Source organism: Sturnira hondurensis, unplaced genomic scaffold, assembly GCF_014824575.4.
Source record: "Sturnira hondurensis isolate 20B ecotype Veracruz unplaced genomic scaffold, ASM1482457v3 Scaffold0001932, whole genome shotgun sequence".
NCBI lineage: Eukaryota > Metazoa > Chordata > Mammalia > Chiroptera > Phyllostomidae > Sturnira > Sturnira hondurensis.
This window is the reverse complement of record NW_028074563.1, coordinates 115,072-187,160: the sequence shown is the minus strand read 5'-3', so window position 1 is coordinate 187,160 and position 72,089 is coordinate 115,072. Positions and strand designations below refer to the sequence as shown.

At 45.3% G+C, this 72,089-nt stretch overlaps 1 long non-coding RNA gene, 1 pseudogene and 2 gene segments (V, D, J or C); all 4 read right to left on the bottom strand.

The window, feature by feature from the left end:
- Positions 1 to 4,952: 4,952 nt before the first annotated feature.
- LOC118981406 (immunoglobulin lambda variable 2-18-like) lies at positions 4,953 to 5,962 on the bottom strand (annotated as a pseudogene).
- A 7,567-nt stretch (positions 5,963 to 13,529) lies between these two features.
- On the bottom strand, positions 13,530 to 31,265 carry LOC118981452 (uncharacterized). Its single transcript, XR_005065345.1, has 4 exons — positions 31,182 to 31,265; positions 31,008 to 31,065; positions 27,036 to 27,039; positions 13,530 to 13,541 (listed from the first exon to the last, which is right to left on the bottom strand). It is a non-coding gene; the product is annotated as an uncharacterized LOC118981452 (long non-coding RNA).
- A 4,535-nt stretch (positions 31,266 to 35,800) lies between these two features.
- Positions 35,801 to 36,314, bottom strand: LOC118981401 (immunoglobulin lambda variable 2-8-like). The segment is given in 2 exon segments: positions 35,801 to 36,141; positions 36,254 to 36,314. Coding segments are annotated over 2 exon segments (387 nt in total).
- Positions 36,315 to 49,765: 13,451 nt separating this feature from the next.
- LOC118981391 (immunoglobulin lambda variable 2-8-like) lies at positions 49,766 to 50,258 on the bottom strand. The segment is given in 2 exon segments: positions 49,766 to 50,103; positions 50,213 to 50,258. Coding segments are annotated over 2 exon segments (384 nt in total).
- Between the last annotated feature and the right edge of the window lie 21,831 nt (positions 50,259 to 72,089).

Below are 72,089 nucleotides of genomic sequence, written 5' to 3'. Positions count from 1 at the left end.
GAGTGTTTTTGTCTGAAGTTCATGGCAGCAGAGAAGATAAGAACAAAGGGAACGCCAGGCCATGCTGCATGACCCCGCTGGCTCAGGGTGAGGGAGCATCTTCAGAATGAGGTGTAATTCTGAAAGGGGAGGCCAGATTTTGGTCTCACTTCCCCATGAACTTGCACCACCGTGGTAAGTTCCACTGCCCACATATGAAAAACAGTGATAATCAGCCTCGTCCTCAGACTGGAGCCCAGAGATGATCAAGAAGGCTGTGTTTCCTGTCTTGAAGCCAGAGAAGCGATCCGGGATCCCGGAGGACAGAGTATTTAAATAACTAATCAGAAGTCTGGGGGCTGTGCCTGGGTTCTGTTGATACCAGGAGACATAATTATAACGCCCAATGTCTTTACTGCTTCCAGCACAGGAAATGGTGACAGACTGTCCCAGAGCCCCTGACACTGAGAGAGGTTGAGTCAGGGCAGCCTGGGCCCAGGGACCTGAAAAGAGCAAAGGCACAGTTGGGTAAGTTCAGTGCTGGGGCCCAGGTGAGACTAAAATAGGAGATGAAGGATCACCCAAGATGCCCCTGGGACCCCTTCCCTGGAGGCCACACCTGAGCCCTGAGTGAGGAGGGTGAGGAGGAGCAGAGTCCAGGCCATAGCAGAGATGCTCCAAGAACACTGCCTCTGAGCCCCCAAACTTGGTCCTGGCTCCCCCAGACCTCTCTTATCCCTTCCCCCTGCCTCAGAGAAGGGAGGGGCCTTCATGCAAATCTGCTGCCTGCACCTGCCTGTCCCTAGGCTCCTCAGACCCAGCCCTTGATTCTAGATATTCTGCACAGTGGTCAGAGAGCTCAGCTGAGGGATTAAAGGCCTTTGATCTTCACTTTCTTCATCTGGATAAGCTGAGCCTGTGACAGAGCCCAGGAACGAAGACAATCTTGGGTCTCCCTTTCTTTTCTATTGCAAGGATCACTGTGGTTCCCCACTGAGGAATCTTAGGACTTGAGCTTCTTGCTCTGAGGGATGAAGGTGAGGAGAGGGAGGAAGACAGGAATGGAGAGGTTCATGCTCAGTTTCCACGGACAACAGGAAAAGCTGAGCACTTGTCATTTTCCTTCATATCTCCCTGGCCCTTCTCCTGGGATGGCTTCTCATGCACTGCTCTGTGCCGTGCCTGTGCATTGGCTGTGTCCTGAGTCTGAGCCCTGGAGTGCACTTATTGAACCTTGTATAAAGAACTTACTGGGGTGTGACAGATTTGGGACCCTACCCCCACCTCCCTTTAGAGATGCTCAGGGGGACACAGCTCCTAGGACTTCATACAGCTCAGGCTAAACCACAGCCAGGCCCTTCCCCATGTCCAGACCCTCACCACCCTCTGGTAGCCATAGACAGTGTGACATGTTCCAGGGAAGGCACCTGAGTGGGAGCTGGAAATCCCTGCTCTGCTCCTACACCTACTATCAATACATTGGACAGACAACAAAATCAACCCCAGCAGGAGGGTCGCATAAGAAAAATGAACTGACAGGAGGCCAATTGGCTCCTCAAAATGTTAAAAGGAGAAATATTGCTTGCAGGAGAGCGAGCTCAATAGGATTCAGAGTGATGCAATAGTTAGCAGGACATGGACTCCAAGATGAAAGGATCAAGAGGAAGCGACCTTGGCTCAGGATTGTTCTAAGGGCACAAGCTCTGGGACCTCTGGATAAGTCAGTCTGTCCAATGGGACAGGTGATGTTCCATGTCTCGTCCACGTAGTGCACACTGACCACTGACGTGGGAGCTGTGTGCCTTCCTGAGGCAAAGTCTGTTCATCGACAGAGAGGTGCTTCACCTAAGGGGTGTCTGGAGTTACACTGGTTTGGTGCTAGGGCTCCAATTACAGTAACTGATCCTCCCAGAATAGAAATGTCCCCTCAGGGAACGGACAGGTATTCTATGGTGTGTGGATGTTCAGAGAAAACTATTTTGCCATCACTGTTAATATCTTATGACAGACATTTCCAGCTGAACAAGGGAAGAGACTTCATGGCTAAGGGTGGGAGAGGCTGAAATTTGGCTTCTGGGGTGGAGGGAGAAGGACAAGGATGTTTGGGGGAAGTGATATTTTCAACTTCGTGACTATTGCTTGTGTGTTGTCCACATTTAGATGCTGCATTACTTTTTACACTAGTTTAGACAGTAATGTGTATCATTTGAGAGAGCTAATAAATCAATGACCTGCTCAGAAATCCACCAGGAACGGCCTGCATGCCTGGACCAGAGACCAGAAGTCTGAATCTTTTTGTCTCTTAGAATCACTGTGGCAGGGCCCCTTTGGGACACAGCAGGTGTCCAGGCATTTTCTGCAAGAGGCAAATGTCTGACGTTTGTGAGGATCCACCTTGACCTCTGTTCCATGTCCTATTACTGCAAATGGAGGATCCTCATTCCAAGCTACAGGTGTCCAATTTCATTTGAAATATCCTGGACACATATGCCCACACATTAAGCTGTGAAACAGTTAAAAGAAACAAAGTGCCATCCATTGGGAGGAAAAGGACAAATAGAAAAAAGTCCCTGTTAATCAATTGCTTTGATGTATATAAATTAAACATATACACAATTAACCTCAATTCACTTATCTCTCTGTACAAATTAAAACTGATGTTTCTCTGTATAAACACAATTTCAGAAGAAAAGTAAAATATGTGGATAAAATGCTGTGGAAAACACGTGACACCCAACCCTGAAATCTGGAGGCAGTTGAGTGGAAATCTGAGTATTGATCATCTGGTTACACTGATGATACCACCTGGGGGGCGATTTTACAGTGAGGGCACCGAAACATTGAAATCTCTTCTATTGAAAATCATCTGGCACACTTTTACAAAGTTAGAAAAAGCTCACCAAAAATATTAATTAAGAGAGAGAGAGAGAAATTGTATTAACTTGAGAAAATGTGGGTCGCCATATCTGCAAATTGTTTCTTGTATCAAGAAAACAGATACACAGAAAGATGGTTTTTCCAGAAATATCCTATGGGGAGTAATCTTGTTTACTCAACATCAACCTACTGGTTTTCTCCATACTGCACAAAATACAATACAAAACACCTAACTACCCCCTGAAAAGGAAATGGTTGCACCACCTCAGAATCAGACATACAGGAGGAGCACTGGTGGCGACCTGACCTCCTACTCACATGTAGAATATTCATTTAAAAAACAGGTCGTGTTTTACGTTTGGCGGGCAAGTGCTGGATTGCTCCAAAGATAAAGACCAGAACTCAGCTCCCCCACTTCCTATTTGTTGCCTCCACAAGACACACCCTACAGGCACTGCACCCTCTGTCCTGAATTGGACCAACGCTGGGCTGTGACTCAGGGCTGTATTCTCTGTCTTCAAGAGAAGACGCCCCTTCCTGTTGGTGCTCTGACCAGTGACCCTGGCTCCAGGGTTGATCTAAATCATTCTTTGTGTCATATGGGATTAAAGCATGGAGGTAGTTACCATTTTCTGGGAACTAAAGAATATAATGAAAAAGAATTTTGAAAAATTGAAGTGTTGTGAGAAAGACCGATTTAGTGGATAAAGTGACCAACATTCTGGCTTACACAGGAGTGAGGGCCCACTGGGCACAGTGCGACTTCCGGGACTAAAACCCAGAGAGTGAGGATGGCCATCTACCAGGTCTTCTTGAACTGAAACCCAGTACCCATCAGAAGTCCAAATAAATCTTGCACAGATAGTTAATTCTTGTGTGCTTAGTGATCATCATAATGTGAAGTCTAGCTAAAAATGTATTTAGATAGCCAAGGAAATTAGACCTAAGTGAGAACTCCAGAAGAACAGGAGAGAGGCTCACCAAATATCTCTTCCCTGTAGAACCAGAAACCATTTTGGGAGGATCCCATTCTAATGAGAAGAAAGTCACGTGCTGGGCAGTTTCAAATCTACGTCATTTGTGGACATAGAGCGAGGAAGGAACAGGGAAGGAATGAAAAGAAAAGCAATACTGGAATTAACACCAAAGCCAGTACAGTGGCTCTTTGGGGAATGGGAGAGATGGATATGCTTTGGGTGGGTTGAGGTGGTTCCTATTTCTTATTCCTTCTTAAATTGTGAATATTCATCTTACACACTCTTCTTTGATAATGATGCATATAATAGCAAAAGGAATTTAGAAAAGTAAACTGAAACATACCTGAAATTTTTTCCTTTCCTTAGCTCCATAGAGAAGAGCTCAGAACAAATGTAGACAGGGACAGAGTTTTTTATGACAAACTGTGAGTGGAAGGTGAAACACTCGTCCTTTTAGCCTTTTGGACGTGGTGGAAAGTCACCTAGAACACTGGGCACTGGGAAAGAGAAAGAAACAGCCAGTACAAAGACGAGGTCCCCTTGCTCAGTTGAAGCTAAGGCCCAGGCCCCTGCCAGCCCTCTCTGCTTCATCCAGGACATGCTCAAGAAACAGGTAGGAAGAAAGAAAAATGCTCCTCAGCAGGAATTCCTTACAAGAAGGCTGGAAAAATGAAAGAAAAATGAAGCTTTGGCTGCTGCCTATGGATCTCCCTGATAGTATTATATTTTAATTTCCTCACATGAAGTGATGTATACCTCGGGGTTTACATGCCCTAGGTCCCAAAAGGATCCCTCTGCCCTTGGGTTGTGGCAGAAGAGACAGATAAACTGATGGGAGCCCATCAATTGATTAATGAATAAATGAAATGAGACCTATCCATACAATGCAGTATTATTCAGCCAGGACAAATGATGAAGTTCTGATACACACTTCAACCTGAAGGAACCTTGAAAACACTTTGGTAAACAGAGAAAATCAAACACAAAAGACTGGGTAGTGTGTGATCCCACTTGTGTGCCATGTCCGGAATAGACAAACCCTGAGAGACAGAAAGTAAGTGACCCGTTGGCAGGGGTTGAAAGAAGAGGGAGACGGGAGCGACCTTAAGGGATGAGGTCTTACACTGAGGGGGATGAAAACATCCTGGAGTTACAGAGTGCAATGTGTGCACATACTCGTGAATATGACAGAAAGGACAGGGTTATACACCTTGAAATGGTGTATGTTATGGGATTTGAATTCTAGAAAAATAGATATTAAAATGAGGTGCTGGTGCATATAGCTTAATAACTCAGAAAATAAATGTTACGTGTGGGTGCATGTATTATGTATGTATATTACATATGTGTAATACCTATACTTACACACATATGTATATATATACTGAGATGAAAAATAGGGAAATATAATGAAAATCAAATATGGTAAAGTGTTAACATGCGGTAAATCAGTAAAAAGATTATATAAGATTTCTTTATATTATCTTTAAAATTTTAAGTTTGCAATTATTTAAAAATAAAATAGTAAGAAAGAATAAACAAATGAAAGCCTGAGTTTATGATTAAAGGGACTTGAGTGAGTTCAAAGGAGGTTTTGGTCTCACTTCCCCATGAAGTTGCACCACTGTGGAACACTGTCAGGGTTCCTGTATGAAGCACAGTAATAATCAGCCTCGTCCTCAGCCTGGAGCCCAGAGATGGTCAGGGAGGCCGTGTTGCCAGATTTGCTGCCAGAGAAGCGATCAGGGATCCCTGAGGGCCGACTGCTGGTAGCATATATCAGGAGTTTGGGGGCTGTGCCCGGTTGTTGTTGGTACCAGGAGACATAATTACCATACCCAACATCACTGCTGCTTCCAGCACAGGAGATGGTGACTGACTGTCCAGGAGACCCAGACACGGAGGAAGGCTGAATCAGAGAAGCCTGGGCCCAGGAACCTGAAAAGATGAAAAACACACTCAGAGCTCAGTTCAGTGCTGGCCCAGGAGAGCAGAGCAGTACAAAGAAGGAGCCCAGATGTCCCCATGGTCCCTGTCCTGGAGGTCTCACCTGAGCCCTGAGTGAGGAGGGTGAGAAGGAGCAGAGTCCAGGCCATGGTGGAGATCCCCCAAGAACCTTGCCTTCTGGCCCGGAATCCTGGGCCTGGCTCCTCCACACCTTTCTTATTCTGTCATCCTGCCTCAGAGGAGGGAGGGGCCTCCATGCAAATCAGCTTCTTTTTTCTGTCTCCTCATTCCACTCTGACCTGATCCTTGGCTCTAGATATTTTGCATCCTGGGGAGCAGAGCCACTCTGAGGCATTCAGTCCCTTTTGATATGGATTTTCTAAGACTGAGCCCATGACAGTGCCCAGGAAATGCACTTGAACTTAACAGGTCCCCATCCACCCAACTGCAGGTTTCAGGATGTGCTCCATTGGCTAAATACACTCGAAATCCCAGTACTTTCGTTTTGTTCTGCATAGTTGAAGGGTGAAAGGACAGGGTCCAGAAGGGCTGGGGTTAGGAGAAATCTAACCGGTTTTCTTCTCAGGCACCAAAGGCAGAGCTGGTGGTTGTTCACATCCCTCACCCTCTTCCTATTCTCCTCAGTAGCCTGGTTCTTCATCCTATGTCTTCCGTCTCTGCACTGCTCTGAGGCTGAGACTTGGGGACATTTATGCTCCTATCTCGCAGTACAGATTGGGGACACTCTACTTCTGAACTCTCCCTCTGGAGGACTTCAGTTAGAAACAGGCTCTGGGACCTAATACCTGCCAGGGTAAAGAACAGCAAAGATCTCCACAAATCTGGGCTTTGCTGCCACCTGGTGGCTAACATTGGAGTGACAAACCTTAAGGAGGTAGAGTATACCAGGAAAGCTGCTGAAAACCACTCCCTGCTCTGCTCACAGCCCAGGCTCCTTAGTTTTCATCTCAACTCAGCACCAAGCTCCTTGATTCTGGGTGTTAAAAACAAAATAACTGGTCAAAATGGAGTCCTTTTTGGTAATGTGCATCACGTAACCAAATCTTAATGCCCAACTTAATTGCAGTTTCAACTGCCCCAGGGATGGAATTTTAAACCTAGCAGGCTGGGATTTCAAGGTCAGCGCTGGTCAGGTCATCCGCCTGATGAGAACCCTGCCTTCTGCAAGGGGAAAGTGCCCTTGTCTGAAGTAATCTATTCTTTTAAGTTCTTAGTCCCACCCTCTTTCTGAACGTAGAAAACACCCACTTTGTATGCTCCTTGTTAAGCCCTTCCAGCTACTCAGCAAGATACAGGTCAGTATATGAATCATGCAATAAAGCTAATCAGACGTTCAAATTCACTCAGTTGAAGGTTGTTCTTTAACACTCCTTGTCCTGTTTATTGTCCTCTTTCGTTGTCAGCAGCTTCTTCAGGAACAAAATGTGTTAGCTGCTGTCCCTAGTGGTCCAGAACTGCCCCACAGGACCATTGTGCTGGTCTCGGCTACCTGGTCATAGACCCCTCAGGGCTGAGAAAACCTTAGACACGAGATAGCTCCAACCCCACCTGGAAGGCTAGATGAAGAGAAGACTGATCGATTGCCTTCTCTATATGTGGAAAAATATTCGCCAAAGGAGAAGACTACGTTCACTAGGACTGAAAATAATGCAATAAGCCAAAAGAGTGGAACTCCAGTGTTTGAGAAGTTTTGAAAAAGAGAATGGGGTCAGGATTAATCCAAGGGCTCCATTTTGAGGACTTTTCCTCAGGGAGTGTCCATCTGTCACAGGGGGTAAGTAACCTTCATCCCTGCACATTGAAACCACTTCACCGAGAGCTCTGCCCCTCCTTGAGGTAAGATATCTTCCATCCACACAGAGATGGCAGGCTTTTCTGGGAAAAGATGGGTTTGGGGTACTGACCCCAGTCAGGCCTGACATATTGTACCCAGAATGGAAACAGAAATGTCCACTAAGGAAGTGGGATAAGAGTTCTACAGAGTGTAACTATACTGAGGAAACTATTTGGGTGCCACTGTACATGATAAGTGACAGACATGTCCAAGAGTACACCAAGGGTGAGGTCTTGGTTAAGGGCAGGATGAGCTAAGAGCAGGATTGGGGGATTGGGGAGAAAGTAGTAAGAAAAAGCGTGAGAAAACAACCTTCTCAATGGCTCCTGAACTTCTGGGCCCACCTCTGAAGTGTGCTTGTGTGGACTGGACCCCAAAATGCAAGGACAGATTTTGGAGGAGAATTAAGAGGCAGCTGGCTGCCTAGTTTCAATGAAGGCCCCTGGGTGGGGCGAACTGTTTGTGGATCCATGTAGTGCTGGTGAAATTTAAAATAGAATGGACATTTGAACACCCATTCAGAGATGAATGAGAGAAACTTGTCAGCCAAACCCAAATGCAGATTATCTTCTAAAATAAAAAAGTCAACAGAACATTTAACAGGATCCATAGTTTCACTGCATAACATAAGATAGATCCAGAAGAGAATCCTAAATTCTAGACATATGAGGAACAGGACATCCGCAAGTGAAGAAAAGACGATCAACCGATGATAAGTCAGAAATGATTCATATGTTGGGCTTACCTGACACAAGACTGAAAAACTAAGCTCTTATTACACCGATGGCCTAAGTAAAGAAATCCCTCTTCAAATGAATGAGAATGGAAAGTCTTAGTAAAGAAATAGAAAATAATGAAGATAACAAATGAACCCATTAAAAGGGAAAACTACACTAGATGGCAGGAATGGCATTTCTCCATCACAGATAATCTTCTATAACTATGAGAGCATAGCTTTTCAACGGAAATTATTCAAAATAAACACATATTTTTTAAACTAAAAGCTTATCAGTGAGATGTGAGATAACAAGAGAATTAGTAAACATGCAAATGGAGTCTCCAAAGTTGAAGAAATAGCAGGAGAACATCTCATGACCAAAAACATTCAAAGTGAAAAATATATATATAAACCCATAGATTCAAAAAGCACAACTAAGCCCAAGCACATGAACCATGAAAAAGACCAAAGCAGAGACCACCGAGTCCACACCTTGTTTTTGTAGAAACCCTTGTAGAACCCTCCTTATGCTTCAGTAACTATTCCGTTGTTAGTGAAATGTCAGCCACAGAAATTTATTTCCTGCAAAGTCTGTGAAAGCACTTCTCTCCCTCTCCCTCCCTTTCTCTCCTACCCCATCTCTCATAACACAACCTCAAATCTTAAGGCCACTTCTGCCTATGCCCGACGTGGTGCTGTGACATGGTATCACCTTATTGGCACCTCAGGTGACCTGCTTCCACAGGAGTAAGAGCTGATCACCAGTGCATCCCAGGAGCCTGCGAGTAAGGAGGGTGAGGATGAGCAGAGAACAGGCCATGGTGGAAACCCCCAAGTGTGTTGCCTTCAAAGAATCCCCCACTGATCCTTCCTTCCTCAGTGGAAGGAGTGATCTCCATGCAAATCTGCTTCCTGCACTGCCTCCCCTCACCGCACTCTGACCTCACCCTTGATATCTACATTTCTGCTCAGCAGACCACACAGATAATCTGAGAGAATTTTGATGCTTTGTCAGAAGATTTACATGTTTTTTTTTTTTGTCACTCAGGACACACTCAGACTATTATTTGATTGCCTAGGAAATCCACCCCACCTAGAAGTCTCTGTCCTTCTTATGGTAGGAATCAAGGTGGTCCCTGAATGAGGAACTCAGGGACTTTCCCTCTGAGACATCTGCAAGGAGGGTGAGGATGAGGTCTCATGTTGGCTAAAAAATACCCAGCCACTCCCTTATCCAAGGACCTAAGACAAACCCAGCATCTCTCATTCTTTCTCAACCTTTCTTTTTAAGCTCCTCAGTTGAAATGAATTCTCATGCATAGCTTGACGCAAACTCTACTGTGTCTAGGCTCATGAGCATTTTTGCCACTTAGAAATGGACACAGCACACACAGGGCATCCCCTTTCTTCAATCCCCCACTCAGGGGAATCTCCAGGTAAGAAGACTTCATACAGGTCTGGTAAACCACAGTGCTTCCTCCGAATTTAGACAACGCTGCCCCCTGGTGGCTACAGATGATTCCACCCAAGCACCTAAGAAGGCAGTTGAGTGGGAGCTCTGTTCCCTCTCCTCTTTTTATTCCATTCCAGCTCAGTAACAGTGTCTCTAGAGAACCCTTACATCCATCTAGGCTCATTGATCCTCTGTCAGAATGGAGTGTCAACCGCCCAACGAGGTAATCCCAGACTCTCCCCTCAGAACAATTGAGCTTGTCTCTTAACCGTCTTATCACAGATTTTGTGCTCCTGGTCTAGACCTTGGCCTGGGTGTGGAACATTACACATGAAATAAAATGAACTTCAGAAGGAAAAATGGATTAAAAAAACAGGTCAAGGAAGACAGATTGACTCCTACAATGTTGAAATACAACATACTCATGAGGGAGAGAGAGCTCAGTCAGGGTGACTACCGTCACATGGATAAGGAGACGTGGACTTCTGTGTGTGATCCTCTGGGAGGTGACAAGTCAGGACTGGAAAAGAGCCCAGTTCCGAGACACGTCCTCACAGTGTGTTCATCTGTCACATGGGATACGATCTTCTTCGTGCCCCCTACATAGTACATTGAAATACCTCACCTCAGAACTATGTGACTTTCTGAAGCAAAATCTCCCTCATCCACAGAGAGATGCTCAGCCTGGTGTATTTTTCTGGGAAATGTCAGATTTGGAGAACAAACAAATCAGGAACGACTGGTTCTGGCCAGATTGGAATAGAAACATCCTCAGATAATAGTGGGAAGTTCTATGAATTTAAATGCTCAGAGAACACTATTTAAATGTCATTGTTCATTCTGCATCACAGACATTCTGAAGAGCAAAAAGCACTGACATTCTGACCAAGGGAGCGCACAGACTTGTGGCAGCATCGGGCATTGGGAGGAGGAAATGGGATGTGAGAGGACGTGCAAGTTTTCTATTTGATGCAATGGTTTCACTGCTGGTGCACTGATCATTTATGGGCTTCAGGACTTGGTTTAGAGAATAATGTCTCTAGTGTGAAACCATAGTGAAGCGGTAGTAATCAATGAGTTGTTCAGAGATCCATCACTGCACCTGTGCATCAGGTAAACTGGATCTTTTTCTCCTGGGAAAACTGTGGAGAGGCCTTCTGGGTCCATTCCAGTTACTCTCATAGTAGAGCAAGAAGCAAACCTCTGGTCTTCCATAGGTTCCACCATGTCCTCATTCCTGGTTCTATCAGAACCAGAAACGACTCCGAGCCCCCATGCTGCAGGAGCCCCCATTCTCATTTAACATAGCTCTGTGTATGGGTGACCACATGACAAGTCGTGAGTCAGGAACACTAAGAATGAGTGCTGCTCAAGTAGGCGAAATGAACGCTTTTAACTGTGATTAATCTTCTATGAAAACCAAGCAAATAAATTAAAACACACAAATACTTATTCCCAAACCCATACTGAAGTCCAAATGAATATGATGAGTCCTTAAAAATTATAGTTACACCCCAGTCGGCACAGCTCAGTTGATTGAATAATCACCGCAGTACAGAAAGATTTAGTGTTTCTATTCCTGGTCAGGGTAAAGACCAAGGTTGCAGGATCAATCCCCAGTCTTTGCAGGTTCGATCCCAAGTCTGGGTTTGTACAGGAAGCAATCATTGATGTTTCCCCTCATATATCAATTTTTCTGCTCTCCGTTTCTCTCTCAAATCAACAAAAAAATGTCCTTGGGTGAGGATAAAAAGATTGCAATTAACAAAAAAATATCCAGAAGAAGTAGAGCATAAAATGAGTGGCAGCTGCCACACACTGTGTTGGCACAGCCCTGAAAGGTCACTGACCTGTGGTGCTGAATTTCTGAACAGAGAAAGCTGGGTGGATATATTGCCTGTTTGGATGTAGAACATGTCTCACCTCTTCCATCAAAAATGACCCTTCTCTTCCCCTCTGAAAAGAGACTTAAACAGGCATTTTGTTGTATTATATGAGAAAAAGCAGGGGGCTGTTCCCACAGTTGGAGAGTCCGAATACACAGGAAACACAGGGTGATTTTTGCTACAAATGGGTCATGTTAGACAGATGCTGTTCACTCAACATCTAGCTACTGGCTCTTCTTGTAAGAGTCCCTCTTGTAAAATAGTGACTACCTTCTCAGCAGGAAATTGTGGTCCCACTTTACAGGAGAATCACTAGAAGTGGTTACAGGAGCACCTGCCTTCCTATCACATGGAAACAACATATAAAATACTGGTCTTGCTATTACAGTCAAGGTGTAGAACATACCTCTGATGAAAAGAAGGATCATCAGAGCAGTTGTCACGCCACTTTCTGCTGCTGTTCAACACAAACATTATCACACACGCACCCTACAGGCAGCCTCACCCTGTGACCAGCATTACACAGACTCAGGGCTGTGACTCAAGACATTATCATGTGCCTCTAATAGCAGAGACCCCTTCCCACTGTGCTGTGACCCAGCTGGGAGGGTCCACAAGTGTCTCTCTTGCAGCCTGGATGATTCAACATGAAGGTACTGAGTCCTTTATAGGGAAAGAAAGGTGTAACTGGAAAAATGTGACCTAGTAGCTTAAACAGAGACGTTATAACACAGATGTAACTGCAGGTAGGATTGTTAGAGGAAACTGGCAGGTATTTTACAACATAGCAAAGCACCCAGGGAATGACTTGTTTGTTTGTTTTTTCCTTTGTTTCTTGCTTGTCCCTGCATGTCAGAGATAAGGATTGCTAGAGACAACATTGTGACTCTGTGAGTTAGAGATGACATTTTGCTTCTGTGAGCTGCTTCTTCCTTTCCCACCAGAAGTAATGGTCAAGTGACAGACCACCCCTCACCCTATATAAGCAATTGCCCCTGCTGATCTGGGCCCAGAATCCGGAGACTGCCTCCTGTGTGTCCCCACGCGTAAATAAAGGAAACATTTTGCTTTCTCCAGTTTCGGCCCTGACTTCTTACCGTAACAGGATGATCATCCACCCTGATTTGACAGGGAGTGATCTCATTTTCAAGACCTGGGGTTCTCAGGGCTGAAGGTGAGAGGTCAGAGGCTGGAATGCTGAGGTCATTGCACCATGTCTTCTGGCTCCTAAGCTCAGCCTCATTCAATGGCCAAAGAATGCTTGGCCTGCATATTATGTGTATCTGTAGTTTATGACTCATTGTAATTGGGATCACAGCTAGAAATGAGCTTGGTCATCATGAAAATCATATACTTTGGAGATCCCTCAGGAATGGGGGCCACATCCAACAGACATTTTAAAGAACCAAGGAGGCATTTGGAAAAGTTCTGTCATAAAGGGAAGACATTTCACGTGCAGAGCTGCTTCCAGTGGAATCACTCAGGAGTTCGAGGAGAGGTACAAAGGTGAGAGAGACAAAATCTCTCACTCAAATTCCCACCTCAAACATCCCTTCGTTATGTGAAATATTAGAGGCTCAGAAGGGAAGAACAAAAGGGAAAAAGGAAAAAAAAAGGAAGACAGAAAGGAAGGAAGAAAGTAAGGAAGGAGGGAGGGAGGGAGAAAGAAAACACTTCATTTTCATTCCCAGTTCATTGGTTGAAAACAGAAACCAGGCCAGTCTGCACAGGTGTGGGAGACCAAGGGATTTAAACTGAGGATTTCCCAGAGGACTCTGGGTAATCTCCAGAACAAGCAGAGCAGAGGGCGCCCAGTGGCTGTCACAATGAAGGGTTTGGAATGAGTGACCTCTGGATCCACAAAACACATGCAAACACAAGAAACGAGAGAAAGAGTTTCCTCTAGGATTTCTAGTGGGAGAGATCACCTGAAAAAAAAAAAGCCCTGTATTTTCAAAGATTTGAGAAAGGAGATGGGAATAGGTAGAAATACAGTTAACATACATCTAGCTACTGGCTCTCCTTATAACTCCCTTGTTATACAATAGTGACTTAATTCTAAGAGAGAAATTGTGGTCCCACCTTAGATGAGAAACACGAGAAGGGGTAAGGCAGGCTCTTACACCCTATGTACATTGACATAAATTATAAAATACTGGTGTTGCTGTTAAATTCAGAGAGAAAGACATGCCCAAGTTGCCAGGGAGGATCATCAGGGCAGTTGTCACTCTGCTTTCTACTGGTGTTCAGCACAGGGACGTTGTCACACACACACCCTATCAACCCACTCACCCTGATACCATCATTACACAGACACAGGATTGTGACTCAGAACCTGATCCTGCATCTCCAATAGCAGAGACCCCTTCCCACTGTTCTGTGACCCAGCTGAGGATGGGTCCACCTCTGTCACTGTGGCAGCCTGCATGATTAAAGGATGAAGGTACTGACTCTTACTGAGGAAAGAAAGGAGTAACTAGAAAAATTCTGAACAAGTAACTTCAACAGAAGTATACTGACCTCCCACTTTGATTTGGTGAAGAGAGAGGTCAATTTCAAGATCTGGAGCTGTCAGGGCTGAAGTGAGAGAATTCTTACAGCCTGGGGTGATGAGGTCATTGCAGGGCATCTTCTGGCTCCTAAGCTCAGCTCATTGAATGGTCAGTGATTTCTGGGCCTGAGTTATGTGTGTTTGTGCTTTGTGACTCATTGCAACCAGGATCACAGATACAAATAAGCTGGAACATCATGAAAATCACACAGTCTGGAAAGCCACATCCATATTATATCTTTTTCTGTTTTTTTTAAACGACTTTTAATTTATTCATATTTAGAGAGAGGGAAAGGGACAGAGAAAGAGAAGGAGAGAAACATCAATGTGTGTTTGCCTCTTACACACCACCAACATGGAACCTGGCCAGCACATACTCTGGGAATCGAACCGACAAATCTTCAGTTCGCAGGCCAGCGCTAAATCCACTGAGCAACACCAGCCTGGGCCCAAGATATGTCTTGAAGAACCAAACAGCCATTAGGAAAGATCCCGTCATAATGGGAAGACATTTCTCTTGCAGAGCTGCTTGTAGCAGAATCACTCAGGAGTCTGAGAGGAGGTGTGATTCTCAGAGAGGTAGAATCTTTCACTCAAATTCCCACATGAAAACTTTCTCATTATTGGGAATACTCGGAGCAAGAAAAGACAGACTTAGGGAGGAAGGAAAAAAGGAATTGAGAAAGGTAAGGAGGGAGGAAAGAATGTAGGAAGAAAAGAAAAACTTCTTTGTTCTCATTCCAACACCATTTGTGGAGAACTCAGTCCATGCCAGTCTGCAATGGTGTAGGAAATTAAGAGACTTAAATGACAGTTTTCCAGAGTTTTGTGGGAAAACTACACAAGAAGCAAAGTGTGGGGCTCCCAGGGGCTGTTACAATGAAGGGTTTGGAATGAGTCCCCTACTGGGTCCAAGAAACACATACAAAGACACAACCCAGAGAGAGATTTTCCTTTCAGATTTCATGTGTGAGAGGACAACACGTGAAAAAGAGAGCTGACCCTGTCAGCCCTGAAGTGGGAGAATTCTGACCATGTGAAAGAAACCCTGCATTTTTGAAGCTTTGGGAGAGGAGATGTCAGTGGGTATCAAAGGAGTTCTCCAGGCCCTGCTGCATGAGCTCCCTGCACAGGGATGAGGCAGCATCTGCAGAGTAAGGAGAGAGCCTACGAGTGTAGGGTGGGTTTTGGTCTCACTTCCCCATGAATTCAAACCACTGTGGAGAGTGCTACTGCTTGTATATGAAGCACAGTAATAATCAGCCTCGTCCTCAGCCTGGAGCCCAGAGATGGTCAGGGAGGCCGTGTTGCCAGATTTGCTGCCAGAGAATCGATCAGGGATCCCTGAGGGCCTACTGCTGGTAGCATATATCAGGAATTTCGGGGCCATGCCCGGCTGTTGTTGGTACCAGGAGACATAATTACTATACCCGACATCACTGCTGCTTCCAGCACAGGAGATGGTGACCGACTGTCCAGGAGACCCGGACACCAAAGAAGGCTGAGTCAGGGGAGCCTGGGCCCAGGATCCTGAAAAGAGGAAAAACACACTGAGAGGTCACTTCAGTGCTGGCCCAGGAGAACAGAGCAGTACAAAGAAGGAGCCCAGATGTCCCCATGGTTCCTGTCATGGAGGTCTAACCTGAGCCCTGAGTGAGGAGGGTGAGAAGGAGCAGAGTCCAGGCCATGGTGGAGATCCCCCAAGAAGGTTGCCTTCTGGGCTCCCAATCCTGGGCCTGGCTCCCCCACACCTTTCTTATTCTGTCATCCTGCCTCAGAGGAGGGAGGGGCCTCCATGCAAATCAGCTTCTTTTTTCTGTCTCCTCATCCCACTCTGACCTAATCCTGGGTTCTAGATAGTTTGCATCCTGGGGAGCAGAGCGAATCTGAGGCATTCAGTCCCTTTGACATGAATTTTCGAAGACTGAGCCCATGACAGTGCCCAGGAAATGCAGTCCAGCTTAAAAGGTCCGTATCCACCCAACTGCAGGTTTCACGATGTGCTCAATTGGCTAAACACATCCAAAATCCCAGTACTTTCTTTTGTTCTGCATAGTTGAAGGGTGAGAGGACAGGGTCCAGAAGGCCTGGGGTTAGGAGAAATCTAATAGGTTTTCTTCTCCGGCACTGAAGGCAGAGCTGGTGGTTGTTCACATCCCTCACCCCCTTCCTATCCTCCTCAGTAGCTTGGTTCTTCATCCTATGTCTTCCGTCTCTGCACTGCTCTAGACCTACTCCAGAGGTTGAAACCAGGCTCCAGGACGTAATACCTGCCAGGGTAAAGCACAGCAAAGCCCTTGCAAATCTGGGCTTTGTTGCCACCTTGTGGCTCATGTTGGAGTGACATACCTCATGGAGGTAGAGTATACCAGGAAGGCTGCTTAACACCCGCCCCCCCCNCCCGCTCTGCTCACAGCCCAGGCTCCTTAGTTTTCATCTCAACTCAGCACCAAGCCCCTTGATTCTGAATTTTTAAAAAACGAAATAACTGGCCAAAGTAGAGTCCCTTTTGCTAAGCTGTGTCACCAAGGGAAATTTTAATGCCTACCTTAATCGCAGTTTCAGCTGCCTCAGGGATGGAATTTTAAACCTGGCAGTCTGGCATTTCAAGGTCAGGGATGGTTAGGTCATCGGCCTGATGAGAACCCTGCCTTCCGCAAAGGGAAAGAGCCCTCGTCTGCAGTTATCTATTCTTTTAACTTCTTAGTCCCACCCTCTTTCTGCCTGTAGAAAACATCCACTTTGTATGCTCCTTGTTAAGCCCTTCCTGCTACTGGGCAGGATACAGGTCAGTATATGAATCATGTAATAAAGCTAATCAGATGTTCAAATGCACCCAGTTGAGGGATGTTCTTTAACACTCCTGGTCCTGTTTACTGTCCTATTGCGTTGTCAGTAGCTTCTTCCAGAATGAAATGTGTTACCTGCCGTCCCTGGTGGTCCAGATCTGCCCCACAGAACCATTGTGCTGGTCCTGGCTTTCTGGTCACAGACCCCTCAGGACTGAGAAAACATTAAACAGGAGATATCTTCAACCCCACCTGGAAGGGTAGATGAAGAGAAGAGTGATCGATTGCCTTCTTTATATGTGGAAAAATATTCCCAAAAGGAGAAGACTGTGTCCACTAGGACTGAAAATAATGCAATAAACAGAAAGAGTGGAACTCCAGTGTTTGAGCAGCTTTGAAATAGAGAATGGGGTCAGGATTGCTCCAAGGGCCCCATTTAGGGCACTTGCCCTCAGGGAGTGTCCATCTGTCACAGGGGGTAAGTAGCCTTCATCCCTGCCCAATGAAACCACTTCACCGAGAGCTCTGCCCCTTCTTCAGGTAACATGTCTTCCATCCACACAGAGATCACAGGCTTTTCTGGGAAAAGATGGGTTTGGGGTACAGACCCCAATTAAGCCTGACATATTCTACCAAGAATGGAAACAGAAATGTCCACTCAAGAATTGGGATAATAGTTCTATAGAGTGTGACTATTCTGAGGAAACTATTTGCGTGCCACTGTACATGACAAGTGACAGACATGTCCAAGAGTACACCAAGGGTGAGGTCTTGGTTAAGGGCAGGATAAGCTAAGAGCAGGATCTGGGGATTGGGGAGAAAGTGGTAAGAAAAAGCGTGAGAAAACAACCTTCTCAATGGCTCCTGAACTTCTGGGCCCACCTCTGAAGTGTGCTTGTGTGGACTGAACCCCAAACTTCAAAGACAGATTTTGGAGGAGAATTAAGAGGCAGCTGGCCGCCTAGTTTCAATGAAGGCCCCTGGGTTGGGGCAAAATGTTCGTGGATCCATGTAGTGCTGGTGAAATTTAAAATAGAATGGACATTTGAACACCCATTCACAGATGAATGAGAGAAACTTGTCAGCCAAACCCAAATGCAGATTATCTTCTAAAATAAAAAAGGCAACAAAACATTTAACAAGATCCATAGTTTCACTCCATAATATAAGATAGATCCAGAAGAGAATCCTAAATTACTAGACATATGAGGAACCGGACATCAGCAAGTGTTGAAAAGACGATCAACCGATGATAGCTCAGAAATGATTCAGATGTTGGGCTTACCTGACACAAGACTGAAAAACTAAGCTCTTATTACACCGATGGCCTAAGTAAAGAAATCCCTCCTGCAATGAATGCGAATGGAAAGTCTTAGTAAAGAAATAGAAAATAATGAAGATAACAAATGAACCCATTAAAAGGGAAAACTACACTAGATGGCAGGAATGGCATTTCTCCATCACAGATAATCTTCTGTAACTATGAGAGCATAGCTTTTCAACAGAAATTATTCAAAATATACACACATTTTTAAACTAAAATCTAATCACTGAGATGTAAGGTAACAAGAGAATTAGTAAACATGCAAAAGGAGTCTCAAAAGTTGAAGAAATAGCAGGAGAACATCCCATGATCAAAAATATTCAAATTTTAAAAAAAAATATAAACCCATAGATTCAAAAAGCTCACCCAAGCCCAAGCACATGAACCATGAAAAAGACCAAAGCAGGAACCACCCAGTCCACATCTTGTTTTTGTAGAAACCCTTCTAGAACCCTCCTTATGCTTCAGTAACTATTCAGTTGTTAGTGAAATGTCAGCCACAGAAATTTATTTCCTGCAAAGTCTGTGAAAGCACTTCTCTCCTTCTCCCTCCCCCTCCCTCTCCCTCCCTTTCTCTCCTCCCCCATCTCTCATAACAGAACCTCAAATCTTAAGGTCACTTCTGCCTCTTCCCAACCTGGTGCTGTGATATGGTGTCACTGTTTTTGGCACCTCAGGTGACCTGCTTCCACAGGAGCAAGAGCTGCTCCCCAGTGCATCCCAGGATCCTGTGGGGACATAGAGAATGAAGACCACACACCTCGGCAGGAGCAGTTTAAGATGCTGAATTAAGCTTTGGCTGGTGTAGCTCAGTGGATTGAGCGCTGGTCTGTGAACCAGACAATCGCAGTTCAATTCCCAGTCAGGGCACATGCCTGGGTTGCAGGCCAGTTTCCGGCAGGAGCCAGTTCCCTGCAGGGGATGCACGAGAAGCAACCAAACATTGATATTTCCTTTCTCTCTCTTTCCCTTCCCCTCTAAAGATAAATAAATAAAATATTTTTTAAAAAAAGATGCTGAATTAAAAGTGAGTGAACACACGTGTCCATGCCTTCCTCCCTGAAACACAACCAACACTGTGTTGAAAGAATTCAAAGGTGAGTAAACAAGAATATTGGTAACAGGAATACAGAGAGAAAACTATTCAGGAATTTGATGCACATGTGTTACCTGACATAGGCTGGTCAACGCCCAATCCCAAGGCTGTGGGAACATGGACCTGAGATATCAGTTGAATTCTCAGTTGGCTGGGGCCTCCAAGTGATGAAGGAGAGTAAAAGCACAGTTAGAATGAGTGAGGAAGCTTTTAGAAAAGTGGCTACATGCTATTGGGAACAGGCAACCTGAACCCAACAACACAATAAGCCAGCTAAAAAAATCAACATTTCAAACAAGACACATTAATTCATATCGTAATGTAACAGTGGATATATGTGAGATAGAATTAAAAATTACACACAAACCATGAAGATAATCTCGATTGACTAAAAAAGACATTGACCACATGCTAACCCCACTATGACAGGTATCCTGGAATTTTCCCCCAAACACTTTATTTTTCTAAAATATATTTTATTGATTATACCATTACAGTTGTTCTATTCCCCCGCCTTCATTCCCCTCCACCCGCACACTCCCTCCCCCACCATTCTCCCCCCCTTAGTTTATAACCACGTGTCTCAATTGCTTTAGATTCTATATTTCCCCCACTATTCTCACCCTCCCCCCATCTATTTTCTACCTACCATCTATGCTATTTTCTGTGCCTTCTCCCCCCTTCTCCCTTCCACCCCACCCCTGTTTCTAACCCTCCATGTGTTCTTCATTTCTATGGTTCCACTCCTGATCTAGCTCTCCTCTTGGTTTGCTTTTGTTTTAGGTGTGGTTTTTAATAACTGTGTGTTTGCTGTCCTTTCACTGTTCATATTTTTCATCTTCTTTTTCTTATATAAGTCCCTTTAGCATTTCATAGAATAAGGGCTTGGTGAAGATGAACTCCTTGAACTTGACCTTATCTGAGAAGCACTTTATCTGTCCTTCCATTCTAAATGTAAGTTTTGCTGGATAAAGCAATCTTGGCTGTAAGGCTTTGGATTTCATAACTTGGAATACTTCTTTCCAGCCCCTTCTTGCCTATAAGGTCTCTTTTGAGAAAACAGATGGCAGTCTGATGGGTACTCCTTTGTAGGTGACTGTCCCCTTATCTCTTGCTGCTTCNCCCCTTCTGGTACCCCCATAATTCGGATGTTGGAACGTTTAAAGATGCCCTGGAGGTTCCTAAGCCTCTCCTCATTTTTTTGAATTCTCATTTCTTCATTCCTTTCTGGTGGGATGTTTTGTTCTTCCTTTTGGTCCATTCCATTGATTTGAGTCCCAGTTTCCTTTCCATCACTATTGGTTTCCTGTGCATCTCCCTTCATTTCAATTAATTTAGCCTTCATATGTTCCTCTAATTTGTGACTATAATCTACCAGTTCTGTGAGCATCCTGATAAATAGTGTCTTGAATTGTGCTTCTGAGAGGCTGGCAATTTCTCAGTCGCTTAGAGTTATTGGCTCTGAAACTTTGAGTTCTTCTTCCACCATCTTTTGGGCTGTTTGTGCTTGTTCCGTAGCAGGATCAGAGCCCTATAGTGTTCACTAGAACAGGGCAACTAAGTCGCTGGGTTGTGATGCTCTATGTGGGGGCAGGGTCAAAGAGGGACTATGGCGTCCTGTCTGCCTCTAGCCGATGCGATGTCATAGTTGCTGACATCACTGGGCCCAGGCGTTTTGTCCCACTGCACGCCAGTGTGCCACCGCCGTCAGCCCTCGCCCCCTAGGGCCTGCGTGGTCTGTCTCACTGTGCGCGAATGTGCGCCCTCCGACAGTCTGCCCTGCACCCCAACTGGTTCCAGGCTGCCTGCGCGCCTGGGTCTGGGGACCTGTCCTGCTCCACCCTGCTTTCTGCTGGCTCCGCCCCTCTTACCGTACCAGTTGACCGGTAAGACGTAGCCGGACTTCTGTATAATTCAATTTTCTGTCTTTTGGTTGTGTCTTTGTTTCTCCAAACCTTTGTTGTATTCAAACTTGTTTGTGGGAGAAGGCACAGTGTTTCCACCTATGCCTCCATCTTGGAGGAAGTCCCCCCCCTAAACACTTTAAAACAGCCTTTTAAAAGCTGATGAAAGAATTAAGGGGAAACCCTCTAAAAATGAGCAGAGATATAGAACATCTCAGCTGAGAAGTACAAGATATAAGGAAACAAAAATAGGAAACAAAAACAAAGGAACTACACTCTATGGAATTTACTACAGACTGGAAAACAAAAGACTAGTGACTTCAAAGTCACTGCAAAGGAAATTGTACAATGTAAAATGTAGAAAAAATAAAGAAATGAAATCAAAATATATCTGTGAACTTAAATTTGAAGTGGTACTTCAAGTGCCTAATACATACAAAATTGAAGATGCTAAAGAGAGACACAGAGGAATAGAAAGAGAACTATAATCCAGAAACTCAACAAACCCCAAGCACAAGAAACATGAAAAACAAAGAAAGAAAAAAAGAGAGAGAGAAAAAAAGGAAATGGAAAGAAAAGAAACAAACTACCATAGGGCAAATTTACCCAATTTTTTCTTCCAGGGACCTTTTTCAAGACCCTTCTTTGGCTTCTGTAACTATTCCTTCATTCATTAGTAAAATACCAACCATGGGATTTTATCTCCTGAGAATCCTCCTTGGGTTGTGAATGTAGAAGTGATGGGAATGAGGAAAACAAAAAATTGGAGTGAGTAGATGTTATACAAGCAAAAAACTTCCAGACGCACTCCCTGCTGGCACTAAGGCGAACACACCACACTTCTCCAGCCCCTCCCCTGACCAGCGCTGTCTGGACAAACAACAAAGGGCATAACTCAGGCTGAGAGGCGTCCAAGTATGGTTGCAACTGGGGTATCATAATGAGAAGGCTTGTGCTTTAGAGACATTGCACCCTATAACAGCCTCCCTCTGTAGATCCTTTTGTTCCATACTCTTCCTCAAGACACTACAGAGCTCATCCCTGAGGAACCTGATATGTCTACAGTGTTGACACCAATGGGAGTGTCCTGAAATGTTTGTGTGTTTGGCCTGGACTCTTCTTTGCACTTTCTGATGTGAACTACGGTCATCTCAACATGAGTCGTGCACTAATTTCCTCATCAGCAACAGCTAAATCGCTCTCTCCCCAGTCAGAGGAGCGATGGCAGACTGGGCTGGGAAAATGTGCTGAGTCAGGCAGCAGAAAACGTCTGACAATATTCCTGCTGGAGACCCAGTGCCTGCTCGTTACTTAGGAAGGCCATGTGCCCAACTCTGGGACCCCTTCTCTTCCCCCTTGGCCTTGCCTATCATCTTCAGAAAGGAATCCAGTGAACTCCCTAGGGGGCTTCCCCAACACTGACTCTGAGCCTCTGTCAAGGTCAATGTCTCCCAGGGCCCCATCTGATAGGCACATTGTCCTTTTACTCCAACAGCTGATATGTTGCTTTCTACTCACTGCTTGGAACTTACAAATTGTTTGAGGATGATAATTCGGTGGAAAGAAAATGGAGAAGAGCAAAGAATGGACTACCACCAAACGCAGGACACTAGTCACTGTCGGTAGATAGACCCATGTATTCTGAGTGAGTAGAGGTACAGGAGGGTAGAAGTAGCTTCCATTTGTTGTTCTTTCTAAATTGTTCATGCACCCTACTTCAGGTATGATATGCTCTCAATAAAAGAAATTTAGAAACATACAAGGAAATGTACCTGAATGCTTTTCTTTTCTCTTACCTAGAACAGAGAGGCAGAATCAATGCAGAAGTTGAGAAAGTGCCCATGAGCAAACACAAGAAAAGGTGAAAGAACTGCCCTTGTGGGCTTTTTGGAGTCCATGGCAACAAATTCACCAGGAATCCTTGAACAAAGTACCTGGAAAAGAAAGAGAAAGAGCCAAACTCAAGGGCAAAGCCCCACCTCATGCTGTTCTGATAAAACAGAGGGCCCTCCTTTCTCACTGTCCTCTGCAGCATGTCCAGGGCATGTCCACACAGCAAGCGACAATCAGGGAACATGCTTGTCAGCGTGGAATCCTTCAGACACTCAAAGATGAGACTACAGTGATGCCTGGCTCCCTACTACGTGAGTCCCCCCAATGAATTCTTTTCTAAATGTGATCTGATGGTGTAATAGTAAATAAAAATCTTATCAGGGAGGGTGTTCCCTAGTCAAAGAAAAAGGGAAGCCATCCTCTCCTGTTTTTTGGCATTCAGGTTAGAAAATTTGTGTTGTAAATTCTTTCCCCTCCTCTTGAAATTTTATGTAAATCTAGAAAATAACTAAAGAAGCCCCTATGTGGGTTAACAACCAGGGGTGTCTTTCTCTAGGACCTGAGTCACAGATCTTTGGAATGCAAGCATGAAGGAAGAAAGTGTCCCCACAATTTACAGTTTGCATGGAAGCATGGGGCCCTTCCTTTCTTGAGAGACTGGCTCCAAGTCCAAGCCTACCTCTGGCCATAAACACATTAGAAATGTATTTTTCTGACGGATTTTGGATATTAGCCCCTGGTGGAATACATGGTTTTCAAACATCCTCCCGTTCCACAGGTTGTCTTCACTTTGTAAAGATGTCCAGGAACCCTACCACAGCTGTGGAGCTCTGATGGCTCCCAGGCACAGGTGAAAAACTCAATGGCCCCACCACTGCCTACAGGGTTTCTCCTCAGAGACACACGCCCAGTGAGCAGGTGCTGCCTCTGACCAGCTTGAAACAGCCCAGGGGCCATGAGTTGAGATGTTCAGATTCTGTGAACAGAGGCCCTTGCTCACTGTTTGGTGACTCAGCTGCTTAGATGATTGAGGTGCTGGTCATTTACTGGGTGCGGGGGCATCAGAGAAGGTAGCTGGGCCAAGATTAGAACAGAAATGAAGAAGAACATTATGAGAAAGTTATCAGGGAAGGTGATCATCTATTCTGGTTTGCCCAATAATGAGGCCAGTGCTTAGACTGACTCTGTAGAGTTTGGGAAAGTTCTAGAACTGGGAAGACATAGTCATTCTATCAGGAATTCTGGAGTTTCAGGCTTGTTTCAGAAAATTCAACAAAATCCTGTGTAGACATTTAGGAGTTGGTGTAGTTAGGGGTTCATCAGAAGTCGTAGTCAGGTAGCAACCTGGCAGGTTTCCTATGGAAGCCAGCCACACATGAAGCTCCTCGAAGAATCAAGGACAACCTGCTGTTTCTTCCCTTGTGGAACAAAGAGTCCATTTTTTTAAAAGTCCATTGTAATGAGGAGACAGTTTATGAATGGTGCTGTGTCCCGGACATTGCTTCAGGGATCTGGGCCGGGGCAGGGCAGGAGCAAGGAGCAGATATACTCTTACAGACCACAGAGTCTGCCAGTCCCATTCTCCAAGCTCAGCCCCAAGCTCAGTCAAAGATGAGGGACAATGAGAAGAAAAACGTGTTCTGCTTGTTTTCTCTCAACAATGCGCAGACATTCTCTCAGGTGCTGTTGCTTTGGGAATAGACGTTCAGAAAAATGACCCCCACAGGGAATTATTGTGACTAGAAGGTGGCGAATGCAGAGTTGAATATGACAGTCAATTTGTAACCAAATGCAAGTCCAGTTGCTCCCTGCTTCGAAAGCCAGTACTTGAGAGGGCAGCTGGTGTAAGAGAAAGTGGTTTTATTCAGGTGCCGGGAACCTGGAAGATGAGGGACTGTTGTTTCCAAGCTCATCTTAGCCTTTCAGACATCCTGGCTAGTTTCCATACAGCAACTGTGGGGAGAGGGGAACTGAGGAATTCCTGGTGAGGTGTGTGCAGTTTCTGTGTGTGGGTTCAGTGTCACCTCCTGTGGACATCATCATGTGGTGTTCAAGCCCCGTCTGCATCTTCACAGCTGATGTCTGGGAAGGGGACCTGTGGGGAAGCATCTGATGTTTGCGGCTGACACTCACCCAATTTCTTGTTTTCAGGGTCATTCCCTGATTAAGCAGAAGCTGTGACTGCTGATGTGTTTAAAATACTCATAAGGAAACTTTTAACATAAGAATCTTCCATGAGTTTGTTAGAACAGTCTGTTCTATGGCTACCCCCTGATCAGTATAATAGGTTTATTTCAATCACAGTTAAGTCCTGAGAGAAATGAATCCAGGGCTGGGAGTAGCTGTGTCAGTAGCACTCTCAATTCCTCAATTTCACTGGAGAAATTTAAAGTCAGATTTCCCTGAAAACAGCAGGAGGTGCACCAAGCAGGTGTGTGCTTCACTCTGCCTCTGACAATGTAGAGAGGGATTTGCCTCTGGGGACACACAGGAATAGAGGAAGCTGACATGACACCCTGAAAATTCATGACAGAGTGTTTTTGTCTGAAGTTCATGGCAGTAGAGGAGATGAGAAGAAAGGGAACCCCAAGCCATGCTGCATGAGCCTCGTCCGCTCAGGGGCAGGGAGCATCTTCAGAACGAGGAGGGATCCTGAAGGCAGAAGGCAGATTTTGGTCTCACTTCCCCATGAACTTGAACCACTGTGGAGAGTGCTACTGGTTGTATATGCACAGCAAGAATAATCAGCCTTGTCCTCAGACTGGAGCCCAGAGATGGTCAGGAAGGCCGGGTTGCCACACGTGGAATCAGAGGAGCAATCAGGAATCCCTGAGACCCTCTTTGCGACATGATAGGGCAAGCGTTTCGGGGCCATGCCCAGTTGTTGGTGGTGGCATGAGACACATTTATAAGCAACAACATCATTCCTGCTTCCACCACAAGAAATGGTGATCCACTGTCCAGGAGACCCAGACCCTGAGGGAGGCAGAGTCAGGGGACCCTGGGCCCAGGCACCTGAAAAGACAAGACACAAAAACACACTCAGTGCTGAGTTAAGTGCTGGGTCTACATGAGCCTAAAGAGGAGACAAAAATCAGTGCAGATGTCCCCATTGTCCCCTATCAGGAGGCCTCACCTGAGCCTTGAATGAGGAGGGTGAGGAGGAGCAGAGCTCAGGACATAGTGGAGATCCCCCAAGAGTGTTGCCTTATGAGACCCCTACATTGAGCCTGGTTTCCTCAAACCTCTCTTATCCCCTCCTCCTTCCTCAGTGGAAGGAATGGCTTCCATGCCTATTTGTTTCCTGCACCTGCCTTTCCTCACCCCACTCTGGCCTGACCCTTGATATAGATGTTTCTGCTCACTAGACAGTGCAGCTAATCTGAGAGAATTTAGATGGTTTAACAGGGTTTAGCCTCACTCAGAACTCGCTCAGACCATTATTCTAGTGCCTAGGGCATGGAGCCAACTTGGATATTCTTGTCCTTCCTAGAATGAGTGAAGGTGCTCCTTGGGTGTGGAATACAGGGACCTCCCTTCTGAAACATCTGGAAGGAAGTTGCAGGCACTGTCTGAATTTGTGTAGAAAAAAATCCAGTCTTTCCACTATCCAAAGACCATGGAGAAAGCTGGCATGTCTCATTCTCCTCAACCTTTTCCTGAAGCTCTTCAGTGGAAACGAGTCCTCATGTATTCTTTGTCCTACCCTCTACAGTGTCTGCCACTGAGGGACATTTATTGTCACTTGTAGTAGAAAAATTGAGACACAACATATACAGGACATCCCTTCCCCTTAATGACCCGCTAGGGAGAACATCAGGGTAAAGGTCTATTAAAACTTTATACAGTCCTGGTAAGTGCCTTCCCCTAGTTCAAACAACGTTGCCCTCTCATGGCTAAAGATGACTCAACCTATGCTCCTGAGAAGGCAGTTGAGTGGGAGTTAGAAAATCGGCTGTGTTCTAGTCCTCCTCTTTCTATTCCCATGCAGCTCAGTGCTAGGCATCTAGATGACCCTAAAATCCATCCAAGCTCATTTATCTCTATATGATTCTACCTTTAGAATGAAAGGTCACCTGCTCAACAAGATTGTCTAGATCCTCCCCTGAGGACCCTTGAGATTTTCTCTATGCCAGTTTGCTGTAGGATTAGTGCTCCTGGGAGTAGTTCTTGGCCTTTGATCAGAAAACATTAAGCATGAAATAAAATCAAATCCAGAAGAAAATATGGAGGAAATAAATGAGACAAAGGGAGGACAGATTGAGTTCCGCAAAGCTGAAATACAACAGGTCCATGAAATAGAGAGCTCAGTGGGATTCACTACCCCAGATAGAAAGCAGGAAGGGGACTTCTTGTGTTAGAGATTCTGAGAGGTGTCAAGTGAGGACTGACAAAGAGCCCAACTCCAGGACCTGTCCTCAGAGTGTGTTTGTCCATCATATGGACACACCATGCCCGTCCTTCATCATGCGCCAAACATGGTCTATTGAGATGAATTCACTTGAGAGATGTGTGACTTCATGAGGCAAAATCTCCCTCATCCACATGTACCTGCTTGGCCTGGTATATATTTTTTTTCTGAAAAGAGCTGGATTGGAAGAATAGACGAATGAGGACTGAGTGTGCCCCGCTAGGTTGGAATGGAAATGTCCTCAGGAAAGAACTGGAAGTTCTACGGAAAAAGTGCTGCCAGAGAAGTATTTTAGTGTCATTATTTATACTGCATCACAACAAAGAGGTGACACCCTGGCCAAAGGCTAACATAGGTTCATGGCAGCCTCAGGCATTGGGGAGAGGGAATGAGGAGTGGGAGGTATGACAGTCTTCTGTTTGTCATAGTTGATTCAGTGGGGGTGCTCTATACATCCACATGCTCTAATGCATCAGGTAGAGAATAAAGTCTGCAGAGTGAGATAATAGTGAAGTGGCAGTAATCAATGACCTGTTCAGTGACTTATCCACTGGACCTGTAGATTGAGTAGACTGCATCCTTGTCTCCTGGGGGAACCAATGAGTCCCGTCTGGCTATTTCCCAGTCATCCACATTCTCTCTCCTAGAATCAAACCTCCGATCTTCACTAGCTCCCAACTAGTGCTTGTTCCTCATTCTGTTAGTACAAAGAACAACTCAGAGCCCCCATGCTGCAGAAATGCCCATTTCATTGAAAATCATTCTGTATATGTGTGTCCAGGTGACAAAAAGTGACATAGAACTACTGAGCGTGACAGCCACCAAAGTAGGCAAAATGTATAATTTTAACTACGATTAATAACCATTAAAGCCATGCAAATAAACTAAAATAATCAAATATCTATTCCCAATTCCATAGATCAAGATGAATATGATTATTTTTCTTAAAAAGGCAATTATGCCCTGGCAGGTGTGGCTGAGTTGATTGGCTCACCTTTCCATAACAGAAGGGTGACAAGTTCAATTCCCAGTCAGGACACAAGTCTAGGTTGCAGGTTCAAACCCCAGTGTGGTATGTACAGGAAGGAGGAAGGAAGGAAAGAGCCAATGGATGCTTCTCTCTATGCCTTCCTCTCTCCCAACCTCTCTCTCTAAAATCAATGGAGAAATAACATCAGTTGAGGATTTAAAAATAATTGCAATTAAGAAAAGAGGTTAAATATCCAGCAGCAGTACAGTGTGAAAAGAGTGCTACCTGACCCAGACACTGTGTGGGACCTGTTAAAGGTCATTGCCCTGGGCTGCTGAATCCCTGAGTGTATCTACAGAAAACATTGGTGGTAATATTGACCACGGTGACATGTAGAACACACCGTATCTCTCCCATCAAAAATGACCATTTCCTTCCTCCTCTGAAAAAGACAAACAGGTATTCTGTTGCCTTATCCCTGATAATGCAGGGGGCTGTCCCTGCAGTCTCGGACTCCAAATACACGAGGAACAAAGGGTGCTTGTTTCTCCAGAAAGGTCAAGTTAGAGAATCCTATTGACTCAAGATCTAGCTACTAGCTCTCTTTGTAATAGCCCTCGTAAAAAAGAGGGACTACCTTCTCAAAACAGAACAGTGGCCTCACCTTACATGGGAAACAGCTGAAGAGTTACAGTGGGATCCTGCCATCCTGTGCACGTTGAAATAACATAAATACTGGCATTACTATGATAATCAGAGGGAAAGACATGCCTGACATGCCATGGACGATCACCAGATCAGAGTTGCCACTCTGCTGTGGACTGGAGTTCAGCAAAAGGACACTATCACAGACATGCCCTACAAACAAATTCACCATGTGGCTAGCTTACACAGACTCTGGGCTGTGACGCAGGATCTTATCCTGTGTGTCCAATAGCAGAGACCGTACCAACTGTGTTATGATTCAGCTGGGAGGGTCCACGTGTGTCACTCTTGCAGTCTGGATGATTAAAGCATGAAGGTACTGACTCCTGAAAGGAAAAGATGAAAGTAACCGGCAAATGTGAACAAGTTACTTAAATGGAGAACATTGTGACAAAGTCGTAACTTCCAAGTATGATGACCACCCACCCTATTCTGATGGAGATCGACGTCATTGTATAGATGTGGCATAGCCAGGGCTGAAGATGGGAGAGTTCTTACAACCTTGGGTACTGAGGACACTGCACCAGGTCTTCTGGCAGCTAAGCCCAGCTTCAGTCAATGGTCAAAGGATTCTTGGCCTGAGAATGATGTGTTATCTGTGGTTTGTGACTTATTGTAGATGGGATCACAGCTAGAATGAGTTGGATCATAACGCAAATCACATACTTTAGGGATGACTAAGGAATGGGGCCCACACTTAGAATGATACCATCACGAATGGGATGAGAGTTCATGGGCGAATCCAGTAGATGCATTTGTGTATCTGAAGAAAGAGAAGATTTTGAGAAAACCAGAGTCTTTCATTCAAATTCTCACTTCAAAACTTCTTCCTATGGTGAATAGTGCGATCAAAGAAAGAAAGAATTGAGGAGAGATGGAAGGAAGGAAGGAAGGAAGGAAGGAAGGAAGGAAGGAAGGAAGGGAGGGAGGAAGGAAGGAAGGAAGAAAGGAAGGAAGAAAGGAAGGAAGGAAGGAAGGAAGGAAGGAGAAAAGGAAGGAAGGAAGGAGAAAAGGAAATAGAATCTTATTCTCATTCCCACATCATGTGTGGAGACATGAATCAATGTCTGCCCACATAGGTGTGGGAGTCCAGCGGATTTAAAGTGAGTATTTCTCAGAGGACCATGGGGGAGCTGCCCAAGGAGCAAAGCTCAGGACTGCCAGTGGCTATTACAATGAAGGGTTTGGGATGATTGGCTTTCTGGATCCAGAAAACACCTGCAGAGACAACAAAACAGGGAGAGTTTCCTTTTGGATTTCATGTGAGAGAGGAGAACAACTGAAAAAAAGAAAAAGAAAAACACAGCGAATTCTCATAACTTTGGTTTAGGTGATAGGATCAGGTAGATAAGAAATTCTCCAGGCCCTGCTGCATGAGCCCTCCTTGCACTGGGATGAGGAAGTAGCTTCAGAGCAAGGAGGGAGCCTCTGAGCACAGGGCAGGTTTTTGTCTCACTGCCCCATGAGCGTGCACCACTGTGGAACACTGTTAGGGTTCCTAGATGAAGCACAGGAATAATCAGCCTCATCCTCAGACTGGAGCCCAGAGATAGTCAGGGAGGCCGTGTTGCCAGATTTGGAGCCAGAGAAGTGATCAGGAATTCCTGAGGCCCAATTTTTGTCATAATATACCAGGAGTTTGGAGGCCATTCCCGGTTGTTGCTGGTACCAGGAGACATAAGTAGCACACCCAACATCACTGCTGCTTCCTGCACAGGAAACGGAAACTTACTGTCCACGAGACCTGGACACTGAGGGAGGCTGAGTAAGGGGAGTCTGGGCCCAGGAAACTGAAAAGAACAAAGACACACTCAGTGCCCACCTCAGTGCTGGGCTAGCCTGAGTCTGAGGACGAGACAAAGTATCAGTGCAGTTGTCCCCATGATCCCCTCCTGGGATACCTCACCTGAACCCTGAGTGAGGAGGGTGAGGAATAGCAGAGACCAGGCCATGGTGGAGACCCCAAGAGTGTTGCCTTCTGAGACCCCAACACTGAGCCTGGCTCCTTCTTACCTCTCTTATCCCTCCTTCCTGCCTCAGAGGAGGGAGTGGCCTCCATGCAAACCTGTTTCCTGCACCTGCCTCTCCTCATCCCACTCTGACCTGACCCTTAATAGAGACTTACCAGTCTTTCTGCTTACCAGACAGCACAGCTAATCTGAGAGAATTTTGGTGGTTTGACATGATTTATTCTCTCCCTCACAACACACTGAGAACATTGTTCGAGTGCCTAGGAAATGGAGCTCACCTGGGTGTTCTTATCCTTCCTATTGTATAAGATAGGGGGTTCTTTGGCGAGGAATACAGAAACTTTCCCTGCCAGACATCTGGGAGGAGAGTTAGGACAAAGTCTGAAGTTGGCTAGAAAAACATCCAGTCACTCCACTATCCAAGGACCATAGACAAAGCTGGCATCTCTCATTCTCCTCAACCTTTTCCTGCAGCCCTTCATTTGAAATGAGTCCTCATGTATTCTTTGTTCAAGTCTCTACAGTGTCTGCTACTGAGGGACATTTATTGTCACTTGTAGAAGTAGAAAAATTGAGACACAACACATACAGGACTCCCTCACCCTCAATGATCCACTCAGGAGAATGTCAGGGTAAAAGTCTATTAAAACTATACAGTCCTGGTAAGTACCTTCCTCCAGTTCAAACAACGTTGCCCTCTCATGGGGGCATAGATGATTCAACCTATGCACCTGAGAAGGCAGTTGAGTGGGAGCTAGAAAATCGCCTCTGTTCCCCTCCTCCTCTTTTTATTCCCATGCAGCTCAATAACAGGTCTCTAGAAAACCCTTACATTCATCTGAGCTCATTTATCTCTGTATCCCTCTTCTTTTAGTATGGACGGTCACCTGATCAACAAGGTTGTCTAGATCCTCCCCTGAGGATCATTGAGCTTGTGTCTAATTCATCTAATCACAGGGTTAGTGCTTCTGGGGTAGTTCTTGGCCTTTCCTCATGAAATATTAGACTTGATATAAAATCTAATCCAGAAGGGAAAAATGAAGGAAAAAAATGGGACTAAGGGAAGGCAGGTTGACTTTCCACAGTGATGAAATACAAGATCCCCATGAAAGAGAGAGAGCTCAGTAACATTGATTAGCACCAAATGGAAAAGAGTGCATTGGTTCTTGTGTTTGTGATTCTGGAAAGTGACAAGTCAGGACTGGCAAAGAGCCCATCTGACACTTGTCCTCAGAGGGTGTCTGTCTGTCACATGGGACACACAGTGTCCTCAATCGTGACCCCTATCTAACACACAGAGATGACCTCACCCAAGAGCTCTGTGAATTCATGAGGCACAATCTCCCAGATACACAGAGAGATGCTTGGTTTTGTGTACTTTTACTGGAAAGTGTTTGATGTGGCAATCAGATAAGTCAGGAATAACTGATCCTGGCCTGATTGGAATGGAAATGTTCTCAGAAAATAACTGGAGGTTCTATGATTAAATTGCCCAGAGGACACTATTTTAGTGTCATTGTTCATTCCACATCATGGGCCTTGTGAAGAGCTGATAGATGTGACATTCTGGCCAAGGGAGAGCACAGACTTATGGCAGCCTCAGAAACTGGAGAAGAGGGACTCGGATGTGGGAGGAAGTGACACTCTTCTATTTGACAGTCATTTCAGTGGGGGTCCTGCACCCTTGTATGTGCTATACGATGTGATATAGAGAATAATGTCTCTTGTGTAACAGAATAGTAAAGTGGCAGTAATCAATGACCTGCTCAGAGATCCATCACTTAACCTGTGGATCAGGTAGACTTCATTCTTGTGTCCTGGGAAACCATGGAGAAGCCCACTGGTTCCATTCCAGTTCTCTACATACCACAGCAAGAAACAAACCTCTGATCTTCACTGGGTTCCTCCTTGATCTGGTTCAGGTTCTGCTAACACAATGAACAATTCCAAGCCTTCATGCTGCAGTCGTGTTCCTATCATTTAAAATCCTTCTGTAAATCATGACAGCATGACAAGTACTGACATAGGAATACTACACATGACGGCCACCGAAGAAGGCAAAATGAACACTTGCAACTATGATGAATAATCTGTAAAGTGAAGAAAACAAATTTAAAAACCCTATATTTGTTCCCAAATCCATACTTTCAGGTCAAAATGAATATGATGATTTTATTTAAAAAGGCAATCATACTCTAGCTGGGGTGGCTCCATTCATTGGATCACTGCTCCATAACAGAAGAGCTACAGGTTCGATTCCCAGTCAGAGCAGGTGACTTTGTTGCAGATTCCATCATTGGTCTGATGTGTGCAGGAAGCGTCTGTTCGATACTTCTCTCTCATCCTCACTCTCTCTCTCAAATCCATTAAAAAATATCCTCAGCTGAAGATTTTTAAAATTGCAATAGAAAAGATTAAATATATCAAAGAGATACAGGGTAAAAGTGTGGCACCTGACACAGACACAGTGTGGACCCATGAAAGGTCATTGCCCTGTGCTGCTGAGTCTCTGTCCACATCTAGGAGAAAAACATATACAGATATATTGACCATCGTACCATGAAGAGCATGTTTAATCTCTTCCATCAAAAATGACCGTTTCCATCTGCAAATGAAAAAGACAAACAGGTATTCTGTTGCCTTATTTGAGATAATTAAAGGGTCTGTCCCTTTCGTATTCATTCTAAATACACAAGAAATAAGCAGCGTTTTTGCTCCAGGGAAATCATGTTAGAGAGATCCTGTTCACTCAACACACATCTAGCTACTGGCTCTCCTTGTAATCCACTTCTTACATAATAGTGACTTAATTCTAAAAGAGAAATAGAGGTCCCACCTTAGATGAGAAACACTGGAAGGGTTAATGGGGGCTCTTACACCCTATGTACATCGACATAAATTATAAAATACTGGTGTTGCTGTTAAATTCAGAGAGAAAGACATGACCAAGATGCCAGGGAGGATGATCAGGGCAGTTGTCACTCTGCTTTCTACTGGTGTTCAGCACAAGGACTTTGTCACACACGCACCCTATCAACCCGCTCACCCTGTTACCATCATTACACAGACACAGGATTGTGACTCAGAACCTGATCCTGCATCTCCAATAGCAGAGACCCCTTCCCACTGTGCTGTGACCCACTGGGGATGGGTCCACCTGTGTCACTGTGGCAGCCTGGATGATTAAAGCATGAAGGTACTGACTCCTAATGAGGAAAGAAAGGAGTAACTGGAAAAATTCTGAACAAGTAACTTCAACAGAGCAGAATATAACAAAGATGTGACTTCAGGTAGGATGACCACCCATTTTGATTTGGTGAAGATAGATGTCAATTTCAAGATCTGGAGCTGTCAGGGCTGAAGTGAGAGAATTCTCACAACCTGGGATGATGAGGTCACTGCAGGGCATCTTCTGGCTCCTAAGCTCAGCTCATTCGATGGTCAGTGATTTCTGGGCCTGAGTTATGTGTGTTTGTGCTTTGTGACTCATTGCAAGCAGGATCACAGATACAAAGAAGCTGGAACATCATGAAAATCACACAGTCTGGAAAGCCACATCCATACTATATTCTTTTCTGTTTTTTAAAATGACTTTTCATATTTATTTAAATGACTTTCATATTTAAATGACTTTTATTCATATTTAGAGAGAGGGAAAGGGACAGTGAAGGAGAAGGAGAGAAACAACAATGTGTGGTTGCCTCTTACAAACCACCAACATGCAACCTGGCCAGCGCATACTCTGGGAATCGAACCGACAAATCTTCAGTTCACAAGCCAGCAGTATATCTACTGAGCTACACCTGCCTGGGCCCAAGATATGTCTTGAGGAACCAAACAGCCATTAGGAAACATCCTTGCATAATGGGAAGACATTTCTCCTGCAGTGCTGCTTGTAGCAGAATCACTCAGGAGTCTGAGAGGAGGGGTGAATCTGAGAGAGGCAGAATCTTTCACTCAAATTCCCACAGGAAAACTTTCTCATTATTGGGAATACTCAGGGCAAGAAAAGACAGACTTAAGGAGGAAGGGAAGAAAGGAATTGAGGAAGTTAAGGAGGGAGGAAAGAATGTAGGAAGAAAAAAAAACTTCTTTGTTCTCATTCCAACACCATTTGTGGGGAACTCAGTCCATGCCAGTCTGCAAGGGTGTGGGAAATTAAGGGACTTAAATGACATTTTCCAGAGTTTTGTGGGAAAACTACACAAGAAGCAGAGGGTGGGGCTCCCAGGGGCTGTTACAATGAAGGGTTTGGAATGAATCCCCTCCTGGGTCCAAGAAACACATACAAAGGCACAAACCAGAGAGAGAAATTCCTTTGGATTTCATGTGTGAGAGGAGAACACGTAAAAGAACGAGCTGACCCTGTTAGGTCTGAAGTGGGAGAATTCTGACCATGTGAAAGAAACCCTGCATTTTTGAAGCTTTGGGAGAGGAGATGTCACTGGGTATCAAGGGAGTTCTCCAGGCCTTGCTGCATGAGCTCCCTGCACAGGGATGAGGCAGCATCTGCAGAGTGAGGAGAGAGCCTATGAGTGCAGGGCGGGTTTTGGTCTCACTTCCCCATGAACTTGTACCACTGTGGAACACTGTTAGGGTTCCTGTATGAAGCACAGTAATAATCAGCCTCGTCTTCAGCCTGGAGCCCAGAGATGGTCAGGGAGGCCGTGTTGCCAGACTTGGAGCCAGAGAAGCGATCAGGGATCCCTGAGGGCCTACTGCTGGTATCATATATCAGGAGTTTCGGGGCCATGCCTGGTTTTTGTTGGTACCAGGACACTGTATAGCTACCATACCCAACATCACTGCTGCTTCCAGCACAGGAGATGGTGACCGACTCTCCAGGAGACCCGGACACTGAAGAAGGCTGAGTCAGGGGAGCCTGGGCCCAGGATCCTGAAAAGAGGAAAAACACACTGAGAGGTCACTTCAGTGCTGGCCCAGGAAAGCAGAGCTGTACAAAGAAGGAGGCCAGATGTCCCCAGGGTCCCTGTCCTGTAGGTCTCACCTGGGCCCTGAGTGAGGAGGGTGAGAAGGAGCAGAGTCCAGGCCATGGTGGAGATCCCCCAAGAACCTTGCCTTCTGGGCCCCCAACCCTGGGCCTGGCTCCTCCACACCTTTCTTATTCTGTCATCCTGCCTCAGAGGAGGGAGGGGCCTCCATGCAAATCAGCTTCTTTTTTCTGTCTCCTCACCTCAGTCTGACCTGACCCTTGGTTCTAGATAGTTTGCATCCTGGGGAGCAGAGCCAATCTGAGGCATTCAGTACCTTTGACATGGATTTTCTAAAACTGAGCCATCAAAGTGCCCAGAAAATGCAGTCCAACTTAAAAGGTCCCCATCCACCCAACTGCAGGTTTCTCGATGTGCTCGATTGGCTAAATACACTGGAAACCTCAGTACTTTATTTTTGTTCTGCATAACTGAAGGGTGAGGACAGGGTCCAAAAGGGCCGGGGTTAGGAGAAATCTAACAGGTTTTCTTCTCAGGTACCGAAGGCAGAGCTGGTGGTTGTTCACATCCCTCACCCCCTTCCTATCCTCCTCAGTAGCTTGGTTCTTCATTCTACCTGTTCCGTCTCTGCACTGCTCTGAGGCTGAGACCTGGGGACATTTATGTTCCTGTCTTGCAGTACAGATTGGGGACACTCTAATTCTGAGTTCTCCCTCTGGAGGACTTCAGCTGGAACCAGGCTCTGGGACCTAATACCTGCCAGGGTAAAGCACAGCAAAGACATCCGCACATCTGGACTTTGCTGCCACCTGGTGGCTAACATTGGAGTGACAAACCTCAAGGTGGTAGAGTATATCAGGAAGGCTGCTGAATACCCATCCCTGCTCTGCTCACAGCCCAGGCCCCTTAGGTTTCATCTCAACTCAGCACCAAGCCCCTTGATTCTGGGTGTTAAAAACAGAAATAACTGTCCAAAATGGAGTCCTTTTTGCTAAAGTGCATTATCGAACCAAAATTTAATGCCTACATTAATTGCAGTTTCAGCTGCCTCACGGATGGGACTTCAAACTTAGTAGTCTGGCATTTCTAGGCCAGCACTGGTCCCATCACCTGCATGATGAAAACCCTGCCTTCCTCAAAGGGAAAATGCCCTTGTTTGAATAATTTATTCTTTTTACTTCTTAGTCCCACCCTTTTTCTGCCTATAAAAAATGTCCACTTGGGATGCTCTTTGGAAAGCTCTTCCTGGAGCAAGATCAGATAGAGAAAGCTCTCCCCCTACTGGGCAGGACACAGGTCAATATATGAATCATGTAATAAAGGTAATCAGATCTTCAAATGAACTCAGTTGAAGGTTGTTCTTTAACACTCCTGGTCCTGTTCACTGTCCTGTCACTTCATCACCAGCTTCTTCTAGAACAAAATGTGTTAGCTGCCATCCCTGGTGATCCAGACCTACCCAATGGGACCACCGTGCTGGTCCCATTGACCTGGAAACAGACCTCTCAGGGCTGAGGAAACAGCGGACAAGAGATAGTCCCAACCCCATCTAGAAGGCTAGATGAAGAGAAGACTGATCAATTGCCTTCTTGAAATGAGGAAAAAATATTCCAGAAAGGAGAAGAGCAAGTTCACTAATTCTGAAAATAATGCAATAAACAGCAAGCGTGGAAGTCCAGTGTTTGAGGAGTTTTGAAAAGGAGAATGGGGTCAGGATTGATCCAAGGGCCCCATTTCAGCGACCTACCCTCGAGGAGTGTCCGTCTGTCACAGGGGGTAAGAAACTTTCATCCCCCCACATTGAAACATCTTCACTCCAGAGCTCTGCCCCTTCCTGACGGGACATTGCTTCCATTCACACAGAGATGATAGGCTTTTCTGGGAAAAGGTCGGTTTGGGGTATAATCTCCAATCATGCCTGACATATTCTACCCAGAATGGAAAGAGAAATGTCCACTCAGGAAGTGGGAGAAGAGTTTTATCGAGTGGGACCATTCTGAGGAAACTCTTTATGTGTCACTGTATGTGACAAGTGACAGACATGTTCAAAAGTACAACAAGGGCAAGGTCGTGGTTAAGGGCAAGATGAGCTAAGAGTAGGATCCGGGGATTGGAAAGAAAGTGGTAAGAAAAAGCCTGAGAAAACAACCTTCTCAATGGCTCCTGAAATTCTGGACCCACCTCTGAAGTGTGCTTGTGTGGACTGGACCCCAAAGTGCTCGGACAGATTTTGGAGGAGAATTAAGAGGCAGCAGGCTGCCTAGTTTCAATGAAGGCCCCTGGGTGGGGCAAAATGTATGTGGATCCATGTAGTGCTGGTGAGACTTAAAAGTGAATGGACATTTGAACACCCAACATGGACAGTTGGGAGGAACTTGTCAGCCAAACCCAAAGGGCAGGTTATCTTCTAAAATAAAAAAGTCAACAGAACATTTAACAACATCCACAGTTTCACTGCGTAATATAAGATACATCCAGAAGAGAATCCTAAATTACTAGACATAGAGGAAAAGGACATCCACAAGTGTAGAAAAGAAAATCAACAGATCATACTCAGAAATGATTCACATGTTGGACTCACCTGAGAGAAGACTGAAAAACTAAACTCTTGCCACAGTGATGGCCTAGTAGAGAAAAGCCTCTTGCAATGAATGAAAATGGAAACTCTTAGTCAAGAAACAGAAAATAATAAAGATAACAAACGAACACATTAAAAGTAAAAACTACACTAGATGGCAAAAATGGAATTTCTCCATCACAAATAGTCTTCTATAACTATGAGAACATAGCTTTTTAAGAGGAATTATTCAAAGTAACACACACATTCTTTTAAATTAAAAGAATTACCAATGAGATGTAACATAACAAGAGAATTAGAAAACATGGAAATGGAGTCTCGAAAGTTAAAGAAATAGCAGAAGAACATCTCATGGCCAAAAACACTCAAAGTTTTTCAAAAGATATGAACCCATAGATTCCAAAAGCTCAACCAAGCCCTGCACACAAACCATGAAATAGAACAAAGCAGGAACCACCCAGTCCACACCTTGTTTTTGTAGAAACCCTTCTAGAGTCCTCCTTAGGCTTCAGTAACTATTAAGTTCTTAGTGAAATGTCAGCCACAGAAGTTTATTTCCTGCAAAGTCTGTGAAAGCACTTCTCTCCCTCTCCCTCCCTCTCCTTCCCTCTCTTTCCTCCCCCACCTCTCATAACAGAACCTCAAATCTTAAGGCCACTTCTGCCTCTGACCGACGTGGTGCTGTGATATGGTGTCACTATTGTGGCACCTCAGGTGACCTGCTTCCTCAGGAGCAAGAGCTGCTCCCCAGTGCATCCCAGGAGCCTGTGGGGACAGAGAGAATGGAGACCACACACCTGGGCAGGAGCAGGTTAAGATGCTGGATTAAAAGTGAGTGAACACACAGGTCCATGCCTTCCTCCACAAAACACAACCAACACTGTGTTGGAAGAAATCAAACACATGAAAAAACAAGAACAATGGTTACAGGAAAATAGAAAAAAAAGAGTCAGGAATTTGATGCCCATGTGTTACCTGGCATAGGCTGGTCAACGCCCAATCCTAAGGCTGCGGGAACACGGACCTGAGATATCGGTTGAATTCTCACTGGCTGGGGGCATCCAAGTGATGAAGGAGAGTAAAACCACAGTTAGAATGAGTGAGGGAGCTTTTAGAAAATTGGTACATGCTATTGGGAAGAGGCAACCTGAGCACAACCAGGCAAAAAACGTGATTAAAAAGAATCAACATTTCAAAGAAGACACTGATTCATACTATAATGTAACAGTGGATATATGTGGGATAGAATTCAAAATTACACACGAACCATGAAGACAATCTCCACTGAGTAAAAAAGACATTGACCACATGCTAATCCCACTATNTAGAAAAAAAGAGACAGGAATTTGATGCCCATGTGTTACCTGACATAGGCTGGTCAACGCCCAATCCCAGGACTGTGGGAACACGGACCTGAGATATCGGTTGAATTCTCAGTTGGCTGGGGGCATCCAAGTGATGAAGGAGAGTAAAACCACAGTTAGAATGAATGAGGAAGGATTTAGAAAAGTGGTACATGCTATTGGGAACAGGCAACCTGAACCCAACAACACAATAAGTCAGCTAAAAAAATCAACATTTCAAAGAAGACACATTGATTCATATCATAATGTAACAGTGGATATATGTGGGATAGAATTCAAAATTAAACACGAACTATGAAGACAATCTCCACTGAGTAAAAACGACATTGACCACATGCTAATCCCACTATGACAGGTATCCTGGAATTTTTCCCGAAACACTTTAAAACAGCTATTTAAAAGCTGGTGAAAGAATTAAGAAGAAACCTTCTGGGAATGAGCAGAGATATAGAACATCTCAGCTGAGAAGTACAAGATATAATGAAACACAAAAAGCAAACAAAAACACAAGAACTACACTGTATGGAATTTACTACAGACTGGAAAACAAAAGACTAGTGACCTCTAAGTCATTGCAAAGGAAACTGTGCAACGTAAAATGTAGAAAAAAATTAAGAAATAAAATGGAAAGGTATCTGTGAACTTAAACTTGAAATGGTACTTCAAGTGCCTAAAACATACAAAATTGAAGAGAGACACAGAGAAATAGAAAGACAACTAAAACCCAGAAACTCAACAAACCCCAAGCACAAGAAACATGCAAACAAGGAAAGATAGAGAGAGAGAGAGAGAGAGAGAGAGAAAAGGAAATGGAAAGAAAAGAAAAAAACTACCACAAGGCAAATTTACCTAATTCTTTGTACTAGGGACCTTTTTCAAGACCCTTCTTTGGCTTCTGTAACTATTCCTTCATTCATTAGTAAAATACCAAGCATGGAATTTTTCTCCCTGAGAACCCTCCTTGGGTTGGGAATGTGGAAGTGATGGCCATGAGGAAAACAAAAATTAGAGTGAGTGGATGTTGTCACATAAGCAGAAAAACTTCCAGACCCTCTCCCCAGTGGCATTAAGGCTAACAGGACACAGTACACCAGCCCCTCCCCTGACCAGCTCTTTCNAAAAGGAAATGGGAAGAAAAGAAAAAAACTACCACAAGGCAAATTTACCTAATTCTTTGTACTAGGGACCTTTTTCAAGACCCTTCTTTGGCTTCTGTAACTATTCCTTCATTCATTAGTAAAATACCAACCATGGAATTTTACTCCCTGAGAATCCTCCTTGGGTTGTGAATGTGGAAGTGATGGCCATGAGGAAAACAAATATTAGAGTGAGTGGATGTTGTCACATAAGCAGAAAAACTTCCAGACCTGCTCCCCACTGGCATTAAGGCTAACAGGACACAGTACACCAGCCCCTCCCCTGACCAGCTTTTTCTGGACAAAAGGCAAAGGGAATGACTCAGGCTGAGAGGGGTCCAAGAATTGTAGAGGCTGTGGGTATTGTAATGAGAAGCCTTGTGCTTTAGAGATGTTGCACCCTTTGACGGCCTCCCTCTGGAGATAGTCTTGTTCCAGACTCTTCCTCACACACTCCAAAGCTCACTCCAGGGTAAGCTAACATTCCTACAGAGTTGACACCAATGGGACTGCCCCGAAATATTCGTGTTTTAGGCCTGGACCATTATTTGCACTTTCTGGTGTGAAGTACGTTCATCTCTACATGAATCGTGCACTAATGTCCTCATCAGCAACTGCTAAATCTCTCTCCCTGCCCAGAGAAGCGATGGCAGACTGCACTGGGAAAACGTGCTGAGTCAGGCAGCAGAAAACGTCTGACAATATTCCTGCTGGAGACCCAGTGCCTGCTTGTTACTTAGGAAGGCCAAGTGCCCAATTCCGGGACCCCTTCTCCTCCCCCTCAGCCTTGAGTGTCATCTTCATGAAGGGATCACGTAAACTCCCAGGGAAGCTCCCCCAACATTGACCCTGAGCCTCTGTCAAGGTTAATGGCCCTCCCAGGGGACAAGGTTATGGCCATCTCATAAACACATTGTCCTTTTTCTCCATAAGCTAATGTGTTGCTTTCTACTCTCTGCTTGGAACTTGCAAATTGTTTGAGGATGATAACTAGGTCGAAAGAATATGGAGGAGAGCAAAGAGGAGATTAACACCAAGGCAGGACCCAGGTCACTGTGGGTCAGATAGACGCACGTATTCTGAGTCAGTAGGGAGTAATGGGGGGTAGATGAAGCTTCCATTTGTTGTTCTTTCTAAATTGTTCATCATCACTTCACACACCCTTCTTCAGGTATGATATGCTCACAATAAGAGAAATTTAGAAACATAAAAGGAAAATGCACCTGAATGCTTTTTTTTCTACCCAGAACAGAGAGGCAGAATAAATGCAGAAGTTGAGAAAGTGCCCATGAGCAAACACGTGAAAAAACTGCCCCTGTGGACTTTTTGGAGTCCATGGCAACAAATTCACCAGGAATCCTTGAACAAAATAATTGGAAAGGAAAGAGAAAGAGCCAAGCTCAAGGGCAAAGCCCCACCTCCTGCTGTTCTGATGAAGCAGAGTCTGTCCTTTCTTGCTGTCCCCTCAGCACATCCAGGGCATGTCCACAGGCAGGGAAGAAGCAGGAAAGATGGCCCTCAGTGTGGAATCCTTCAGAGACTCAAAAGATGAGACTACAGTGATGCCTGGCTGCCTACTATGAGTCCTCCAAAACAAATAATTCTCTAAATGTGCTCTGATGGAATAATACTTGGTGTTCCCTAGTCATAAAGGAAGGGAAGCCATCCTCTCCTGGTTTTTGGCATTTAGTTTAGAAAATTTGTGTTGTAAATTGTTTCCCGTCTTCTTGAAATTGTATGTAAATCTACAAAATACCTAAAGAAGCCCCTATGTGGGTTAACAACCAGGGGTGTCTTTCTCTAGGACCTGAGTCACAGATCTTTGAAATGTCAAGCATCAAGGAGACAGTGTCTACATAATTCACAGTTTGCATGGCAGGGTGGGGCCTTTCATTTCTTCAGAGACTGCCTTCAAGTCCAAGCCTACCTCTGGCCATAAACACATTAGAAATGTATTTTTCTGACATATTTTGGATATTAAAATCCCTTATTGGATACATGGTTTGCAAACATCCTCCCGTTCCACAGGTTGTCTTTACTTTGTGAAGATGCCCAGGAACCCTTCCACACCTGTGGAGCTCTGATGGCTCACAGGCACAGGTGAAAACCCCAATGGCCCTGCCACTGCCTACAGGCTTCCTCTGCAGAGACACATGACCTTTGGATGGGTGCTGCCTCTGACCAGTTTGAAACAGACCAGGGGCCATGAGTTGAGATGTTCAGATTCTGTGAACAGAGGCCCTTGCCCACTGTTTGGTGACTCAGCTGCTTAGATGATTGAGGTGCTGGTCATTTACTGTGGGGGCGGGAAGTAAAAGAAGGTAACTGGGACAAGATTGGAACATAACTGAAGATGAAAAACATTATGAGAATGTTATTAGGGAAGTTGAACATCTATTCTGGTTTGCCCAAGAATGAGGCCAGTGCCTAGACTGACACTGTAGAGTCGGGGAAAGTTCTATAACTGGGAAGACATGGTCATCCTATCAGGCATTCTAGAATTTAAGGCTGTTTTCAAAGGAATTCAACAGAATCCTGCATAGATATGTTGGGGTTGGTGTACTTCGGGGTTCATGAGAAGTGGGAGTCAGGTAGCAACCTGGAAGGTTCCCCAAAGAAGCAGGACACGCAGGAAGGTCCTGGAAGAACTGAGGACAGCCTGCTGTTTCTTCCCTTGTGGAAAAAAGAGCCCATTTTCAAAAGAGCTCATTCTAATGAGGAGGCAGTGTGTGAATCGGGCTGTGTCCCAGACAGGGGTTCAGGGTTCTGGGTGGGGGCAGGGCAGGAGCAAGGGGCAGGGAGACTCTTAGAGACCATGGAGTCATCCAGTCCCATTCTCCGAGCTCAGCTCCAAGCTCAGTCAAAGATGAGGGACAATGAGAAGAAAAATGTGTTCTGCTTATCTTCCTTCTCTCAACAATGTGCAGACATTCTCTCAGGTGCTGTTGCTTTGGGAATACACCTGCAGAACAATGACCCCCACAGGGAACTATTGTGACTAGAACGTGGCGAATGCAGAGTTGAATATGACAGTCATTTTGTAACCGAATGCAAGTCCAGCTGCCCTCTGCTTTGAAAGCCAGTACTGGAGAGGGCAGCTGCTGTAAGAGAAAGTGGTTTTATTCAGGTGGCAGCCACCTGGAAGATGAGGGACTCTCTTTTCAAAGTCATCTTAGCCTTTCAGACATCCTGGCTAGTTTTCATAGGGCAACTGTGGGGAGAGGGGAACTGAGGAATTCCTGGTAACGTGTGTTCAGTTTCTATTGTGGGGGTTCAGTGTCACCCCCTGCGGACATCCTCATTTGGTGTCAAAGCCCCATCTGCAGCTTGACTGCTCAAGTCTGAGAAGGGGACGTGCGGTTCAGCATCGCCGTGGGTTCTGATGTTTGTTGCTGACACTCACCCAATTTCTTGTTTTCGGGGTCATTCCTTGGTTAGGCAGAAGCTGCTCCTGGTTGCATGTATAAAATACTTATAAAGAATCTTTTAACATAATATCTTCTATGAGTTTGTCAGTATAACTTGTTCTATTGCTACCACCTGATTGGTATAATAGGTTTATTTCAATGACTTTTAGGTCCCTGGAAAACTGAATCCAGGGTGGTGAGTAGCTGAGTTGGTGGAGAAATTTAAAGTCAGATTTCCCTGAAAACAGCAGAAGGTGCACCAGGCAGGCGTGTGCTTCACTCTGCCTCTGACAATGAAGAGTGGGATGTGCCTCTGGGGACACAGGGCAAGAGAAAGCCCACATGACACCCTGAAAACACATTCAGACAGAGTGTTTTTGTCTGAAGTTCATGGCAGCAGAGAAGATGAGAACAAAGGGAACGCCAGGCCATGCTGCATGACCCCGTTGGCTCAGGGGGAGGGAGCATCTTCAGAATGAGGAGGGATCCTGAAAGGGGAGGGCAGATTTTGGTCTCACTTTCCCATGAACTTGCACCACCATGGTAAGTACCACTGCCCACATATGAAAAACAGTGATAATCAGCCTCGTCCTCAGACTGGAGCCCAGAGATGATCAAGAAGGCTGTGTTTCCTGTCTTGAAGCCAGAGAAGCGATCAGGGATCCCGGAGGACAGAGTATTTACATAATTAATCAGAAGTGTGGGGGCTGTTCCTGGGCGCTGTTGATACCAGGAGACATAATTATAACGCCCAATGTCTTTACTGCTTCCAGCACAGGAAATGGTGACAGACTGTCCCAGAGTCCCGGACACTGAGGGAGGTTGAGTCAGGGCAGCCTGAGCCCAGGGACCTGAAAAGAGCAAAAGCACACTTGGGTAAGTTCAGTGCTGGGACCCAGGTGAGACTATAATAGGAGATGAAGGATCAGCCCAGATGCCCCTCGGACCCCTTCCATGGAGGCCTCACCTGAGCCCTGAGTGAGGAGGGTGAGGAGGAGCAGAGTCCAGGCCATAGCAGAGATGCTCCAAGAACACTGCCTCTGAGCCCCCAAACTTGGTCCTGGCTCCCCCAGACCTCTCTTATCCCTTCCCCCTGCCTCAGAGAAGGGAGGGGCCTTCATGCAAATCTGCTGCCTGCACCTGCCTGTCCCTATGCTCCTCAGACCCAGCCCTTGATTCCAGATATTGTGCACAGTGGTCAGAGAGCTCAGCTGAGGTATTAAAAGCCTTTGATCTGCACATTCTTCATCTGGATAAGCTGAGCCTGTGACAGAGCTCAGGAACAAAGAGAATCTTGGGTGTCCCTTTCTTTTCTATTGCAAGGATCACTGTGGTTCTCCACTGAGGAATCTTAGGAGTTCAGCTTCTTGGTCTGAGGATGAAGCTGAGGACAGGGAGGAAGGCAGGATGGGAGAGATTCATGCTCACTTTCAAGGGACAACAGGCAAAGTTGGGCACTTGTCATTTTCCTTCACACCTCCATGGCCCTTCTCCTGGGATGGCTTCTCATGCACAGCTCTGTGCCCTGCCTGTGCATTGGCTGTGTCCTGAGTCTGAGCCATGGAGTGCACTTATTGAACCTTGTATAAAGAACTTACTGGGGTATAACAGATTTGGCGCCCTACCCCCACCTCCCTTTAGAGATGCTCAGGGGGACACAGCTCCTAGGACTTCATACAGGTCAGGCTAAACCACAGCCAGGCCCTTCCCCATGTCCAGGTCCTCACCACCCTCTGGTAGCCATAGACAGTGTGACATGTTCCAGGGAAGGCACCTGAGTGCGAGCTGGAAATCCCTGCTCTGCTCCTACACCTACTATCAATACATTGGACAGACAACAAAATCAACCCCAGCAGGAGGGTCGCATGAGAAAAATGGACTGACAAGAGGCGAACTGGCTCCTCAAAATGTTAATAGGAAAAATATTGCTTGGAGGAGAGCTAGCTCAATACAATACAGAGTGATGCAGTAGTTAGCAGGACATGGACTCCAAGATGAAAGGATCAAGAAGAAGGGACCTTGGGTCAGGATTGTTCTAAGGGCACAAGCTCTGGGACCTCTGGATAAGTCAGTCTGTCCAATGGGACAGGCGATGTTCCTTGTCTCGCCCATGTAGTGCACACTGACCACTGACGTGGGAGGTGTGTGCCTTCCTGAGGCAAAGTCTGTTCATTGACAGAGAGGTTCTTAACCTAAGGGGTGTCTGGAGTTATACTGCTTTGGTGCTAGGGCTCCAATTACAGCTACTGATCCTTCCAGAATAAAAATGTCCCCTCAGGATATGGACAGGTATTCTATGGTGTATTCTATTCTTAGTTCTTAAGAAAAGTAAAACATGTGGAAAAAACGTTGTGGAAAGCACATGACACCCAACGCTGAAATCTGCAGGCATCTGAGTGGGACTCTTAGTATCGATAATGTGGTTATGATGATGATGCCACCTGGGGGGTGATTGTACAGTGAGGACACCGAAACATTGAAATCTCTTCTACAGAAAATCATCTGGCATATTTTTCCAAAGTTAGAAAAAAACTCACCAAAATTTTTAATTAAGAGAGAGAGAGAAATTGTATTACTTGAGCAAATGTGGGTCTCCATATCTGCAAATTGTTTCCTGTATCAAGAAAACAGATACACAGAGAGATGGTTTTTCCAGAAATGTCCTATGGGGAGTAATCCTGTTTACTCAACATCTGTCTACTGGTTTCCTATGTACTGCACAATACAAAACACATAACTACCCCCTGAAAAGGAAATGGTTGCACCACATCAGAATCAGACATACAGGAGAGGCACTGGTGGTAACCTGGCCTCCTACTCACATGTAGAATGTTCATTTAAATAAACGGGTCATGTTATAAGTTTGGCGGGCAAGTGCTGGATCGCTCCAAAGATAAAGACCAGAACTCAGCTCCCCCACTTCCTATTTGTTGCCTCCACAAAGACACACCCTACAGGCACTGCACCCTCTGTCCTGAATTGGACCAAAGCTGGGCTGTGACTCAGGGCTGTATTCTCTGTCTTCAAGAGAAGACGCCCCTTCCTGTTGGTGCTCTGACCAGTGATTGGCTCTAGGGTCAATCTAAATCATTCTTTGTGTCATATGGGATTAAAGCATGGAGGTAATTACCATTTTCTGGGAACTAAAGAATATAATGAAAAAGAATTTTGAAAAATTGAAGTGTTGTGAGAAAGACCGAGTTAGTGGATAAAGTGACCAACATTCGGGCTTACACAGGAGTGAGGGCCCACTGGGCACAGTGCGACTTCCGGGACTAAAACCCAGAGAGCGAGGATGGCCATCTACCAGGTCTTCTTGAACTTAAACCCAGTGCCCATCAGAAGCCCAAATAAATCTTGCACAGATAGTTAATTCTTGTGTGCTTAGTGATCATCATAATGTGAAGTCTAGCGAAAAATGTATATAGATAGCCGAGGAAATTAGACCTCAGTGAGAACTCCAGAGGAACAGCAGAGAGGCTCACCAAATATCTCTTCCCTGTAGAAGCAGAAACCATTTTGGGAAGATCCCATTTTAATGAGAAGAAAGTCACGTGCTGGGCTGTTTCAAATCTACGTCATTTGTGGACATAGAGCGAGAAAGGTACAGGGAAGGAATTATAAGAAAAGCAATACCCGGATTAACACCAAAGCCAGCACAGTGGCTCTTTGGGGAATGGGAGAGATGGATATGCTTTGGGTGGGTTGAGGGGGTTCCTATTTATTATTCTTTCTTAAACTGTGAATATTCATCTTACACACTCTTCTTTGGGAATGATGCATATAATAGCAAAAGGAATTTAGAAAAGTAAACTAAAACATACCTGAAGTTTTTTCCTTTCCTTAGCTCCATAGAGAAAGCTCAGAACAAATGTAGGCAGCGACAGAGTTTTTTATGACAAACTGTGAGTGGATAGTGAAACACTCGTCCTTTTAGCCTTTTGGAGGTGGTGGAAAGTCACCTAGAACACTGGGCACTGGGAAAGAGAAAGAAACAGCCAGTAGAAAGACGAGGTCCCCTTGCTCAGTTGAAGCTGAGGCCCAGGCCCCTGCCGGCCCCCTCTGCTTCATCCTGGACATGCTCAAGAAACAGGTAGGAAGAAAGAAAAATGCTCCTCAGCAGGAAATCCTTACAAGAAGGCTCAAAAAATGAAAGAACAATGAAGCTTTGGCTGCCACCTATGGATCTCCCTGATAGTATTATATTTTTATTTCCCCATGGAAGTGATGTATACCTTGGGTTTTACATGCCTTAGGTCCCAAAAGGCTCCCTCTGCCCTTGGGTTGTGGCAGAAGAGACAGAAAAACTGATGGGAGCCCATTAATTGATTAATGAATAAATGAAATGAGAGCTATCCATACAATGCAGTATTATTCAGCAACGACAAATGATGAAGTCCTGATACACACTTCAATCTGAAAGAACCTTGAAAAGACTTTCGTAAAGAGAGAAAATCAAACACAAAATACCAGGGAGTGTGTGATCTCACTTGTGTGCCATGTCCGGAATAGACAAACCCTGAGAGACAGAAAGTAAGTGACCGGTCGGGAGGGGCTGAAAAAAGAGGGAAACGGGAGCAACCGTAATGGATGAGGTGTTACAATGAGGGAGATAAAAACGTCCTGGAGTTACAGAGTGCAATGGGTGCACATACTCATCAATATAATAGAAACCACAGGGTCATACACCTTGAAATGCTGTATGTTACGGAATGTGAATTCTAGAAAAATAGATATTAACATGAGGTGCTGGTGGATATAGCCTAATAACTCAGAAAATGAATGTTAGGTGTGGGTGCATGTATATGTATGTATATTATGTATGTGCATATACCTATACTTACAGACACACATATGTATATATATGCTGTGATGAAAAATAGGGAAATATAATGAAAATAAAATATGGTAAAGTGTTATCAAGAGGTAAATCGGTAAAAAGGTAATATAGGATTTCTTTATATTATCTTTAAAATTTTAGGTTTTCAACTATTTAAAAATAAAAGAGTAACAAAGAATAAACAAATGAAAGCCTGAGTTTATGATTAAAGGGACTTGAGTGAGTTCAAAGGAGGTTTTGGTCTCACTTCCCCATGAACTTGTACCACTGTGGAACACTGTTAGGGTTCCTGTATGAAGCACAGTAATAATCAGCCTGGTCCTCAGCCTGGAGCCCAGAGATGGTCAGGGAGGCCGTGTTGCCAGACTTGGAGCCAGAGAAGCGATCAGGGATCCCTGAGGGCCTACTGCTGGTATCATATATCAGGAGTTTGGGGGCTGTTCCCGGTTTTTGTTGGTACCAGGAGACATAACCACCATGCCCAACATCACTGCTGCTTCCAGCACAGGAGATGGTGACCGACTGTCCAGGAGACCCGGACATTGAGGAAGGCTGATTCAGAGAAGCCTGGGCCCAGGAACCTGAAAAGAGGGAAAACACACTCAGAGGTCACTTCAGTGCTGGCCCAGGAGAGCAGAGCAGTACAAAGGAGCCCAGATGTCCCCATGGTTCCTGTCGTAGAGGTCTCACCTGAGCCCTGAGTGAGGAGAATGAGAAGGAGCAGAGCCCAGGCCATGGTGGAGATTCCCCAAGAACCTTGCCTTCTGGGCCCCCAATCCTGGGCCTGGCTCCTCCACACCTCTCTTATTCTGTCATCCTGCCTCAGAGCAGGGAGGGGCCTCCATGCAAATCAGCTTCTTTTTTCTGTCTCCTCACCCCACTCTGACCTGATCCTGGGTTCTAGAGGTTTGGCCTCCAGGGGCAGCAGAGCAATCTGAGACATTCAATCCCTTTGACATGGGTTTTCTAAGACTGAGCCCATGACAGTGCCCAGGAAATTCAGTCCAACGTAAAAGGTCCCCGTCCACCCAACTGCAGGTTTCATGATGTGCTCAATTGGCTAAATACACTCGAAATCCCAGTACTTTCTTTTGTTCTGCATAGTTGAAGGGTGAGAGGACAGAGTCCAGAAGGCCTGGGGTTAGGAGAAATCTAACCGGTTTTCTTCTCAGGTACCGAAGGCAGAGCTGGTGGTTGTTCACATCCCTCACCCCTTTCCTATCCTCCTCAGTAGCTTGGTTCTTCATCCTGCCTGTTCCGTCTCTGCCCTGCTCTGGACGTACTCCAGAGGTTGAAACCAGGCTCTGGGATCTCAGATGGGCCAGGGTGAAGCACAGCAAAGACCTCTTCAAATCTGGGCTTCGTTGCCACCTGTTGGCTAACGTTGGATTGACAAACCTCAAGGTGGTACAGTATACCAGGAAGGCTGCTGAAAACCCCTCCCTGCTCTGCTCACCACTGAGGCTCCTTAGTTTTCATCTCAACTCAGCACCAAGCCCCTTGATTCTGGGTGTTAAAAAAAGAAAGAACTGGCCAAAGTAGAGTCCCTTTTGCTAAACTGTATCACCAAACCAAATTTTAAAGCCTAACTTAATTGCAGTTTCAGCTGCCCCAGGGATGACATTTTAAACCTAGCAGTCTGAGATTTCAAGGTCAGCGCTGGTCAGGTCATTGGCCTGATGAGAACCCTGCCTTCCGCAAAGGGAAAGTGCCCTTGTCTGAAGTAATCTATTCTTTTAACTTCTTAGACCCACCCTCTTTCTGCCTGTAGAAAACACCCACTTTGTATGCTCCTTGTTAAGCCCTTCCAGCTACTGGGCAGGATACAGGTCAGTATATAATCATGTAATAAAGCTAATCAGATGTTCAAATGCACTCAGTTGAAGGTTGTTCTGTAACACTCCTGGTCCTGTTTACTCTCCTATCGCGTTGTCAGCAGCTTCTTCCAGAAGGAAATGTGTTAGCTTCCATCCCTGGTGGTCCAGACCTGCCCCACAGGACCATTGTGCTGGTCTCGGCTACCTGGTCACAGACCCCTCAGGGCTCAGAAAAAATTAGACATGAGATAGCTCCAACCCCACCCGGAAGTGTTGATGAAGAGAAGACTGATTGATTGCCTTCTCTATATGTGGAAAAAATATTCCCAAAAGAGAAGACTATGTCCACTAGGACTGAAAATAATGCAATAAACAGAAAGAGTGGAACCCCAGTGTTTGAGCAGTTTTGAAATAGAGAATGGAGTCAGGATTGCTCCAAGGGCCCCATTTCGGGGACTTGCCCTCAGGGAGTGTCCATCTGTCACAGGGGGTAAGTAACCTTCATCCCCGCATATTGAAACAAGTTCACCAAGAGCTCTGCCCCTTCTTGAGGTAAGATGTCTTCCATCCACACAGAGATCGCAGGCTTTTCTGGGAAAAGATGGGCTTGGGGTACAGACCCCAATCAGGGCTGACATATTCTACCCAGAATAGAAACAGAAATGTCCACTCAGGTAGTGGGATAATAGTTCTATAGAGTGCGACTATTCTGAGGAAACTATTTGGGTGCCACTGTACATGACAAGTGACAGACATGTCCAAGAGTACACCAAGGGTGAGGTCTTGGTTCAGGGCAGGATGAGCTAAGAGCAGGATTGGGGGATTGGGGAGAAAATGGTAAGAAAAAGCCTGAGAAAACAACCTTCTCAATGGCTCCTGAACTTCTGGGCCCACCTCTGAAGTGTGCTTGTGTGGACTGGACCCCAAAGTGCAAAGACAGATTTTGGAGGAGAATTAAGAGGCAGCTGGGTGGCTAGTTTCAATGAAGGCCCCTGGGTGGGGCAAACTGTTTGTGGATCCATGTAGTACTGGTGAAATTTAAAATAGAATGGACATTTGAACACCCATTCAGAGATGAATGAGAGAAATTTGTCAGCCAAACCCAAATGCAGAGTATATTCTAAAATAAAAAGTCAACAAAACATTGAACAAGATCCACAGTTTCACTGCATAATATAAGATAGATCCAGAAGAGAATCCTAAATTACTAGACATATGAGGAACAGGATATCCGCAAGTGTAGAAAAGGTGATCAACCGATGATAGCTCAGAAATAATTCAGATGTTGGGCTTACCGGACACAAGACTGAAAAACTAAGCTCTTATTACACTGATGGCCTAAGTAAAGAAATCCCTCTTGAAATGAATGAGAATGGAAAGTCTGAGTAAAGAAACAGAAAATAATGAAGATAACAAATGAACCCATTAAAAGGGAAAACTACACTAGATGGCAGGAATGGCATTTCTCCATCACAGATAATCTTCTGTAAGTATAGAGCATAGCTTTTCAACGGAAATTATTCACAATATACTCACATTTTTAAATTAAAAGAATTACCGGTGAGATGTAAGATTACAAGAGAATTAGTAAACATGCAAATGGAGTCTCCAAAGTTGAAGAAATAGCAGGAGAACATCTCATGGCCAAAAACATTCAAATTTAAATAAAAAATATAAACCCATAGATTCAAAAAGCTCACCCAAGCCCAAGCACATGAAGCATGAAAAAGACCAAAGGAGGAACCACCCAGTCCACTCCTTGTTTTTGTAGAAACCCTTCTAGAACCCTCCTTATGCTTCAGTAACTACTCTGTTGTTAGTGAAATGTCAGCCACAGAAGTTTATTTCCTGCAAAGTCTGTGAAAGCACTTCTCTCCCTCTCCCTCCTCCTCCCTCTCCCTCCATCTCTCCTCCCCCATCTCTCATAACACAACCTCAAATCTTAAGGCCACTTCTGCCTCTGCCCAACGTGGGTGCTGTGACATGGTGTCACTGTTTTTTCACGTCAGGTGACCTGCTTTCACAGGAGCAAGAGCTGCTCCCCAGTGCATCCCAGGATCCTGTGGGGACATAGAGAATGTAGACCACACACCTCGGCAGGAGCAGTTTAAGATGCTGGATTAAAAGTGAGTGAACACATGTGTCCTTGCCTTCCTTCAGGAAACACAACCAACACTGTGTTGAAAGAATTCAAATGTGAGTAAACAAGAATATTAGTAACAGGAATACAGAGAGAAAACTATTCAGGAATTTGATGCACATGTGTTACCTGACATAGGCTAGTCAATGTCCAATCCCAGGACTGTGGGAACATAGATCTGAGACATCAGTTGAATTCTCAGTTGGCTGGGTCATCCAAGTGATGAAGGAGAGTAAAACCACAGTTAGAATGAGTGAGGAACCTTTTAGAAAAGTGGGTATATGCTATTGGGAACAGGCAACCTGAACCCAACAACACAATAAGTCAGCTAAAAAAATCAACATTTCAAAGAAGACACATTAATTCATATCAAAATGTAACAGGGGATATATGTGGGATAGAATTCAAAATTACACACAAACCATGAAGATAATCTCGATTGACTAAAAAAGGCATTAACCACATGCTACCCCCACTATGACAGGTATCCTGGAATTTTCCCCAAACACTTTAAAACAGCTATTTAAAAGCTGATGAAAGAATTAAGGGGAAACCCTCTGGAAACGAGCAGAGATATAGAACATCTCAGCTGAGAAGTACAAGATATAAGGAAACAAAAATAGCAAACAAAAACAAAGGAACTACACTCTATGGAATTTACTACAGTCTAAAAAACAAAATACTAGTGACCTCAAAGTCACAGCAAAGGAAATTGTACAATGTGAAATGTAGAAAAAAATACAGAAATGAAATCAAAATATATCTGTGAACTTAAATTTGAAGTGGTACTTCAAGTGCCTAATACATACAAAATTGAAGATGCTAAAGAGAGACACAGAGGAATAGAAAGAAAACTATAATCCAGAAACTCAACAAACCCCAAGCACAAGAAATATGAAAAAGAGAGAGAAAGGAAATTGAAAGAAAAGAAACAAACTATCATAGGGCAAATTATTCCCAATTTTTTCTTCTAGGGACCTTTTTTAAGACCCTTCTTTGGCTTCTGTAACGATTCCTTCATTCATTAGTAAAATACCAATCATGGGATTTTACTCCCTGAGAATCCTCCTTGGGTTGTGAATGTAGAAGTGATGGGAATGAGGAAAACAAAAATTAGAGTGAGTAGATGACATACAAGCAAAAAACTTCCAGACCCACTCCCTGCTGGCACTAAGGCGAACACACCACACTTCTCCAGGCCCTCCCCTGACCAGCACTGTCTGGACAAACAACAATGGGCATAACTCAGGCTGAGAGGCGTCCAAGTATGGTTGGCACTGCGGGTATCATAATGAGAAGGCTTGTGCTTTAGAGACGTTGCACCCTTTAACAGCCTCCCTCTGTAGATTGCTTTGTTCCATACTCTTCCTCAACACACCCCTGAGGAAGCTGAGATCTCTACAGTGTTGACACCAAAGGGACTGTCCTGAAATTTTCATGTGTTTGGCCTGGACTCTTATTTGCACTTTCTGATGTGAACTAGGGTCATCTCAACATGAGTCGTGCACTAATGTCCTCATCAGCAACTGCTAAATCTCTCTCTCCCCACTCAGAGGAGCGATGGCAGACTGGGCTGGGAAAATGTGCTGAGTCAGGCAGCAGAAAACGTCTGACAATATTCCTGCTGGAGACCCAGTGCCTGCCCATTACTCAGGAAGGCCATGTGCCCGATTCTGGGACCCCTTTTCTTCCCCCTTGGCCTTGCCTATCATCTTCAGAAAGGAATCCAGTGAACTCCCTAGGGGAGCTTCCTCAACCCTGACCCTGAGCCTCTGTCAAGGTTAATGTCTCCCAGGGCCCCATCTGATAGACACATTGCCCTTTTACTCCAACAGCTGATGTGTAGCTTTCTACTCACTGCTTGGAACTTACAAATTGTTTGAGGATGATAATTCAGTGGAAAGAATATGGAGAAGAGCAAAGAATGGACTACCACCAAACGCAGGACACTAGTCACTGTCCGTAGATAGACCCATGTATTCTGAGTGAGTAGAGGTACAGGAGGGTAGAAGTAGCTTCCATTTGTTGCTCTTTCTAAATTGTTCATGCACCCTACTTCAGGTATGATATGCTCTCAATAAAAGAAATTTAGAAACATACAAGGAAATGTACCTGAATGCTTTTCTTTTCTCCTACCTAGAACAGAGAGGCAGAATCAATGCAGAAGTTGAGAAAGTAAGTGCCCATGAGCAAACACAAGAAAAGGTGAAAGAACTGCCCTTGAGGGGTTTTTGGAGTCCATGGCAACAAATTCACCAGGAATCCTTGAACAAAGTAACTGGAAAAGAAAGGGAAAGAGCCAAACTCAAGGGCAAAGCCCCACCTCATGCTTTTCTGATGAAACAGAGGGCCCTCCCCCCTCACTGTCCTCTGCAGCATGTCCAGGGCATGTCCACACAGCAAGCGACAGGCAGGAAACATGCTTGTCAGCGTGGAATCCTTCAGACACTCAAAGATGAGACTACAGTGATGCCTGGCTCCCTACTACGTGAGTCCACCCAATGAATTCTTTTCTAAATGAGATCTGATGGTGTAATAGTAAATAAAAATCTTATGAGGGAGGGTGTTCCATAGTCAAAGAAAAAGGGAAGCCATCCTCTCCTGTTTTTTGGCATTTAGTTTAGAAAACTTGTGTTGTAAATTCTTTCCCCTCCTCTTGAAATTGTTTGTAAATCTACAAAATAACTAAAGAAGCCCCTCTGTGGGTTAACAACCAGGCGTGTTTTTCTCTAGGACCTGAGTCACAGATCTTTGGAATGTAAGCATGAAGGAAGAAAGTGTCCCCACAACTCACAGTTTGCATGGAAGTGTGGGGCCCTTCCTTTCCTAAGAGACTGGCTCCAAGTCCAGGATTACCTCTGGCCATAAACACATTAGGAATGTATTTTTCTGACATATTTTGGATATTAACCCCTTGTGGAATACATGGTTTGCAAACATCCTCCCATTCCACAGGTTGTCTTCACTTTGTGAAGATGCCCAGAAACCCTACCACATCTGTGGAGCTCTGATGGCTCGCAGGCACAGGTGAAAACCTCAATGGCCCCACCACTGCCTACAGGCTTTCTCCTCAGAGACACACGCCCAGTGAGCAGGTGCTGCCTCTGACCAGCTTGAAACAGACCAGGGGCCATGAGTTGAGATGTTCAGATTCTGTGAACAGAGGCCCTTGCTCACTGTTTGGTGACTCATCTCCTTAATGATTGAGGTGCTGGTCATTTACTGGGTGCAGGGGCATCAGAGAAGGTAGCTGGGACAAGATTGGAACAGAAATGAAGAAGAACATTATGAGAAACTTATCAGGGAAGGTGAACATCTATTCTGGTTTGCCCAATAATGAGGCCAGTGCCTAGACTGACCCTGTAGAGTTCGGGAAAGTTCTAGAAATGGGAAGACATAGTCATTCTATCAGGAATTCTGGAGTTTCAGGCTTGTTTCAGACAATTCAACAAAATCCTGTGTAGATATTTAGGGGTTGGTGTACTTAGGGGTTCATCAGAAGTGGGAGTCAGGTAGCAACCTGGCATGTTTCCTATGGAAGCCAGCCACACATGAAGCTCCTCGAAGAACCAAGGACAACCTGCTGTTTCTTTCCTGGTGGAACAAAGAGTCCATTTTTTTTAAAGTCCATTGTAATGAGGAGACAGTCTATGAATGGTGCTGTGTCCCGGACAGTGCTTCAGGGGTCTGGGGCGGGGTAGGGCAGGAGCAAGGAGCAGATAGACTCTTACAGACCACAGAGTCTGCCAGTCCCATTCTCCAAGCTCAGCCCCAAGCTCAGTCAAAGATGAGGGACAATGAGAAGAAAAATGTGTTCAGCTTGTTTTCTCTCAACAGTGTGCAGACATTCTCTCGGGTGCTGTTGCTTTGGGAATAGACGTTCAGAAAAATGACCCCCACAGGGAACTTTTGTGACTAGAAGATGGTGAATGCAAAGTAGAATATGACAGTCATTTTGTAACCGAATGCAAGTCCAGCTGCCCTCTGCTTCGAAAGCCAGTACTTGAGAAGGCAGCTGGTGTAAGAGAAAGTGTTTTTATTCAGGTGCAAGCCACCTGGAAGATTAGGGACTCTCGTTCCCAAGCTCATCTTAGCCGTTCAGACATCCTGGCTAGTTTCCATACAGCAACTGTGGGGAGAGGGGAACTGAGGAATTCCTGGTGAGGTGCGTGCAGTTTCTGTGTGTGGGTTCAGTGTCACCCCCTGTGGACATCATCATGTGGTGTTCAAGCCCCGTCTGCATCTTCCCAGCTGATGTCTGGGAAGGGGACCTGTGGGGAAGCATCTGATGTTTGCTGCTGACACTCACCCAATTTCTTGTTTTCGGGGTCATTCCTTGATTAAGCAGAAGCTGTGACTGCTGATGTGTGTAAAATACTCATAAGGAAACTTTTAACATAAGAATCTTCCATGAGTTTGTTAGTACAGTCGGTTCTATGGCTACCCCCTGATCAGTATAATAGGTTTATTTCAATCACAGTTAAGTCCCTAGAGAAATGAATCCAGGGCTGGGAGTAGCTGTGTCAGTAGCACTCTCAATTCCTCAATTTCACTGGAGAAATTTAAAGTCAGATTTCCCTGAAAACAGCAGGAGGTGCACCAAGCAGGTGTGTGCTTCACTCTGCCTCTGACAATGTAGAGAGGGATTCGCCTCTGGGGACACACAGGACAAGAGGAAGCTGACATGACACCCTGAAAATTCATGACAGAGTGTTTTTGTCTGAAGTTCATGGCAGCAGAGGAGATGAGAAGAAAGGGAACCCCAAGCAATGCTGCATGAGCCCCGTCTGCTCAGGGGCACGGAGCATCTTTAGAACTAGGAGGGATCCTGAAGGCAAAAGGCAGATTTTGGTCTCACTTCCCCATGAACTTGCACCACTGTGGAGAGTGCTACTGGTTGTATATGCACAACAATAATAATCAGCCTTGTCCTCAGACTGGAGCCCAGAGATGGTCAGGAAGGCCCTGTTGCCACACGTGGAATCAGAGGAGCAATCAGGGATCACTGAGACCCTCTTTGCACCATGATAGGGCAAGAGTTTGGGGGCCATGCCCAGTTGTTGGTGGTAGCATGAGACACATTTATAAGCACCAACATCATTCCTGCTTCCAGCACAAGAAATGGTGATCCACTGTCCAGGAGACCCAGACCCTGAGGGAGGCAGAGTCAGGGGACCNAATCTGTACTGCAAGACAGGAGCATAAATGTCCCCAGGTCTCAGCCTCAGAGCAGTGCAGAGACGGAGGAGAGAGGATGAAGAACCAAGCAACTGAGGAGGATAGGAAGGGAGTGAAGGATGTGAACAACCACCAACTCTGCCTTTGGTTCCTGAGAAGAAAACCCATTAGATTTCTCCTAACCCTAGCCCTTCTGGACCCTGTCCTCTCACCCTTCAACTATGCTGAGCAAAAATAAAGTACTGAGGTTTCCAGTGTATTTAGCCAATCGAGCACACCATGAAACCTGCAGTTGGGTGGATGGGCACGTTTTAAGTTCCAGTGCATTTTCTGGGCACTTTGATGGCTCAGTCTTAGAAAATCCATATCAAAAGGGACTGAATGCCTCAGATTGGCTCTGCACCCCAGGATGCAAAATATCTAGAACTAAGGATCAGGTCAGAGTGGGGTGAGGAGACAGAAAAAAGAAGCTGATTTGCATGGAGGCCCCTCCCTCCTCTGAGGCAGGATGACAGAATAAGAAAGGTGTGGGGGAGCCAGGCCCAGGGTTGGCGGCCCAGAAGGCAAGGTTCTTGGGGGATCTCCACCATGGCCTGGACTCTGCTCCTTCTCACCCTCCTCACTCAGGCCTCAGGTGAGACCTCCAGGACAGGGACCATGGGGACATCTGGCCTCCTTCTTTGTACTGCTCTGCTCTCCTGGGCCAGCACTGAACTGAGCTCTGAGTATGTTTTTCCTCTTTTCAGATTCCTGGGCCCAGGCTTCTCTGATTCAGCCGTCCTCAGTGTCTGGGTCTCCTGGACAGTCAGTCACCATCTCCTGTGCTGGAAGCAGCAGTGATATTGGGTACGGTAATTATGTCTCCTGGTACCAACAACAACCGGGCATGGCCCCGAAACTCCTGATATATGCTACCAGCAGTCGGCCCTCAGGGATCCCTGATCGCTTCTCTGGCAGCAAATCTGGCAACACGGCCTCCCTGACCATCTCTGGGCTCCAGGCTGAAGACGAGGCTGATTATTACTGTGCTTCATATTCAAGCAGTAGCACTCTCCACAGTGGTTCGAATTCATGGGGAAGTGAGACCAAAACCCGCCCTGCACTCACAGGCTCTCTCCTCACTCTGCAGATGCTGCCTCATCCCTGTGCAGGGAGCTCATGCAGCAGGGCCTGGAGAACTCCTTTGATACCCACTGACATCTCCTCTCCCAAAGCTTCAAAAATGCAGGGTTTCTTTCACATGTTCAGAATTCTCCCATTCCAGACCTGACAGGGTCAACTCTGTCTTTCACATGTTCTCTTCTCACACATGAAATCCAAAGGAATTTCTCTCTCTGGTTTGTGCCTTTGTATGTGTTTCTTGGACCCAGTAGGGGACTCATTCCAAACCCTTCATTGTAACAGCCACTGGGAGCCCCACCCTCTGCTTCTTGTGTAGTTTTCCCACAAAACTCTGGAAAATTGTCATTTAAGTCTCTTAATTTCCCACCCCATTGCAGACTGGCATGGACTGAGTTCCCCACAAATGGTGTTCGAATGAGAACAAAGAAGTTTTTTTTTCTTCCTACATTCTTTCCTCCCTCCTTAACTTCCTCAATTCCTTTCTTCCCTTCCTCCTTAAGTCTGTCTTTTCTTGCTCTGAGTATTCCCAATAATGAGAAAGGTTTCATGTGGAAATTTAAGTGAAAGATTCTACCTCTCTCAGAATCACCCCTCCTCTCAGACTCCTGAGTGATTCTCCTAGAAGCAGCACTGCACAAGAAATGTCTTCCCATTACGAAAGGATCTTTCCTAACGGCTATTTGGTTCTTCAAGACATATCTTGGGCCCAGGCTGGTGTAGCTCAGTGGATATACTGCTGGCTTGTGAACTGAAGATTTGTCGGTTCGATTCCCAGAGTATGCGCTGGCCAGGTTGCATGTTGGTGGTGTGTAAGAGGCAACATCACATTGATGTTTCTCTCCTTGTCTTGCTCTGTCCCTTTCCATCTCTCTAAATATGAATAAATGACAAGTCATTTAAAAAAACAGAAAAAGATATATCTTGGATGTGGCTTTCCAGACTGTGTGATTTTCATGATGTTCCAGCTTGTTTGTATCTGTGATCCTGGTTGCAATGAGTCACAAAGCACAAACACACATAACTCAGGCCCAGAAATCACTGACCATTGAATGAGCTGAGCTTAGGAGCAAGAAGATGCCCTTCAGTGACCTCATCATCCCAGGCTGTAAGAATTCTCTCACTTCAGCCCTGACAGCTCCAGCTCTTGAAATGGACCTCTATCTTCACCAAATCAAAGTGGGTGGTCATCCTATCTGAAGTCACATCTTTGTTATAATGTTCTCTGTTGAAGTTACTTGTTCAGAATTTTTCCAGTTACTCCTTTCTTTCGTCATTAAGAGTCAGTACCTTCATGCTTTAATCATCCAGGCTGCCAGGGTGACACAGATGGACCCATGCCCAGCTGGGTCACAGCACAGTGGGAAGGGGTCTCTGCTATTGGAGATGCAGGATCAGGTTCTGAGTCACAATCCTGTGTCTGTGTAATGATGGTAACAGGGTGAGTGGGTCTATAGGGTGCATATGTGACAACGTCCCTGTGCTGAACACCGGTAGAAAGCAGAGTGACAACTGCCCTGATGATCCTCCCCGGTAACTTGGGCATGTCTTTCTCTCTGAATTTAACAGCAACACCAGTATTTTATAATTTATGTCAATGTACATAGGGTGTAAGAGCCTGCCTTAACCCTTCCAGTGTTTCTCATCTAAGGTGGGACCACAATTTCTCTCTTAGAATTAAGTCACTATTGTATAACAAGGGAGTTATAAGGAGAGCCAGTAGCTAGATGTGTGTTGAGTGAACAGGATCTCTCTAATATGATTTCCCTGGAGCAACAACGCTGCTTATTTCTTGTGTATTTAGAATGAATACTAAAGGGACAGACCCCTTAATTATCTCAAATAAGGCAACAGAATACCTGTTTGTCTTTTCAGATGCAGATGGAAATGGTCATTTTTGATGGAAGAGATTAAACATGCTCTTCACGGTACTATGTTCAATATATCTGTATATGTTTTTCTCCTAGATGTGGTCAGAGACTTAGCAGCACAGGGCAATGAGCTTTCGTGGGTCCACAGTGTGTCTGTGTCAGGTGCCACACTTTTACCCTGTATCTCTTTGAAATATTTAATCTTTTATATTGCAATTTTAAAAATCTTCAGCTGAGGATATTTTTTAATGGATTTGAGAGAGAGCGTGAGGATGAGAGAGAAGTATCGATCAGACGCTTCCTGCCCACACCAGACCAGGGATTGAATCTGCAACAAAGACACGTGCTCTGACTGGAAATCGAACCTGTAGCTCTTTTGTTATGGAGCAGTGATCCAAGGAATGGAGCCACACCAGCCAGAGTATGATTGCCTTTTTAAATAAAATCATCATATTCATTTTGACTTAAAGTATGGATTTGGGAACAAATATAGTGTCTTTAAATTTGTTTGCTGCACTTTACAGATTATTCATCATAGTTGCAAGTGTTCATTTTGCCTGCTTTGGTGGCCGTCATGCGTAGTATTCCTATGTCACTACTTGTCATGCTGTCATAATTTACAGAAGGATTTTAAATGAAAGGAACACGACTGCAGCATCGAGGCTTCATGTTAGCAGAACCTGAACCAGATCAAGGAGGAAACCAGTGAAGATCAGACATTTGTTTCTTGCTGTGGTGTGTAGAGAACTGGAATGGACCCAGTGGGCCTCTCCATGGTTTCCTAGGACACAAGAATGAAGTCTACCTGACCCACAGGTCCAGTGATGGATCTCTGAGCAGGTCATTTTTTACTACCACTTTACTATTCTGTTACACTAGAGACATTATTCTCTATACCACATCGTATACCACATACATGGGTGGAGGACCCCCTCTGAAATGACTGTCAAATAGAAGAGTGTCACTTCCTCCCACATCCGAGTCCCTCTTCTGCAGTGTCTGAGGCCGCCATAAGTCTGTGCTCTCCCTTGGCCAGAATGTCACCTCTCTTGGCTCTTCACAAGGCCCATGATGTGGAATGAACAATGACACTAAAATAGTGTTCTCTGGCATTTTAATCATAGAACCTCCAGTTATTTCCTGAGAACATTTCCATTCCAATCTGGCCAGGACCAGTTATTCCTGACTTATCTGATTGCCACATCAAACACTTTCCAGTAAAAGTACACAAAACCAAGCATCTCTCTGTGGATCCGGGACATTGTGCCTCATGAATTCACAGAGGTCTTGGGTGAGGTCATCTCAGTGTGTTAGATAGGGGTCACGATGAAGGACACTGTGTGCCCCATGTGACAGACAGACACACTCTGAGGACAAGTGTCAGATGGGCTCTTTGCCAGTCCTGACTTGTCACTTTCCAGAATCCCAAACACAAGAACCAGTGCACTCTTTTCCATTTGGTGCTAATCAGTCTTACTGAGCTCTCTCTCTTTCATGGGGATCTTGTATTTCATCACTGTGGGAAGTCAATCTGCCTTCCCTTAGTCCCATTTCTTTGCTTCATTTTTTCCTCCTGGATTAGATTTTATATCAAGTCTAATATTTCATGAGGAAAGGCCAAGAACTGCCCCAGAAGCACTAACTCTGTGATAAGATGAATTAGACACAAGCTCAATGATCCTCAGGGGAGCATCTAGACAACCTTGTTGATCAGGTGACCTTCCATTCTAAAAGAAGAGGGATACAGCGATAAATGAGCTCAGATGAATATAAGGGTTATCTAGAGACCTGTTATTGAGCTGCATGGGAATAAAAAGAGGAGGAGGGGAACAGAGCCGATTTTCTAGCTCCCACTCAACTGCCTTCTGAGGTGCAAAGGCTGATTCATCTATGCCCCCATGAGAGGGCAACGTTGTTTGAACTGGAGGAAGGCACTTACCAGGACTGTATAAAGTTTTAATAGACCTTTACCCTGACATTCTCCTGAGTGGATCATTGAGGGTGAGGGAGTCCTGTATGTGTTGTGTCTCAATTTTTCTACTGCTACAAATGATGATAAATGTTCCTCAGCAGCAGACACTGTAGAGACTTGAACAAAGAATACATGAGGATTCATTTCAACTGAACGGCTTCAGGAAAAGGTTGAGGAGAATGAGAGATGGCAGCTTTGTCCATGGTCCTTGGATAGTGGAGTGACTGGATGTTTTTCTAGCCAACTTCAGACTTTGTCCTAACTCTCCTCCCAAATGTCTTGCAGGGAAAGTTTCTGTATTCCTCACCCAAGAACCACCCTGTTTCCCACAATAGGAAGGATAAGAACATCCAGGTGAGCTCCATTTCCTAGGCACTCGAACAATGGTCTCAGTGTGTTCTGAGTGAGAATAAATCATGTCAAACCACCTAAATTCTCTCAGATTAGCTGTGCTGTCTGGTAGGCAGAAACGTCTCTATCAAGGGTCAGGTCAGAGTCAGATGAGGACAGGCAGGTGCAGGAAACAAGTTTGCATGGAGGCCACTCCCTCCTCTGAGGGAGGAAGGAGGGATAAGAGAGGTCTGAAGGAGCCAGGCTCAGTGTTGGGGTCTCAGAAGGCAACACTCTTGGGGTCTCCACCATGGCCTGGTCTCTGCTATTCCTCACCCTCCTCACTCAGGGTTCAGGTGAGGCCTCCCAGGAGGGGACCATAGGGAAAACTGCACTGATACTTTGTGTGTCCTCGGACTCAGGCTAGCCCAGCACTGAAGTGGGCACTGAGTGTGTCTTTGTTCTTTTTGGGTTCCTGGGCCCAGACTCCCCTTATTCAGCCTCCCTCAGTGTCCAGGTCTCCTTGACAGTCAGTCTCCATTTCCTGTGCAGGAAGCAGCAGTGATGTTGGGTGTGCTACTTATGTCTCCTGGTACCAGCAACAACCGGGAATGGCCCCCAAACTCCTGGTATATTATGACAAAAATTGGGCCTCAGGAATTCCTGATCACTTCTCTGGTTCCAAATCCAGCAACACGGCCTCCCTGACTATCTCTGGGCTCCAGTCTGAGGATGAGGCTGATTATTACTGTGCTTCATCTGGAACGCTAACCGTGTTCCACAGTGTTGCACGCTCATGGGGCAATGAGAGAAAAACCTGCCCTGTGCTCAGAGGCTCCCTCCTTGCTCTGAAGCTACTTCCTCATCCCAATGAAAGGAGGGCTCATGCAGTAGGGCCTGGAGAATTTCTTATCTGCCTGATCCTATCCCCTAAACCAAAGTTATGAGTATTCACTGTGTTTTTCCTTTTTTTTTTTAGTTTTTCTCCTCTCTCACGTCAAATCCAAAAGGAAGCTCTCTCCCTGTTTTGTTGTCTCTGCAGGTGTTTTCTGGATCCAGAAAGCCAAAATTCGCAAACCCTTCATTGTAACAGCCACTGGCAGTCCTGAGCTTTGCTCCTTGGGGAGCTACCCCATGGTCCTCTGGGAAATACTCACTTTAAATCCGCTGGACTTCCACACCTATGTGGGCAGGCATCGATTCATGTCTCCACACATGATGTGGGAATGAGAACAAGATTCTATTTCCTTTTCTCCTTCCTTCCTTCCTTCCTTCCTTCCTTCCTTCCTTCCTTCCTTCCTTCCTTCCTTCCATCTCTCCTCAATTCTTTCTTTGTTTGATCCTAATATTCACCATAGGAAGAAGTTTTGAGGTGGGAATTTGAGTGAAATACTCTGGTTTTCTCAACATCTGCTCTTTCTTCAGATACCCAAATGCATCTACTGGATTCACCCATGAACTCTCACCCCATTCATGATGGTCTCATTCTAAGTGTGGGCCCCATTCCTCAGGCATCCCTAAAGTATGTGATTTGCGTTATGATCCAACTCATTCTAGCTGTGATCCCAACTACAATAAGTCACAAAGGACAAATAACACATCATTCTCAGGCCAAGAATCCTTTGACCATTGACTGAAGCTGGGCTTAGATGCTGGAAGACCTGGTGCAGTGTCCTCAGTATCCAAGGTTGTAAGAACTATCCCATCTTCAGCCCTGGCTATCCCACATCTATAAAATGACTTCGATCTCCGTCAGAATAGGGTGGGTGGTCATCATACTTGGAAGTTACGACTTTGTCACAATGTTCTCCATTTCAGTAACTTGTTCACATTTGCCGGTTACTTTCATCTTTTCCTTTCAGGAGTCAGTACCTTCATGGTTGAATCATCCAGGCTGCAAGAGTGACACACGTGGACCCTCCCAGCTAAATCATAACACAGTTGAAAGGGTCTCTGCTATTGGACACACAGGATAAGATCCTGCGTCACAGCCCAGAGTCGGTGTCAGCTAGCCACGTGGTGAATTTGTTTGTAGGGCATGTCTGTGATAGTGTCCTTGTGCTGAACTCCAGTGCACAGCAGAGTGGCAACTCTGATGTGGTGATCGTCCATGGCATGTCAGGCATGCCTTTCCCCCTGATTATCATAGTAATGCCAGTATTTATGTTATTTCAACGTGCACAGGATGGCAGGACCCCACTGTAATTCTTCAGCTGTTTCCCATCTAAGGTGAGGCCACTGTTCTGTTTTGAGAAGGTAGTCCCTCTTTTTTACAAGGGCTATTACAAAGAGACCCAGTAGCTAGATCTTGAGTCAATAGGATTCTCTAACTTGACCTTTGAGGAGCAACAAGCACCCTTTGTTCCTCGTGTATTTGGAGTCCAAGATTGCTCGGACAGCCCCGTGCATTATCTGGGATAAGGCCACAGAATACCTGTTTGCCTTTTTCAGAGGAGGAAGGAAATGGTCATTTTTGATGGGAGAGATAAGGTATGTTCTACATGTCACTGTGGTCAATATTACCACCAATGTTTTCTGTAGATACACTCGTGGACTCGGCAGCCCAGGGCAATGACCTTGAACAGGTCCCACACAGTGTCTGCCTCAGGTGCTACTTTTTCACACTATACTGCTGCTGGATATTTAATCTTTTTTCTTAATTGCAATTATTTTTAAATCCTCAACTGATGATATTTTTCCATTGATTTTAGAGAGAGAGGTTGGGAGAGAGGAAGGTATAGAGAGAAGCATCCATTGGCTCTTTCCTTCCTTCCTCCTTCCTGTACATAACAGACTGGGGTTTGAACCTGCAACCTAGACGTGTGTCCTGATTGGGAATTGAACTTGTCACCCTTCTGTTATAGAAAGGTGAGCCAATGAACTCAGCCACACCTGCCAGGGAATAATTGCCTTTTTAAGAAAAATAATCATATTCATCTTGACCTATGGAATTGGGAATAGATATTTGATTATTTTATTTTATTTGCTTGGCTTTAATGGTTATTCATCATAGTTAAAATTATACATTTTGCCTACTTTGGTGGCTGTCATGCTCAGTAGTTCTATGTCTCTTTTTGTCACCTGGACACACATATACAGAATGATTTTCAATGAAATGGGCATTTCTACAGCATGGGGGCTCTGAGTTGTTCTTTGTACTAACAGAATGAGGAACAAGCACTAGTAGGGAGCTAGTGAAGATCGGAGGTTTGATTCTAGGAGAGAGAATGTGGATGACTGGGAAATAGCCAGACGGGACTCATTGGTTTCCCCAGGAGACAAGGATGCCGTCTACTCGATCTACAGGTACAGTGGATAAATCACTGAACAGGTCATTGACTACTGCCACTTCACTATTATCTCACTCTGCAGACTTTATTCTCTACCTGATGCATTAGAGCATGTGGATGTATAGAGCACCCCCACTGAATCAACTATGACAAACAGAAGACTGTCATACCTCCCACTCCCCATTCCCTCTCCCCAATGCCTGAGGCTGCCATGAACCTATGTTAGCCTTTGGCCAGGGTGTCACCTCTTTGTTGTGATGCAGTATAAATAATGACACTAAAATACTTCTCTCGCAGCACTTTTTCTGTAGAACTTCCAGTCCTTTCCTGAGGACATTTCCATTCCAACCTAGCGGGGCACACTCAGTCCTCATTTGTCTATTCTTCAAATCCAGCTCTTTTCAGAAAAAAATATATATACCAGGCCAAGCATCTACCTGTGGATGAGGGAGATTTTGCTTCAAGAAGTCACACATCTCTCACGTGAATTCAGCTCAATAGACCATGTTGGGGGCATGATGAAGGAGGACATTGCGTGTCCATGTGATGGACAAACACACTCTGAGGACAGGTCCTGGAGTTGGGCTCTTTGTCAGTCCTCACTTGACACCTCTCAGAATCTCTAACACAAGAAGTCCTCTTCCTGATTTCTATCTGGGGTAGTGAATCCCACTGAGCTCTCTATTTCATGGACATGTTGTATTTCAGCTTTGCGGAACTCAACCTGTCCTCCCTTTGTCTCATTTATTTCCTCCATATTTTCTTCTGGATTTGATTTTATTTCATGCTTAATGTTTTCTGATCAAAGGCCAAGAACTATTCCCAGGAGCACTAATCTTACAGCAAACTGGCATAGAGAAAAGCTCAAGGGTCCTCAGGGGAGGATCTAGACAATCTTGTTGAGCAGGTGACCTTTCATTCTAAAGGTAGAATCATATAGAGATAAATGAGCTTGGATGGATTTTAGGGTAAACTAGATACCTAGCACTGAGCTGCATGGGAATAGAAAGAGGAGGAAGAGAACACAGCTGATTTTCTAACTCCCACTCAACTGCCTTCACAGGTGTATAGGTTGAATCATCTGTAGCCATGAGAGAGCAACGTTGTTTGAACTAGGGGAAGGCACTTACCAGGTCTGTATAAAGTTTTAATAGACCTTTACCCTGATGTTCTCTCTAGTGGGTCATTAAGGGGAAGGGATGTCCTGTATATGTTGTGTCTCAATTTTTCTACTACAAGTGACAATAAATGTCCCTCAGTGGCAGACACTGTAGAGGGTGGGACAAAGAATATATGAGGACTCGTTTCCACTGAAGAGCTTCAGGAAAAGGTTGAGGAGAATGAGACATGCCAGCTTTTTCCATCGTCTTTGGATAATACAGTGACTGGATTTTTTTCTACACAAATTCAGACAGTGTCCTCAACTTACTTCCAGATGTTTCAGAAGGGAGGTCCCTGTATTCATCGCCCAAGGAGCACCTTCTCTCCTTCTAGGAAGGACAAGGACATCCAAGTTGGCTCCATGCCCTAGGCACTAGAATAATGGTCTGAGCGAGTTCTGAGTGAGGCTAAACCCTGTTAAACCATCTAAATTCTCTCAGATTAGCTGCACTGTCTAGTGAGCAGAAACATCTATATCAAGGGTCAGGCCAGAGTGGGGTGAGGAAAGGCAGGCACAGGAAGCAAATAGGCATGGAAGCCATTCCTTCCACTGAGGAAGGAAGAGGGGATAAGAGAGGGTTAAGGAAACCAGGCTCAATGTTGGGGTCTCATAAGGCAACACTCTTGGGGGATCTCCACTCTGTCCTGAGCTCTGCTCCTCCTCACTCTCCTCATTCAAGGCTCAGGTGATGCCTCCTGATAGGGGACAATGGGGACATGTGCACTGATTTTTGTCTCCTCTTTAGGCTCATGTAGACCCAGCACTTAACTCAGCACTGAGTGTGGTTTTGCGTCTTTTCTGGACCCTGGGCCCAAGGTCCCCTGACTCTGCCTCCCTCAGGGTCTGGGTCTCCTGGACAGTGGATCACCATTTCTTGTGCTGGAAGCAGGAATGATGTTGGTGCTTATAAATGTGTCTCATGCTACCACCAACAACTGGGCATGGCCCCCAAACTCTTGCCCTATCATGGTGCAAAGAGGGTCTCAGTGATCCCTGATTGCTCCTCTGATTCCACGTGTGGCAACAGGGCCTTCCTGACCATCTCTGGGCTCCAGTCTGAGGACAAGGCTGATTATTATTGTTGTGCATATACAACCAGTAGCACTCTCCACAGTGGTGCAAGTTCATGGGGAAGTGAGACCAAAATCTGCCTTTTGCCTTCCGGATCCCTCCTAGTTCTAAAGATGCTCCGTGCCCCTGAGCAGACGGGGCTCATGCAGCATTGCTTGGGGTTCCCTTTCTTCTCATCTCCTCTGCTGCCATGAACTTCAGACAAAAACACTCTGTCATGAATTTTCAGGGTGTCATGTCAGCTTCCTCTTGTCCTGTGTGTCCCCAGAGGCGAATCCCTCTCTACATTGTCAGAGGCAGAGTGAAGCACACACCTGCTTGGTGCACCTCCTGCTGTTTTCAGGGAAATCTGACTTTAAATTTCTCCAGTGAAATTGAGGAATTGAGAGTGCTACTGACACAGCTACTCCCAGCCCTGGATTCATTTCTCTAGGGACTTAACTGTGATTGAAATAAACCTATTATACTGATCAGGGGGTAGCCATAGAACCGACTGTACTAACAAACTCATGGAAGATTCTTATGTTAAAAGTTTCCTTATGAGTATTTTACACACATCAGCAGTCACAGCTTCTGCTTAATCAAGGAATGACCCCGAAAACAAGAAATTGGGTGAGTGTCAGCAGCAAACATCAGATGCTTCCCCACAGGTCCCCTTCCCAGACATCAGCTGGGAAGATGCAGACGGGGCTTGAACACCACATGATGATGTCCACAGGGGGTGACACTGAACCCACACACAGAAACTGCACGCACCTCACCAGGAATTCCTCAGTTCCCCTCTCCCCACAGTTGCTGTATGGAAACTAGCCAGGATGTCTGAACGGCTAAGATGAGCTTGGGAACGAGAGTCCCTAATCTTCCAGGTGGCTTGCACCTGAATAAAAACACTTTCTCTTACACCAGCTGCCTTCTCAAGTACTGGCTTTCGAAGCAGAGGGCAGCTGGACTTGCATTCGGTTACAAAATGACTGTCATATTCTACTTTGCATTCACCATCTTCTAGTCACAAAAGTTCCCTGTGGGGGTCATTTTTCTGAACGTCTATTCCCAAAGCAACAGCACCCGAGAGAATGTCTGCACACTGTTGAGAGAAAACAAGCTGAACACATTTTTCTTCTCATTGTCCCTCATCTTTGACTGAGCTTGGGGCTGAGCTTGGAGAATGGGACTGGCAGACTCTGTGGTCTGTAAGAGTCTATCTGCTCCTTGCTCCTGCCCTACCCCGCCCCAGACCCCTGAAGCACTGTCCGGGACACAGCACCATTCATAGACTGTCTCCTCATTACAATGGACTTTAAAAAAAATGGACTCTTTGTTCCACCAGGAAAGAAACAGCAGGTTGTCCTTGGTTCTTCGAGGAGCTTCATGTGTGGCTGGCTTCCATAGGAAACATGCCAGGTTGCTACCTGACTCCCACTTCTGATGAACCCCTAAGTACACCAACCCCTAAATATCTACACAGGATTTTGTTGAATTGTCTGAAACAAGCCTGAAACTCCAGAATTCCTGATAGAATGACTATGTCTTCCCATTTCTAGAACTTTCCCGAACTCTACAGGGTCAGTCTAGGCACTGGCCTCATTATTGGGCAAACCAGAATAGATGTTCACCTTCCCTGATAAGTTTCTCATAATGTTCTTCTTCATTTCTGTTCCAATCTTGTCCCAGCTACCTTCTCTGATGCCCCTGCACCCAGTAAATGACCAGCACCTCAATCATTAAGGAGATGAGTCACCAAACAGTGAGCAAGGGCCTCTGTTCACAGAATCTGAACATCTCAACTCATGGCCCCTGGTCTGTTTCAAGCTGGTCAGAGGCAGCACCTGCTCACTGGGCGTGTGTCTCTGAGGAGAAAGCCTGTAGGCAGTGGTGGGGCCATTGAGGTTTTCACCTGTGCCTGCGAGCCATCAGAGCTCCACAGATGTGGTAGGGTTTCTGGGCATCTTCACAAAGTGAAGACAACCTGTGGAATGGGAGGATGTTTGCAAACCATGTATTCCACAAGGGGTTAATATCCAAAATATGTCAGAAAAATACATTCCTAATGTGTTTATGGCCAGAGGTAATCCTGGACTTGGAGCCAGTCTCTTAGGAAAGGAAGGGCCCCACACTTCCATGCAAACTGTGAATTGTGGGGACACTTTCTTCCTTCATGCTTACATTCCAAAGATCTGTGACTCAGGTCCTAGAGAAAAACACGCCTGGTTGTTAACCCACAGAGGGGCTTCTTTAGTTATTTTGTAGATTTACAAACAATTTCAAGAGGAGGGGAAAGAATTTACAACACAAGTTTTCTAAACTAAATGCCAAAAAACAGGAGAGGATGGCTTCCCTTTTTCTTTGACTATGGAACACCCTCCCTCATAAGATTTTTATTTACTATTACACCATCAGATCTCATTTAGAAAAGAATTCATTGGGTGGACTCACGTAGTAGGGAGCCAGGCATCACTGTAGTCCCATCTTTGAGTGTCTGAAGGATTCCACGCTGACAAGCATGTTTCCTGCCTGTCGCTTGCTGTGTGGACATGCCCTGGACATGCTGCAGAGGACAGTGAGGGGGGAGGGCCCTCTGTTTCATCAGAAAAGCATGAGGTGGGGCTTTGCCCTTGAG